Source organism: Bubalus bubalis, chromosome 4 (genome assembly GCF_019923935.1).
Source record: "Bubalus bubalis isolate 160015118507 breed Murrah chromosome 4, NDDB_SH_1, whole genome shotgun sequence".
NCBI lineage: Eukaryota > Metazoa > Chordata > Mammalia > Artiodactyla > Bovidae > Bubalus > Bubalus bubalis.
The window spans coordinates 127,097,760-127,169,848 of record NC_059160.1 but is presented as its reverse complement, the minus strand read 5'-3'; the positions used below and the strand labels follow the sequence as shown (position 1 = coordinate 127,169,848).

Genomic DNA, 72,089 nt, shown 5'->3' with positions numbered 1-72,089 from the left:
TGTCCTCTATGGGAAGATTGGGAGAAAATTGCCTGGTCTGCCATGGTCCTCCACATTTAATTTCTCTTCATTGTCAGACTTTTTTTTTTTTTCACATCTTCTCAAAAGCAAGCCCTTACTTGTGTGATCTTTCTCTCTGTACATGTCTAGAATGATAAAGCATCTTCACTCGCTCCCTTCATATTAGGCCTTTCCCTACAAACATGGTCAACTGATCTCTACGCAAACAAACAAAACTGTGAAAAACCTGAACTGTGGTTCTTTCGAATCACCAGCCTATGTAGTACTATTTGGGTGACAATTGTTGCTAGAACAGTTCATCAACTCCTTTTTTCTCCTGTAATAACATTGACAATTTGCTCATGGTTAGTGTTCCCATTTTTTTCCCCTTTTGGTAGAATGGTCTTTTCTTTGCTTCTTAAATTTATTATTATTTTTTTCCATGCTGCACAGCATGTAAGATCTTAATTCCCCAACCAGGGATTAAACTGGTCCCCTGTGCATTGGGAGTGTAGAGTCTTAGCCACTGGACCACCAGTGAAGTTCCTAATTTAATTTTTTCTTGGAGTATGGTTGATTTACAATGCTGTACCAATCTCTGCTGTAGAGTGAAGAGACTCAGTTATACACATATAGACACTTTTAAAAAATATTTTTTTCCATTATGGTTTATCACAGGATATTGAATATAGTTCCCTGGGCTATACACTAGGACCTTGGTGTTTATCTGTCCTATATATAATAGTTTACATGTATTCCCATCTTGACTGATGGCTTGATTTAATGTCACAAGTCTGCTAAGATGGGTGAAATAGTCATGGGCCTTTAGAACCATCATACCCTGTCTATTTTTGCTCTCACAGTGTAGTGAAATTTAAGTAATTATCTACTGGCTTTTATGGTAGAACTGGCTTTGGCTGGAAAGGTCCCCAAATCCCATTATTTCTTTTTATTTTTGCTCAATTTATCCCGATAATTGCTTCAACTCTTGACTTCTCTAGATCTTTGTTGAATCACCTGTTGGGTTCAGGCAGTCATCTGTTCCTACTCTCCTACTCTTATTTCTCTCTTTGACCTTCTCTTTTCCTCCTTGGCCTTATAGATGGGGAAGGCTGGCTGTAATTGTCCTGGAAAACCAGCCCTCAACTGGGAAGTGGCCCTTTTCTGAGAGTGCCTCAGGTCCAATACACGTGTCTTCCAGGATGGACATGTCAAGCACTGGTCTGCCTCTTGGCCTATCAGATACAGTTGAATATATGTGGCTGAAGCTCCTTCAAGTTGGTTATTTATCTTCTGCTTTCAGTTGAGTGTGGCTGTGTGGTCAGAAATGGGCTCCCCTGTGTCCTAGTCCCCTTGGCTGGTGGTACCTTTTCTCCTTCCCCACTCTTCTCCAGTAGGTAAGTTCTTCAGGGAAAGAATAATCAGAGATGAAGTGACGTATGGACACGCACAGTGGAATTCCCATCGAATAATGAGAAACATCTGAGAACAAAGTTTTCTGGTCATGAGCAGTGTAGTAGGCTGCCTATTAGTCCAGAAGATATAGTCTTGAATCTCTGTAAATGTAGCCTGTAAATGTTACTTCCTTCGGAAAAAAGGACTTTGCAGGTGTGATTAAGTTAAGCATCGTCAGATGGAGAGGTTATTCCGGATTATAGCAGTGACTTCTGAATGCTATCACAGTTGTTCTTATAAAACAAGGGCAGAAGGAAATTTCTCTCTCTCTCTCTCACTCACACACACACCATACACACTCTCAAAGGCGTTGTCAAACTGGAAGCAAAGATTGGAGTGATGTGCGTGTATGTGCGCTCAGTCGCTTCCGACTCTTGCGACCCCATGGACTTATCCCAGCAAGAATACTGAAGTGGATTGCCATTTCCTCCTCTGGGGTTGAGTGATAAGTCAAAGAATGCCCACATCCATTGGAAGCTGGAAAAGGCAAAGAATGAATTCTATTCTAGAATCCACAGGGAGTATAATCCTATTGACATCTTGATTTTGGTCCACTGATATTGCTATTGGACCTCTGGACTCCAGAACTGTAAGAGAATAAATTTAATCGTTTGAAGCTACCCAAGTGTGTGGCAATGTGTTACAACAGCCACAGGAACCTAATGCCACCTGTAATCACTATGGCAGAGGTTAATCACTGTAAGATCATTTCTAAGCTGGAAGCCCCCAACCATCAAACCCACATCTGGAGTACTTCAAATGCCATGTCATACTTAGTCAACAAACATGTACTGAGCAATGTTTTGATCAGTGTTCAGCGGCAGAGCATGGATGTTATTCTAGTAGTTTAAGTCCAAAGAAATTTATTACAAGCCATTAAATGGCTAGGAGAAGAGGTGCGAGAACAAGTTCTAGGCTAAGCTTCCCAGGATGAGTCCATTTAAAGATGCTGCTCCTGCCACCACCAGGAAGCTGGCTGATCACCTGCAAAGCTTGCCTACAGCTGCTACATCATCTGTGCTCCCAAAATGAATGCCCTGTGTCACACTTCTCTCCCCAGTGGACCCAGTTCCAAATTTTAGTCTTGCATGACTGCCTGTGCCTTAAGGAATTTAAACTACATCCAGAACTGTAGCTGCAAGGGAGTCTGGGAAATGTGGTTTGTAGCTTTCCAGGTTTTGCTTTATAGGAAGACATTTCTATGGTGATTAAATTTGCAATCCTGATGCCATGGATATTGAGTGAACCAATCTATGGTTTTTTTCTTTGTTAAAATTAATTTTATTGTGTCTAGAATATATTTTTTTGGCCACCTGATGTGAAAAACTGATTCATTTGAAAAGACCCTGATGCTGGGAAAGATTGAGGACAGGAGAAGAGGGCAACAGAGGATGAGATGGTTGGATGGCATCACCAACTCAGTGGACATGAGTTTCAGCAAATTTTGGGAGACAGTGAAAGACAGGGAAACCTGATGTGCTGCAGTCCATGGGGTTGCAAAGAATTGGACATGACTTGGCAACTAAACAACAATATTAAAATTTTTTTTTTATTTTACTGGAGCATAGCTGATTAATAATGTTGTGACAGTTTCAGGTGCAGAGCAGAAAGACTCAACCATAAATATACATGCATCCATTTCCCCCCCAACCCCCCTCCCATCCAGGCTGCTACATAACACTGAGCAGAGTTCCCTTTGCTGTACAGCAGGTCCTTATTGGTTATCCATTTTAGAGATAGCAATGTGTACATGACCATCCCAAACTCCCTGACTGTCCCTTCCCCAGGCAACCATAAGTTTGTTTTCTAAGTCTGAGTCTTTTTTTGTTTTGTAAGTAAGTTTGTTTATATCATTTCTTTTTACATTCCACATATATGGGATGTCATATTGGAATATTTTCTTTAAAGAAGTTAATGTAAACCCATGTTTGCCATTTTACGTCACCCCATCAATTTAAATTCCATGAACCTTTAATGCTTTTTTTTTAAAAAAAAATTGAAGTATATAGTTGATTTACAATGTTGTGTTGGTTGAGATATACATCAAAGTAATTCAGTTACATATATATATTCTTGTATTTTATATATATACACCTTCAATTATATATGTTCTTTTCTCTTTATATATTTCCATATATGTGTTCTTTTCCAGATTTAGTTCAGTCACTCAGTCGTGTCCGACTCTTTGCAACCCCATGAACTGCAGCACGGCAGGCCTCCCTGTCCATCACCAACTCCCAGAGTCCACCCAAACCCATGTCCATTGTGTCGGTGATATCATCCAACCATCTCATCCTCTGTCATCCCCTTCTCTTCCTGTCATCAATCTTTCCCAGCATCAGGGTCTTTTCAAATGAGTCAGCTGTTTGCAACAGGTGGCCAAAGTATTGGAATTTCAGCTTCAACATCAGTCTTTCCAATGAACACCCAGGACTGATCTCCTTTAGGATGGACTGGTTGGATCTCCTCACAGTCCAAGGGACTCGCAAGAGTCTTCTCCAACACCACAGTTCAAAAGCATCAATTGTTCAGCGCTCAGCTTTCTTTATGGTCCAGCTCTCACATCCATACATGACTACTGGAAAAACCATAGCTTTGACTAGACAGACCTTTGTTGGCAAAGTAATGTCTCTGCTTTTTAATATGCTGTCTAGGTTGGTCATAACTTTCCTTCCAAGGAGCAAGTGTCTTTTAATTTCATGGCTGCAATCACCATCTGCAGTGATTTTGGATCCCAGAAAAATAAAGTTAGCCACTATTTCCACTGTTTCCCCATCTATTTGCCATGAAGTGATGGGACTGGATGCTATGATCTTAGTTTTCTGAATGTTGAGCTTTAAGCCAACTTTTCACTCTCCTCTTTCACTTTCTGCCATAAGGGTGGTGTCATCTGCATATCTGAGGTTATTGATATTTCTCCCGGCAATCTTGATTCCAGCTTGTGCTTCCTCCAGCCCAGCGTTTCTCATGATGTACTCTGCATAGAAGTTAAATAAGCATGGTGACAATATACAGCCTTGACGTACTCCTTTTGCTATTTGGAACCAGTCTGTTGTTTCGTGTCCAGTTCTAACTGTTGCTTCCTGACCTGTATACAGGTTTCTCAAGAGGCAGGTCAGGTGGTCTGGTATTCCCATCTCTTTCAGAATTTTCCACAGTTTATTGTGATCCATGCAGTCAAAGGCTTTGGCATAGTCAATAAAGCAAGAATAGATGTTTTTCTGGAACTTTCTTGCTTTTTTTGATGATCCAATGGATGTTGGCAATTTGATCTCTGGTTCCTCTGCCTTTTCTAAAACCAGCTTGAACATCTGGAAGTTCACAGTTCACATATTGGTGAAGCCTGGCTTGGAGAATTTTGAGCATTACTTTACTAGCGTGTGAGATGAGTGCAATTGTGTGGTAGTTTGATGATTCTTTGGCATTACCTTTCATTGGGATTGGAATGAAAACTGACCTTTTCCAGTCCTGTGGCCACTGCTGAGTTTTCCAAATTTGCTGGCATATTGAATGCAGCAGTTTCACAGCATCATCTTTCAGGATTTGGAATAGCTCCACTGGAATTCCATCACCTCCACTAGCTTTGTTCGTAGTGATGCTTCCTAAGGCCCACCTGACTTCACATTCCAGGATGTCCAGCTCTAGGTGAGTGGGAGTGATCATACCTTCATGATTATCTTGGTCATGAAGATCTTTTTTGTACAGTTCTTTTGTGTATTCTTGCCACCTCTTCTTAATATTTTCTGCTTCTGTTAGGTCCATACCATTTCTGTCCTTTATCGAGCCCATCTTTGCATGAAATGTTCCCCTGGTATCTCTAATTTTCTTGAAAAGATCTCTAGTTTTTCCCATTCTATTGTTTTCCTCTATTTCTTTGCACTGATCACTGAGGAAGGCTTTCTTATCTCTCCTTGCTATTCTTTGGAACTCTGCATTCAAATTCTTTCCATATTCTTTTTTGTATTCTTTTCCCTAATAGTTTATTACAAAATATTGAGTATAGTTCCTTGTGTTATACAGCAAGTAGTTGTTTGTTATCTATCTTATATATAGTAGTGTGTTTGTTAATCCCAAACTCCCCATTTATCCCTCCCTGCCCTTTCTCTGAATCCATGGTTTCTAATTCAAGCAACTGCTATGTGCTAAGCACTGCTTAAGCAAATAGGACAGAGTTGTTGCACTCAGGAAGTTAATTTTCTCATTATTATAGATAGCAAGTTCATTAAGAGACCCAATAATTTCACATACAGGTATGTGCTATATAGAAGATTAAGTAGAGTAATGAGGTAATGGCTGGGGTGGAGTGTTGGAGGCTTTAATTAGAATGGTCAGAAAGGGTCCATTGGTGTGGCATTTTTGTTAAGTTTTGGATGATAAAGAGGCAGCCATGCAAAAGCCTGGGAATAGTGTTTCAAGAGGAGGGAACAGGATGTGCAAAGGCTTGGAGAGAGGAATCCCTTGGCAGCTTCAAGGGAGGAAAAAAAGGCACTTGTGGCTGGACTGGGGTGGATGGAAGAAGAAAAGAGGGAAAACGGGTTATAAACTGGGCAAGCATGAGGTGTTGAAGACCTTACAGGAGTCTGGATTTTATTTTGGTTATAACAGGAAGTCACTGGAAAGCTTTAAGCAGGAAAGTTGTAGTAAGTTGAAGAGTACCCTCAAAAACTCATGTCTGCTGGCACTTCCCTGGCAGTCCAGTAATTAAGACTCTGTGCTTCCAATGCAGGGGTGAAAGTTTGATCCTTGGTCAGGGAACTAAGATCCCACATGCCATGCTGGGCAGCCAAAAAAAAAGTTCATGTCTGCTAGGAACCTCAGAATGTGACCTTCTTTGAGAATTGAGTCTTTGCAGATATAACCAAGGGAAGGATTAAGATGAACTCATCTTGGATTAGGGTAGGCCCTAAATCCAATGAGAGTATCTGTATGGGAGACAGAAACAGGGTGACTCAGAGCAAAGACAATGGAAAGATGGAGGCAGAGACTGGAGTGATGTATCTATGAGCCAAGAACTCAAAGGACTGCTGGTAAGCACTGGAAGCTAGGGGAGAGACATGGCACATGGAGGACATGGGACAGCTTCTCCCTCAGAGTCTTTAGAAGGAACCAACCCTGCCAATATCTTAATTTTGGACTTCTGGTTTTCTCAGCTATGAGAGAATACATTTCTGTCATTCTGAGCCATCTGGTTTATGGTAATTTTTTCATGGCAGCTATAGCAAACTAATAGAGGAGTAGTGTGCTCTAATTACTGCTGTGAAAGATCACTCTGGCAGCTGACTGTCTGGGTGTTTCAGTGGTCCAGGTCAAAGATGATGTAGCTTGGTCTAGGGTAGTGTCTGGGTAGATGGTGAGAAGCTTTCAGTTTCAGGATATTTTAGAGAACTCCTATGGGCTTTGCTCTTTGATTGGCTGTTGGGGGATGGCTGGGAGACAAAAAAGAAGAGTTAATGTGACGCTTAGGTTCATGCAGAGACATCACTTGGCCAACAAAGTTCTGTCTAGTCAAGGCTATGATTTTTCCAGTGGTCATGTATGGATGTGAGAGTTGGACTGTGAAGAAAGCTGAGTGCCGAAGAATTGATGCTTTTGAACTGTGGTGTTGGAGAAGACTCTTGAGAGTCCCTTGGACTGCAAGGAGATCCAATCAGTCCATTCTGAAGGAGATCAGCCCTGGGATTTCTTTGGAAGGAATGATGCTAAAGCTGAAACTCCAGTACTTTGGCCACCTCATGCGAAGAGTTGACTCGTTGGAAAAGACTCTGATGCTGGGAGGGGTTGGGGGCAGGAGGAGAAGGGGACGACAGAGGATGAGATGGCTGGATGGCATCACGGACTCGATGGACGTGAGTCTGAGTGAACTCCGGGAGATGGTGATGGACAGGGAGGCCTGACGTGCTGCGATTCATGGGGTCGTAAAAAGTCGGACACGACTGAGCGACTGAACTGAACTGAACTTAGGTTCATGGCCCATACAACCAGCATGGTTTGTTTTTATTTTTAAAATTCATTTATTTTATTTTATTTCGTTTTTTGACTGAACTAGACCTTCATTGCTGTGCATGGGCTTTCTCTAGTTGCAGCGAGTGGGAGCTACTCTCTCGTGCAGCATGGGCTCTAGAGCATGGGCCCCGTAGTTGTGGCACATTGGCTTACTTGCCCTGAGGCGCATGTGGGATCTTAGTTCTTTGACCAGGGATCGAACCTGTGTACCCTGAATAGGCAGGTGGATTCTTAACCACTGGATTACCAGGGAAGTCCAGAATAGTTTATTGAGATGAGAAAGTTTGGGGATCTGAGTTAGGATCGAGACTTGGTCATGCTAAGCTTGGATGACTATTTGAAACCTAAGTGTTGATGCTGAACTAGGCGATTTACCAGACGAGGGTGTTAGGGAGGGAGAAATGGGCACAGGGATAAAATAAAAAAAATCATCAAAGTATAGATGATATTTAAAGTGTTGAGACTAGGTAGAAGAGAGAAGAGCAGGTTGGGATATTCAAAGACTATATAGAGATTGGGCAGAGACAAAGGAACCTGAGAAGTGTGAGGAGTGTGTAGGAGAAACATTAGATGTAGGTGGGATTGTAGAAGTCATCTGAAAAAGTGCTTCTAGGAGGGAGTTATTGACCATGAATGCTGTAGAGGGTTTGGGAAAGAGGAAGACAGCATTGAGCAAGCCCATGGTGTGATGGGCGTCTCTGGTGCCCTACTTTAGGAAGGAGGTGGAGATGAGAGCTTGACCTGGGCAGTTGGAAGAGAGAAGCAGGGGTGCAGGAGGTCGAGGAGGTGGTAATGGTGAGTCTATACAACTCTTCAGAGAAGTTAGCCTTCTGAAAGGAAGGATGGAAGTGGTTGGGTACTGGTGGGGGAGGTGGAATCAGGGAGACTGGGAGTAATGGCAGGAGAAGTGTGCGTGAGGAGATGGGGAAGATTCAGAGGATGCGTGGTGGTGTTGGCCATTGATGGTTAGGGACATTCTCTCTGCTGGGTTTCAGAAGGTAAGGCAGAGTGTGTGTACAGGGCCAACAGGGCTGTGCCAGCTGGTGCAGAGAGCTGATGGTTGCTAGAAGGGGTGGTGGAAATTGAGCTCAGAACCCAGTGATGACTGCTGGAGCCTCTGCCATCAGGACTCTTGTGGGAAGTCACCCCTGTCTCAAGGGTGGTTTGTTTAATTCACATCAGCAATGTCCGGATGGCAGGAACCCAGGTCTCTGTGTCAAATAATTAAACAAAAGGTATCTCTTTTCCCTTGAGGATCTAGAACCACTGCTTTCCTTTCTTCCCATCACCCCTTCTCCCCCACCCAGGGAATTCTGCAGGGGCAGAGTTTCTCTGTCCCAAGAGTCTGATTATACTCCCTGTCTCGAGAATAATCTTGCTCCTCCTTTTCAAAATAAAGCTAATGAATCTATTTCTTTTTTTATTCTCTTTGTCTGAGACCATGGGACCTTCACTCTGTCCCCCCCCTTTTTTTAACTAGAGTTCTCTCTGACATCCATTCTCTTTTTTCTTGTCCCAGCCTTCTTTTGGGGCTCCTCTCATGGAATTGGAACTTAAATTTTTCCCTAAAAAAAGGGAAAAGCCTTCATACACTAAACCTTAGCTAACTAATAATATAGTTTGACTGGTTGTCCTTTTATCTGCTAGGGCAGTTTTTTCAGTCTTCTGTAGACCACTAGTCCTGGGAAATATTCTGCTCCTCCAAGAATTTCTTGGTTAAACCAACTTTGGACATCTTGCATATTAAAGGTTCAGAGAAATCCTGCAGTTAAAAATTTACATAATTCTGCTTCATCCAACATTTCTCAAACATATTTGGCATGTGTTCTGCGGAACACATATTGAGAAACTTCTACCTATGCAGCCATCATGTACAGGAAAAGACAGTTGTCCCTGCCTAACATCTGGATCCAATGAAACCTTTAAAAAATATTTTTCAGTCATTGTACAAATAATCTGTAGAAGTAAGAGCAGAAAACAACTCTATTAGATATTTGGACACTAGAATTGAACACAAAAAGTCCACATCTTTCTTCCATATTTTCCTGATTTTTGAATGTAATACCCTTTGAACGCAGCTCATTGCCCCTCAGCTGCTGCGCATCATTGTGGAACATGGTCCTGTAAATACTGACTCAGACTTCAAAGACATCTCTAGGAAGTTCTAGCTTCTCATTGTTTCTGCATCTTCTTGCACTTGCATCATCAAAATATGAGAAAAAAAATTGGGACCTTTGATAGCACATGCTTTTGAAGAAGAGATGATGGCCATCTTCTTTGCCTCATAACTGCACAGACTTTTCATTTTTAGATTTATAAACAGATTAAGATGATCAGTCTAACAAGTCTCTCTATTTCCTTCCCATCACCTCTGTATATACATCTGCTCTAAACATTTGCTCATTCAAGTAAATTCCCAGTGCCTCGACATCATAAAAGATGAAAGAGCACTTCCAAACATCCTTTTAGCAATGCAATGGTCCAGGTTTCTGTGACAAAACAGTGCATGATGAAGTCTTTCTGGTTTGAATAGCTGATTGAATGAGAACGCCATATTTCCTTCTTGTCCATAAGAATATGTAATTCACCCATCAAATTTTGAGTTTGAGAAAATCCATCAAGGATATTATTATCTGAAGACTTGTTGTCTGAGGTTTCATGCATATGATCAGTTTCATCATTGTCATTAGCGCACACAGAACTGCCGCCTCTGTCTGCATCTTTTGATTCATCTAAGAATTGTGAAACACTGGCCTTTAGTTTTTTCTCTATGCCATTATAAATAGAAAGTAAAAAAAAATGCTCAGTTTTCAAGTGTGTTCAACGCAAGCTCCAGACATGATGTGTCTACTCTTCTTTTATAATTCTTAAGATGATGCCATGCTTTTGGCAATGCAATAGGAAAAGCAAGAATGATGCAAGTGTGATGATTTATCCCACAATTGCATTATCCTCTTAATCTAGGTCATTCCATCATTTTTCTTCTACTCCTTTTTTCCCCACATTGTTCAGAATAATTATGACTAATGATGAAGGAGCAGATGTGTTTCAAGATATGAGAAAAATAAGCAACGTAAGATCTGCAAAAGGAACTTAGGTGTATAAAAGGGTCTTAGGGATGGTATGATCATCCTTTTCTCTACTTGTGGTGAGTGGTGACTGCTCTCTACTTATAGTCCTTGGGCTTCTCATTGCAGTGACTTCTCTTGTTGCAGAGCATGGGCTCTAGTGTGTGTGGGCTTCCACAGTTGCAGAATGTGGGCTCAACAGTTGTGGCACACAGGTTTAGTTGCTCCGGGGCACATGGAATCTTCCAGGACCAAGGATCGAATCCATGTCCCCTGCATTGGCAGGCAGATTCTTAATTGCTGGATCACTAGGGAAGTCCAAGAATTAATCTTAATCTTTTAAGAAAAATAGTAATTACTTCTTTTTTCCCTTTGGAAAACCCCTAATAAAGAATAGTAACATCAATCCTTACCAAAAAAATAGAACTGTTCAAAAAACAAAATACCTCCAAAATTAAAATTGAATCTAACACAGAGGAGCCAGGTTGGGCACCAGCCTGTCCAGGATGCTTGGGGAGGGGGAAGCTGAAGCCGTACCCCCAGCCCCCAGGAAGAACCGGCTGATCAGGCTATGAGGTCACATGTGCCACAGCCTGGCTGGCAAGACCCTGGCTGGGAGTCACCAACTGGGGCTCTGAGGGGCTGTGGGGAGCCCACACCCAGCACCAGAATACAGAGCCTCTCAAAGATTTAGAACACCTTGGGTCTCAAGCTTTTATTTTCCACACCCCATCAGGGAAAGAAAGAGTGAGAGGAAGCCAACAGTTAGGAGACTTTGTGTTGTTGTGTGTGGCTGTTGGGGCAGCGGTCCCTAGAAAGGACTGGTTTGTCCCATTAAGATTTCTCTCTCCTGTCCCTGTTGGACACAGGAAGTCAGGGACTGAAGAAATAATATCACACCCTCCTCACTCTTCAAAGCTCAGTCCTAGTTCTAGCCTTGAAGTCACCCAGACTCTCCAACTCCTAGCAACACAGCTGCCCGCCCCCCTAAGCCCCTGGAAAGCACACAGCCCCTCTTCCTCTGCCTTCCATATCAAACAGTGACTGACTGACCACAGCCAGTGACCAAGGCGACCCTCCATCAGGCACGGTCGGTGCTCTCTGTGTGTCCTCAGGCCCTGGCACAGTCCCTGGGCCCGGGTAGGGCCTGCGCGTGGATATGGAGGGCACGGATGTGGCTGTGCTCTTGTACACAGGGTGTGGGGCTGTGTGGTCTGTGCACACGTTGGGTCACTGTCTTGCCCCAAGGAGCTGACTTATCACTTGAGGAGATATAGCCCCATGAAAGAAAAATTCGTAGTACAGTAAATGACATTTGGAGAGATGAACCCTTCTCTTCTTATTCCTCCCAAACCCATCTGGGGGTTTCTGAAAGATCCCATTGCCTCCTGGCTGGCATCTTCACTGGGTGGGTGAGGGGAGAGGGCAGAAGGGACACCTAGGAGGGAATATTCCCAGCTTTATTTCCCAAGTGTCTAAGCTATATTCTTGTGGATTTTCTTCGGCCTACTGTTAACCCACAGTTTCCTTTTGGGTAGATAAATAACGATTCTCTGTCACCACCCAACATTCCCTGCCCCACTCCCTGACACCCGTGCTCCCTGAACGTCTTCCAGTTCTTTTTTTTTTTAAATTTATATATTTATTTTAATTGGAGGCTAATGACTTTACAATATTGTAGTGGTTTTTGCCATACATTGACATGAATCAGCCCCGGGTGTACATGTGTCTCCCCATCCTGAACCCCCCTCCCACCTCCCTCCCCACCCCATCCCTCAGGTTGTTCCAGTGCATTGGCTTTGAGTGCCCTGTTTCATGCATTGAACTTGGACTGGTGATCTATTTCACATATGGTAATATATATTCCCTGCTCCAAAAATCCATTTAATATATGTGAAGGCCACCCTATGGGATTCTAAGAGAAACCTCCTAGTTCTTAATACAGCTTGACTTTTGAAAATCAAAAGCACTTTGGTTTTCAGAGTCTTGTTTCAGCCAAAGGGGGACAACTAAGAACCTTGAGAACTGGAGAACTAAGAACTTGAATTTGAAACGGACAGTGTCAGGAAAGCCATCCTGCCCCTGAGTTGGGGAGGGGCCAGCAGGCCACCACCCAGGGGTGGGGAAGGTCAGCTCAGGCGGTCCTAGGGCCCACCACTCATCATAGACTTGACAGATGTGCTGTGTCTACTGTGACCGTGATCTAAAGGTAGCATTTCAAGGAAGGAAAATTTTTTGTGAATTTGAAAATGAGCTGGTGGAGGGAAGAACAGGAAACAGTAATGTCTTAATGCCTTACAATACTACCCCAATGTCCTCATTGAAGTGTGAGGCACACTAGCAGTGAGAACCATGGGGGTTCAGGGAGAGGAGACAGCGTGGTTGGAGACTGGGAGGATTACACAGGGTGATGCACTGGAACTGGGGTTTGAAGAGGAACCAAGGGACTTCCCTGCTGGTCCAGTGGCTAAGACTCTGCGCTCCCAGCACAGGGGGCCCCAGTTCAATCCTTGGTCAGGGAACTAGATCCTACATGACACAACTAAAAGATTCTGATACTGCCACTAAGACCTGGCACAGCCAAATAAACAACTATTTAAACAAACAAATCTGAAAGAAAGAGGAGCCCAGTAGGCAGATGAGAGGGAGAGGAACGTCTAGGTGAGGTTATGACGTAGACAAAAGGGTGAGGGGAGAGATGCTCCCAGAGCAAGTGAGGATGCTCAGGCTTTGGTGTTGGGAGGATGCAAGAGAAGCTTGGGAAGGTGGTTTGGGGTGGGGAGGGTGGGGCTGGGGAGGCTCTGAAGGCCAGGCTAGAGACAAGGTCACTGCAGTGGGTGGTGCAGGAGGGCAGCCTTCAGACAGGAGGCCCTTCTGGGATGAACCTTGGTCAACACAAGGCCTCGCATAGTGGAGCAGGAAGATCCGACCTCAGGGACTCTCTGAGGTAGGGTGGGGAAGGAGTCTAGGGCTGTGGGAGAGGCTAAGCTGACTGTGGCAGGAATGAGGAGGCCGGAGGGGAGCCATCAGCCGGGCTGATCCCCAGTGGGCAGCCGGTATCAGGCCTTTGGAGGACAGCTGAGTGGTCAGCACATGTCCAAGGGGCACCTGCACAGAGGTGGCCCTGCCCTGGGGCGAGGCTGGGGGAGGAGGGGACCTCAGCAGGAGACCAGAGCCGTCTGGGAAAGCCCACAGTGGGCGGTCACCTCACACGCACACAGGGCATTTTTCAGATTTGAAGTGGTCGGTATGCACGACTCGGAGCTTGTGGAAGGGGCTGCTGATTTCTCATTGTTCTGTGATGTTGGTTTCAGTTTTGCAATGAGTGTTCACAAAAAAAGAAAAAAGAAAGAAAACCTTGCACAGTGAACAACCCCGGGGGCCTAATCTCTCTTTCAGGGTTGCCGATTGACCTTGAACTCAGTGTCTCCGCCTCCCCCGCCCTGACACCCGCACCTGGGCCTCTCTGACCTCTAGGAGGGCCTCACACCCTGGCTGGAGATTTTCCACACAGCTTTGGTGATTTACATTTTTGGTATCATAGATTTTTGAACGAGCGATCTGGAGACGGTGATTTTTGGGGGTGCGCCCCCCAGCAATGGTTGTCTTTCTGGGGTGATGAGTCAAGATGACTGGGCGGGTGGTGGATGAGATGATGTCCTTTTTTTGGCATGAGATGTCTTCCAAGTAAATGAATAGGCTACTTTGAAAAACACTGCAGTGGGAGGAATGGGTGCACATGCGTCTGCTCCAGGCACTGGGGTTCCTGGGCATCCTCACCACCACCATCTTCATGCACTCATGTTTCCCCTCAGCGGCCCCTTCTCCCGGATCTGTCCCCCCACCCCGGGATCTGATTGTGAGAACAATGAAAAACGTCAGCCACAGACTGAACCAGGCTTCCTTCCCTGAGCGCTTCCGACAGCCAGCAAAAATCAATAAATTAGGATAAAGAAAATGACATTTGGCTTTGTCTGGGCTCTCCCACCAGTGTGTTACTACCGCCTTGGTGTTGAATGGAAATTCTGTTTCCTCCCCCCTCTAAATTTACAGACTGTGTTTCCTGCTTTCCTGTTAGGGCCTACTCTCACTTAGACACTTCTGACACTTACGGATCGATTTTTTTTTTTAAAAAAACCACAGATTTGAAAAGTTAAACACATATAGATACACATACTCACGGGGAAAAAAAATACAAAACAACAAACCCTGTTTAAGAGCTGACTAAGCACTAAGGCTGGCCCTGCAAGAGCAAGGGGCCATGACAAAAATTCTCAGCTTAGCTGACTTACACAGCTTGAATTTTTAATAGTTCACAACTCAAGGAAAGCGATTAGCACTTTGTTGTCTACAGGATGGATACTTCATATGGTTCTTCCATTAAGACACACCACCACCATTTGAGAGAAAAGCAAACACTCGTTTGCAGGAAAGATGGGTCAGGTGGCCAAGTGGGTTGGTACACAAATCGGACAGCACAGGGCCAGGCATCTGGCCATGGCTTTGGATGGCTGGAGTGGATCATCTTGAGCCTTTATCTTCCCCTTTCTGTCTACCCTGATGGTCACTAAATGCTCAGAGCAGGAGAACAGAACATCTTTGCAGTCATCTTGGGTGTACATCCCAAGACTGCTGTTAGCACCATCCTGGCAGAAGTGTGACGTTTTCTCCTGGTGGGATACTTGATTTGAGATGAAACAGTGCTGCCTAAGGACTTCCCCGGCTGGCTCAGCAGCAAAAGAATCTGCCTGCAATGCAGAAGCTGTGGGAGACACGGGTTCGATTCCTGGGTTGGGAAGATCCCCTGGAGGAAGGCATGGCTACCCACTCCAGTATCCTTGCCTAGAGAATCCCGTGGACAGAGGAGCCTGGTGGGCTACAGTCCATGGGGTCTCAGAGAGTTGGACACGACTGAAGCAACTCAACATGCACACGTACAAGTGTGGTCTCAAGTTGGCAATGAGGTGGGGTCCCCATACAACCAGTCTGACTTCTCGATGAGAACCTTGGTTTCTGCTTCTGGGCCTCAGAATTTGCTCAACTAGCCCAAACACCATTAGAGCTCTGGTTGAGATCATGCTGTAAGGTACTGATCCCAAGAATGAGCTGCCAGGTTTATAAAGAGATCACTGGTACCCACTGGATTTTGTGCTGCATTTGCTCAGAGAAAAATGTGCAGACTTGTTAGATAGTGAGCAGTGATTCTTACCCACGGGTGAGACCAACTCCACAGAACTTCTGTACCTTGAGAACACATATGCTCAGCGTTCAGCAGTGGACTGGGGACTCTGTTGTCCCCGGCAGACAAGGCCAGGGTCTGCCTTCTAGGGGTCTACTGCCTCGGGCAGGGCTGTGGACATTTCTGCAAAGGACAAATATTTCCTGCTGTGAGGACCGTGTGTCTCTGAGGCAACTACTTGGTCACTTTTGGGTGAAGGTAGCTTGGTTGTGGTTGTGTCTCAATAAAACTTTATGTACAAAACAGGTGCTGGCTGGGTTTGGCCCGTTTGTTAACTGCCTAGATTTTTCCTCTGAGTTTCTGAAGTGCAGGAACAAGCTCTATTTTAATGTTATTGAACTATAGTTGATTTACAATGTTGTGCAAATTTCTGCTGTACAGCAAAGTGATTCAGTTAAATATACTTTTTCATGATGGTTTTTCATAGGATAATGAATATAGTTTCCTGTGCTATCCAGTAGGACCTTGCTGTTTATCCATTCTCTATATAATACTTTGCATCTGCTAATTCCAAACTCTCAATCCTCCCCTCCCCATCCCCCTCCCCCTTTGCAACCACAAGTCCAAGGAACAAGTTCTTATTCATATTTGTCTAGCTAGAGCCTGGTGCAGGGCCTGATTTTCAGACTGAGAGTTAATACTTTCAGAAACGAATGCACACATGCACATGTATAAGCACTATTTTCATTAGCCCTAAACTGGGAACAACCCAATGTCCATCATGAGCAGAACAGATGAGACCCTCAGGGGCATATGCTGGGTAATACACCATGAAGATCTTCTAAGGAAAATGCCGTGGCTCTCTAGGTATGTTTATAATTCCCACCTTGAGCTGCCTTGGAGTCATGATACTAGACTATTTAAAATAAAAGACTCAGCATATCACATAGACACAGGCACACACACAGGCAGTTATCTTACAATTAACCTTTAAGGTGTATGGATAGCTTATATTCCAGTTATGTTGTCCTTTCAACTCCCTCCTTTCCTTATTCCTCTCTCTTTCTCCCCCTTTTCCTCTTCTCCCTTCTCTCACCTCTTTTCTTAAATATTTATTATTCATCTTCTATGTACCAGGCACTATGCTAGGCTTTAGATAACATAGAGCAACCAAGACATAACATCTGCCTGCAGGGAAATTATAGTCCAGTAGCTTAACCCAAGGAAATCAACACTGAATATTCGTTTGAAGGACTGATGCTGAAGCTCCAATACTTTGACCCCCTGATTTGAAGAGCTGACTCATTGGAAAAGACCCTGATGCTGGGAAAGATTAAAGGTAGGAGAAGGGGACAACAGAGGATGAGATGGTTAGATGGTATCACCAACTCAATGGACACAAGTTTGAGCAAACTCCAGGAGATGGTGAAGCACAGGGAAGCCTGGCGTGCTGCAGTCCATGGGATTGCAAAGAGTCAGACACAACTTAGCAACTGAATAGCAACAACAAAAGCTGAACCCAAAGAAAGGAAAAATAAAGGCAGAATTTAATAAACGAAGACATAAATATAAAATAGGGATTATCAATAAAACCCAAAGTTGGATTCTTTGGAAAAGTAATAAAACTTATTTTAAAAGTCAACAATTTTAGCAACATTGAACAAGAGGAAAAAAGAAGGTAAAAATAGTCAATGTCAGGCATGATAAGGAGACATCACAACAGAACCCACCTTCATTAAAGACCATAAGAAGTTGTTATGAACAATCTTATGCCCATACATTTGAAAATTTAGATAAATGGGTATATTCCTAAAACATATAATTTACCAAAACTGACAAAGAGTATGAATCTTAATTATTCCAATATCTATTCAATAGATTAAACCCTTAATTAAAAAACAAAACAAAACAAACCTTTCCACAAAGAAAACCCCAGGCTCAGAGGTAATACTTTTCGAAACGAATGGGTGCAAGTACATGCATAACAATGAGTGCAGCAACAAAGTACATGCAGCAACAATGAGTCCCCCTAAAGTGGGAACAATGCAAAAGTCCATCAGCAGCAGGACAGATGGGGAAAAATCAAAGCCACAAAATATTGGGAAGCTTGCCCTGAAGCAGCGTACGCAGATGGTTGCTCTCTGGTGCTGGAAAAGATTTTCAAGGGAGAAGTGCTCCTGTCTGGAGGCTCAAGAGAAAGAGCAGATTCCTGCTGGTGGGTTTGTTAGGAGGGTGGGGAGGGAGCAACACACCCTATGTGTTTGGGAAGGACGGGCACTTAGGGAGCTGGAGATTAGGAGCAAGGGGGAAGGGCTGGAGGTGATTCTCGGTGGGCCAAGGAGAGCCATTGAGGGGTTTAAGCTCAGAGATAATAGAACCAGAGCTTCCTGTTTTAGAGGGATATTCTGGAGGCTTTACTCTGAAGGCTGAACGGAAACGAAGCCCATAGGGAGTATTGGAGAGATGCACAAGGTCAGCTAAGAGGGGATGAAGCAGGCGATGGTGCCATTGCAGCAGAGGGTAGGGAGGAAGGAGTGGAAACAAAAGCACTGCTGGATTGAATCTGTATGACTTGGGCAGGGAGCACATTCAGGGGCGAGGGGGAGAGAGAGGAGTCCAGGACAGCCCTCAGGTTGGGTTTGGGTGGACAGGTGGCTAAAAATCCCATCCTCTGGGGAAGAGGTCAGGGAATAGGAAGAGTTAGGTTTGAGGCACATTGACCTGGAGAATTCAGTAGGAAGTTGGGCATTTGGATGCAGGGCTCAGAGGCAAACTGTGCTGGACATCAGTTCAGTCACTCAGTTGTGTCTGACTCTTTGTGACCCCATGGACTGCAGCACGCCAGGCTTCCCTGTCCATCACCAGCATAGCGGCTGTCAAAAGGTGATCGGAGGCTCCCCTTGTAGTCCCATGGTTAAAAATTCGCCTGCTAGTGTAGGATATGGGTTCGATCTCTGGTCCAGGAAGATTCCACATGTTGTGGGCAACTCAGCCCACATGCCACAGCTACTGAGTCCGTGCTCTAGAGCCTGTGCTCTGTGACAAGAGAAGCTTGTGCAACCAAGGAAGAGTAGCCCCTGCTTGCTGCAACTAGAGAAAGACTGTGTGTAGCAATGAAGACCCAGCACAACCAAAAATAAAATAAATAGTTTTTTTTAAAAAGGTGATGGGAGTGGAGGGAGAAGTCTTTGGCCAGCACCCATGTATCTGACAGTCATGGGCTGTGGTGGGAAGGTTTCTACTGCAAAGAAAGCACAGAGCCTTCCTTTGAGGTTGTCTGCATATGCTGGGGCAGAAGTTGTCACACTGGCTGAGGGAAGGCTCCAGTGGGATGGAGACCCCCCAAGATGGGGGACTCAAGGAAAACAAGCCCTTAGATGCCCTTAGATACTGCCTCCTTCCAGCAGCAACTCCTGGTCTCCATTAACATTTGGCTCCCTCCAGGAGGCTTTTTGCTTCCTTAAACAATAAGGAATTAGGGCTATTGGTTCTGGATGTTGAAACAAAGCATGTTTTTTTTTTTTTATATTATCAGCCCCATAAGGAATGAGAAGCTTCAGAATGGCTCGTCTTGTCTGGGAATGGCACCGTTCATGGGGGCTCCTTTCGTTCAACTAAGGAGTAACTTGACAGTTTTGAGAGTTGTCTCAGCCTCAAAGCCACAGATTCGGTTTGAAAATTGTTCTGCACATACGCAGTCCTGCATGATTTTCGTTTTACAGCATAGAGGCAGGAATGTGTGTCTATTGTTTTGATGAGCTTTATGATCAAAGTCTATGGAGTTGGTTGTAGATATTTTGAAGGCAAAGAAGCAAGTTCTCATCTTGCGGACAGAAAACTAAGCTGAATGGACAATTTGAGAACGGAAGGAACATACCCAAGGAGACTGGATAAGACAACTTTAGAAAAATATAACGCAGAGTCAATCTTTGCTTAAATAAATCTTACCAAGGGACCCAATAGGGCTTCCCAGGTGGTGCTAGTGGTAAAGACCCTGCCTTCCAATGCAGGAGAGGTAAGAGACATAGGTTCGATCCCTGGGTTGGGAAGATCCCCTGAAGGAGGAAATGGCAACCCACTCCAGTGTTCTTCCCTAGAGAATCCCACGGACAGAGGAGCCTGGCAGGCTATAGTCCATGGGGCTGCACAGAGTAAGGCACAACTGAAGTGACTTAGCATGCATCAGGGACCCAATAACTAACACGGGTCAGTGCTGAGCTGCTTGGGGCCTTGGAGCCCACCCTTTTCCACCACCCCCTGCTCCCCAGGCTTCACTCTTGAAGCACGGCTACCATGGTCTGTGTCTGTCCTGCTAAATTTACACAGCACTCCCTGGACAGTGTCTCTTGGGTAGCCACGCACATCTCTCCATCAGAAAGACCTGACTCATGGCCTGTTCATCTGCATGCCTGTCTGATCCTTCTGTCACAGGGAGGCCACTGGCTCTTTTGTTTCCAAAAAAATATTCCAGCCCATGGAGTTTTTCACCTGGGACTTGGTCCCAAGGCTTCTGGCTTGAGTGGAACTGACATCTTGTGTCTGAAGGGGGACAATCAGCTCTGGGCTTTGAGAGGAAAGAAACCCAGAGGCATGTGCATGGTAGACATGTGTATGGGTGCCGGGTCCTCTTGGGGCTTGAGGCTGTACATGCACACGCTTCCTTGGGTGTGAGGAAAAGAGGACCGGTGGGGAGTGGGGCCCCCAGGGGCCCAGCTCTGGAGGAACTGCTGAGCAGTGAACTCTGAGAGGCTTTGAGGGACGGGATGTTTAGCACACAAAGGGCAAACGTAATTCATATCCATAAACCTGACAAAGGCACGTGACCACTGATCGTTCTACTTTGGAATTTGCTCTTTAACCTAGTAAGGTGGATTCAGAAACTCAGCGAGATGAGGACATTGGTTCAGAGGTCAAGTCTGGCTGAACCACTCGGAGTCACCTCGGCTAGCTCTGCAGTGGTCACAGTCTCCTCCTGTGAACAGCAAGCATTCTCCAGGCACCTAAGGGCACCTGTTCAAACCTCAGATCCATCCCTACCTTGTCCCAGAGGGTCAGCAGGGCCAGTAGGCATCTGCAGGCACTTAGGGCATGCTGGGCACCATTCTAGCACATTCGGTGCCCCATCTCATTTCATTCTCACAACACCCTTGAGAGGAGAGGCTGGATAAAAGCAATGGTGAGCATTGATTTTTTTGGTGTAGGCTCACCATGTTATGGGCTTCCCAGGTGGCTCAGTGGTAAAGAATCTGCCTGCCAATGCAGGAGACTCGGGTTCGATCCCTGGGTCGGAAAGATTTCCTGGAGAAGGAAATGGCAACCCACTCCAGTATTCTTTCCTGGAAAATCCCATGGACAGAGGAGCCTGGAGGGCTACAGTCCATGGGGGTCACAAACAAGCCGTACATGACTGAGTGACTAAACAGCAGCAATGCCATGTTGTAGGTTCCTGTTTAAGCCCCCAACATGCACTGGTCCTGGGAGAGCTCTGGAGGGATGGGAGGAGATAGAGAGATGGTGGCTTTGGCAGCGGCAAGCAACTCGGTGAGGGCAGAGCAGGGAAGAGCTTCAGGTTCTAGGAGAGGGACCCACCAGGGGCACAGGCCGGGGCAGAGCCCAGCATAAAGCAGAACAGCTTGGGCGGAACCCAGGCTGCTTTGGTCCCTCGGGACCTCAAGCATGGGAGCTGCCACCTCCCCAGGCAGGGACACTTTCCAACCTGGTAAAGAAATCCTACAGATTTCCCTTCGAAGTTGGGTCCAATGTGGGTTTATTAGGATACTTCCTAAGTCCAGGAAAACTCAGTTACAGAATCTGTGAAGCACATTTCTGTCTCTCCCTCCTGGAGACTTTGATGGGGATAAGAGAGGCAGAGGAGGACCGCCATGCAAAAAGCTATGTTCTAATCATCCCTCCTGACCTCATTCAGCCCCAGAGGATGAGAGAAGCTGGACAAGCAGGAAAATCAGGGGAGTGAGGGAGGTTCTCAGGGGCATGTTGGGGTACTGGCCTTTTTCAGTTTAAGATTCTTGGTTCAACTCCCACCTTTATATGCTTTCCTATATAGGGAAATAGTCCAATTAGATTTTTTTCAGGGATCAGAAGGAACTGAGCTTCTAGTTGGTGAACAGAAAGTGTGGCTGCTAGAGGAATAAAGGGTGCTCTGGATTCCAGCTTCCAAGGCGGCCAGTGCCGCTCCTTGTTCAGGACTCAAGGGTGGGGCAGGATACAGCCTCGATGTCCCTTGGCCAGTGCCTAGCGACAAACTGGCTTTTCAGGAAGGAGGCTGATGAGCCAGCAGGTGACAGCATAATAAATTTGTGAGAATTTATCTGCCAAGACTGGAAGGAAGGCTCATCCAGAAGCTCTCTGCGGTCCCTATCCCAGGTGATGCCGTTGAGAAGCGCAAAGGTTGCAGGCAAGGGAATTCTCAGTGTGTCTTTTCATTCTAGGTCTCGGGCAAAATATGTCCCTTGATTGACAAGGCGTGAAGGTGAGGAGAGAGCGGGCAGGGCCACCCAGGTAAATCAGAGGGAGATTTCGCAGGACAGGAGGGCAGAGGAAGCTTCTCCATAGGGTATCTGCAACCTGGGGAGGTGGGAGATAAGTGCAGCCAGAGCCAGCTGGCTCCCGGGGGAAATGGAGAGGGTAGAAGTGCACATTGGTGCTAGTGGGGATGGGCAGGCAGGCTCCCAGGTCGGGGGGAACTTTAGCTGCCCTGCAGGGGGACTTAGGAGCCAGCAACAGGATGCAAGAAAGGACATAAGGGACCGGGCCCCTTTACGCCTGAGAAGAAACAATGGTCATTCTTCCACTGGAGGCTGACCTTCCCAAAGAAGAGAGGAAAGGCCTCCAGGGCGAGGGGGTGGGGGGAGGATTAAGGAAAGGGAAGACAGGGGCCATAGACGCCTGCACTGACCCAGGCGAGCAAGAGGCCTTGGGAGCTGACTTGGAATCCGATATGCCCCGTCTCCGGCATGAAAGAACCTGGCCAGCTCCTGCTGATGGCTTTACCTGAGTGTGACTTTATGACTTCACACGCACCACTGACTCAGCCCCCACCCACCTGCCCATCTCTGTGGCCTCCTAGGACCCAGAGCTGCAGGCCCGGAAGGGTCGCTGCCAAGCTGCCTACAGTGAGGGTCTCACATGCTGTGTTGTGAGGTTCTGTGAGACTCACCATCTATACACACAGGAAGAAGGATTTCCCAGAAAAAATAAAGGAAGCTGGCCAATGTAATCAACTCACACAAACCCCTCCTCTTTCCAAATATGCGCCTATCTCCAAAACAATCAAAACGGCCCCATTAAATAACACTTGTTCAGTACAAAGGAAGTACAGCATGATGGGATTACAAACCGGTTCCAAGGAAAACATTCGCAATTGTTAGGCATGCAACAATGGATAAAAAAAGCTGAATGGCATTTCCATGGGAGGACTCTCGAGATTGGGGCAAATCCTTAAGAGCACTTGAGTCCCCTGTTGAGTCCCCTGTCTGGGGGTCACCTGGTGGCTCTCCCACAGTCGGCGCCCCCGAGGAGGCTGTCCCTTCCCCACATTGTGTCCAGAAGGGATAGAACCTGGGGCTTGGCACTCATCACAGCCAAGTCCTCACCTGCCTGCTGCCTACCCTCAGTGACGTGGACATTTGAGCCATATCTGCCTCTGGTGTCAGCCCCCAGGCCCTCAGTGGGAGGCGGGCCCTCTCTCCACAGTGGCCAGTGGCCCTGGAGACTTCATCTGGTGACAGGAGGAGACAGTCGTCAGGGGCCAGAGGCAGCTGAGACTGGGGAGCCTTTCTTTTTTCCCCCCAAAATGTCATATTTTATTACTTGATCAAGGACTATCTTTACCGATACAAATGATGTACAGAGTGAAAAAAAAACAAAAAACCCCATACTTATGGTCTTCCCTGGGGGTCTGGGCTTCCCTGGTGGCCCAGACAGTAAAGAATCTATTTGCAATGCAGGAGATTCAGGTTCAATCCCTGGGTTGGGAAGATCCCCTGGAGAAGGTAATGACAACCCACTCCAGTATTCTTGCCTGGAAAAACCCACAAACAAAGGAACCTGGCCGGCCACACTCCATGGAGTCACAAAGAGTCGGACATGACTGAATGACTCACACACGGGTGGTCCAGTGGTTAAGAATCTGCCTGCCAAGGCGCTGGACACGGGTTCCATCCCTGGTCCAGGAAGATCCCACATGCTTTGGAGCAACAAAGCCCATGCACCACAACTACTGAGCCTTCGAACTGCAGCTACTGAAGCCCGTGCACCCAGAACCTGTGCTCCACAAGAGAAATCACTGCAGTGAGAAGCCCACATGCCTTGATGAAGACCCAGCACAGCCAAAAATAAATGAGTAAATAAATTAAAATTAAAAAAATTAAAAGAACCCTCCGCTTAAAACATGTTACACATGCTTGCTTTCAACAGTTAAAAACATGTTACTGTATCTCCGTGAGATAAACAAATATCATTGTCCTCTTTTTATAAACTAAGAAATTGTAGGTGAAAGAGATTTTTCCAAGGTCATGTGGATAAGATTTCACAAAACAAAAATAAGTAATTATTTATTTTGATTTCTATACAGGGACCTACTACCTATGCTATGATAAAAATTCATCATTTGTTTATCATCACACAGCATTTAGAGGTTGGGGAGTCTTAATTTGAAACCAAAAGAAGGGTTTGGGAAACCTTAGGGACAACAGTCTTCTCTTCTCTTATGGGCTGAGTTGTGTACTCTCAGATTCCTATGTTGAAGCTCCAACTCCTGGTGTGACTGTATCTGGAGACAGGGATTTTATGGAGATATTAAGGGTGGGGCCCTGATCCCATAGGATTAGTGTCCCTGCAGAAGAGACATCAGAGAGAGCTCTTCCTGTCTCTCACTCCCAGTCTCCCCATGTGGGGACACAGTGGGAAGGCAGCCATCTGCAAGCCAGGAATTGAGCCCTCACCAGGAACCTGATCTTGGACTTCCAGCCTTGGAACTGTGAGAAGTAAGTGTGTTTAAGCCACCTGGTCTGCGGCACTTTGTTATGACAGCTCACACTGACTAAGACATCATTCAGTGACAAACCTGAAGGAGAAAGGGACCAAGAAGTCGGGGGGCAAACGGATCCTACAGGCCATCTCAGGCATCTGCCCATACAGCTGATGAGGGCTGCCCTCTCAAGACCCCACTGAGCTTCGCATGCGTGTCTGTCAGCTTTTATGTTAGGGCTTCCCTGGTGGCTCAGATGGTAAAGAGTCTGCCTGCAGGGTGGGAGACCTGGGTTTGACCCCTGGGTCAGGAAGATCCCCTGGAGAAGGAAATGGCAACCCACTCCAGTATTCTTGCCTGGAAAATCCCATGGACAGAGGAGCCTGTCCATGGGGTCGCAGAGAGTTGGACGTGACTGAGCGACTTCACTTACTGAAGCAGAAAAGCAGAGCCCAAGAAGCGTGGAGCCTTCTTTCAGTCCTCCCTGTGTCTGTTGGTTGTGTGCGCCTCACCTTTGGGTGAAGGCTGGTGTGCCCATCACAGGCCACGTCACATGGCACCTGTGAATCGCAGGCAGGCGGTAAACAGCAGGGAGAGATAAATTCTTAATAAACCAAGTCCCGTTTTTATGCAAATACGCCTGCTGACAAAGAAAAAGGGAGCGAGAACTACAGGATATTTATGACAGGGAGAAGCGGGACTGTTTGGAAACAGACGTTTTATGAGGCTCCCGTGAGGCACCAGCTGCTCTTTCAACATTTCTATTTCAGGGCTTTATGTAGGGAAGCGATCCCTCTATAAATAGCAGGGCAAACACATTTGGGGAGGCGGCTGTCCCTGTGTGGGGAGGCTGGGGCCAGGAGCCCCAAGTAACCTTGAGACCCTGTCACCCGACTCTCAGGGGCTTCCCAGGGTGGACACCTCCCTCCTTGCTGATGTTTCAGGGGTTCCAAATTCTTTTCCTTTCTGCCTGCCTCTGGGCTTATTCTTTCTTTTTTTTTTTTTTAACTTTTAAAATATTTTTCTTTATGTTTTGAAAAAAATTCATCCCTTAGAAAAGTTGCAAGGTTATCGTGTGAAGTGAAGTAAATCAGACAGAGAAAGACAAATATCATATGATTCACTTACATACGGATTCTAAAAAAAAAAAATTATACAAATAACTGATTGACAAAACAAAAATAGACTCAGAGACACAGAAAACAAATTTATGGTTGCCAAAGGGGAAGAGCAGGAGGGAGATAAACTAGAATTTCGAGATTGACATATACACACTACTATACATAAAATAGATAAACAAGAGTGACCTACTGTATAGCACAAGAAACTACCCTCAATATTTTGTAATAACCTATAAAGGAAAAGAACCTGAAAAAGTGTATGTATATATACATACACACATACTGAATCACTTTGCTATATAACTGAAACTACATAACTTGTAAATCAACTCTACCTCGATTTTAAAAAGTTGCGAGAATACTACAAGGAGTATCTGTATGCCTTCTGCACCGATTTACAAGTTCACATTGTGCATCCTCTCTCTCTATGAATACTTGCTATTTGTAAGTTTTGCTGAGCTATTTGGGATTAAGTTGCAGACAAAGGGGTTCTTCAGGAAGCCAGTATCTCCTGAGAAAGATTTTTTTTTTTTCATGTAACCACAATATGGTGAATTTCACTACCAAGATCTAAAATGAAGTCCATATTCCCATCTTACCGTTGTCCCCATTATGTTGTCATAACATCCCTCTTTCCCTCATATACACAATCCTGTCCAGAATCATTTGTCACATTTCCTTATTCTCTCTTTAGTTTCCTTTAATCCCCGAGAATTCTATAGTCTTTCTTTGAACTGCACAGCCTTAATATTTAGCCAGTTAGGATCTGAAAAGGGAAGAAGCATGACCACAGGTACAAAAGAATAAGAGATTTATCAGAGGATTTGTTTATGGCAGCATCGTGGGAGAAGCGATCCTTCCAAGCACCGGGCAGCCACTCCACGTCTGCCCGCGTGTGTGTGTGCTAAGTCACTTTAGTCGTGTCCGATTCTGTGTGTCTCTATGGTCTACAGACCGCCAGGCTCCTTCCTCTGTCCATGGAATTCTCCAGGCAAGAATACTGAAGTGGGTTGTCATGCCCTCCTCCAGGGGATCTTCCTGACCCAGGGGTCACACCCGGGTCTCCTGCATTGCAGGCAGGTTGTTTACTGACTGAGCCACCAGGGAAGCCCCACTCCATGTCTACCACCCGGATTTTGTGCACATTCTATTTTGCACACATTCTCTACCCACCTGCCCAGCCACCTTTCGTCCCCACAAACTTCTCTCTTCTCCTGTAAAAGAGCATCTGATAAATGTAAGGCAGGTGAGCATACCTGCCAGCTGTCCTTCAGTGTCAGCCCGCTTACCAGGTTAGGTCCTTGTCTCAGCTTCTCTTCCTTGTGAGATGGGAGACCTCCCTGGGGGGACAGAACCCAGTCCATCCTATTTACAGGTCCATCTCCAGGAGCCAGCCCAGGACCTGGCAGAGTCTTGACTCACAAAATAGCTGGACGGGTGAAGGGATGAACTGGTTCATCACGACAGATGAACCGGATGAACTGCTTTTCTGGAATCCAGACTGCCTGAATGATGACTTGTATGGTTGTTTGTTGTTTAGTCACTAAATCGTGTCCGACACTTTTGTGACCCTATGGACTGTAGCCCTCCAGGCTCTTCTGTCCCTGGGATTCTCCAGGCAAGATTACTGGAGTGGGTTGCCATTTCCTTCTCCAGGGTATCTTCTGACCCAGGGATCGAACCGAGGTCTCCTGGATTGCAGGCAGATTCTCTACTGCTGAGCCACCTGGGAAGCCTGACTGGTAGGGTTTAGGTCTCGCTATGAACAATGGCTCAGTCGGTGGGCTGTAGTGGATTGGATCTGCCGCTGTGTCCAGTGGTGACTGTCCTGGAACAGAATTGCTATGATTAGGGCAGGATTCAATTTCAAGGCCTGGAAAACCAGTATATCAGTTGGCTTAAACAAGATAGGCATTTCTCTCTCACATGAACTGCATCCTGAGGGAAGTGACCAAGGCATCCTTGGAGTCCCAGGCTCCCCTGACTTCCCGCTCCACCCTCCCCGGGGTGTGGCCTTCTTTCTTGTCCCTAATGACTATTACCTACTTTCAGAGTACAGGAAGAATCACAAAACAAAGAAAAAACCAAAAGTGTAGCCATGGGACACCTCCGCTTACACCCCACTACCTAGCACTTTCGTGGGCCACATGGGTGGCAAGGGAGGTGCAGTGTGATCTTTATCCTGGGCAGCCTCCTGCCCGGGTTAAAATGCTGCTGCCATGGAGGAGAAAGGAGTGGTTGTGTTAGGGTCCCAGCCGTCTTCCCCACAGTTGTGTTTGGGGGAAGGCCACATGTCTTAGTTTTCACTCTTTCACATGCAGGATATGAGTTTGAACAAACTCTGGGAGACAGTGAAGATAGGGAGGCCTGGCGTGCTGCAGTAAATGGGGTTGCAAAGAGTCGGACACAACTGAGCAACTGGAAAACAGCAACCTAATGCAAGATGGGCAGGGGGCAGAGGGCCCAGGCCCCCTCTCTGCCAAGACAGTGAGGCTGCTCATCATTAGCTTCTCCTAGGAGTGGGGCAAGCTGGAGGCTGTGTGTCGTGATTGGGTTGCTTGCGTTGAATGGCACGAGGCCGTCCGTAATGCAAATGACAAAAATTCAGAGAGTAGGCTGTCCTTAAATGCATTGGGAAAATCCCCCATGAAACAACAACAAACAAAAACTACTCGCAGCCCACGGGAGAAGAGAGGAGGGTTGTGTGTGTTTGTGCATCAGAGCCACGGTTTCTCATGGTGGGCTCACTGGCCGTTTTTGCTGCAGTATGATAGAAAGAGCCCGTTTACTGTAGGGTGGGAATTTTAAATCTCCTTTTAAAAACATGATTCTCCTGGGATTGTGTCAGAGGCAGGGAAACTGCTCCCCGGAGAGCAGTTTCGTAACAACTTGTAGCTGAGTTTATTTTGTTTCATTAAAGTATGCCCGGCTGATCGTTTCCTCCTGTTCTCATGCCTTGGCAGAAAGCAAATTGGCCCCTGAACAGTACAGCGGGTGGCGTGTGAACCAGGGATGCCCCTCGCTGTGTTCAGCGGGTGAAACACCCTGACTCCCAGCAGTCCTTAGGGTGAGGAGGGGTAGGGGAGTGCCCCTGATAAGGGAAAGGCGGTGTGTGCTTGATTTAGCCATATGGCGCTTGAGCATGAACTGCTGGTGTTCATCCAGGTCAGTTTCCCCATGTCCTCCATTCTGGGACGTGGACTATCCTATTATAGCTGTGGCTTCCAGTCTGTGGGATCTGGACGGGGATTGTAACATTGTTGGAGAAGGAAATGGCAACCCCCTCCAGTATTCTTGCCTCATGGACAGAGGAGCCTGGCGGGCTACAGTCCGTGGGGTTGCAAAGAGCTGGACGTGACTTAACGACTAACCCACCACCACTGGGCATCACAGGGCTAGGGTTTATCTATTTAGCTTCGTCATTGTCCCTCTAAGCCCTTGTGCTATTTGGCAGGTCAGAGGAGCGAATGCAGGAATGTGTACGTGTCAATCAATGGAGTAAACAGAAGCACAAAACGGGGAGGCCTGCATTTATTGAGTGTGTACTATGTGCTAAGTCCTGAATGGACACCATCTCAAGACATCCTTTGAGGACATAATGATTGACTTCTCACTTTGGAGCCGAGGTCAAGGAGGTGTGGCAACAGAGGAATTTGCCTCCAGGTCTGCCTGTGATGGGGTTTGGGGGTGGGACACTCAAGCAGGGAGGCAGCCCAGCCCTTTAAGGCTGCCCAGGGGCATCTGTACAGGAGAGAGAAGGCTTTCTCACGGTGGGAGCTGCTCTGGCTATGCTGCAGAGCAGTCTCGCACGGACAGGCCCCTCCCTCCACTAACGGACCATCCGGGCAGACTTTTTGCCATTAGCAGCGGCCTCTGTGGTTTGACAAAGGTCCTCCAGCTTATCTGGCCCTTGGTTTCCTGTGATATTAATGTTTACACCGAGACAATACCAGCGCTTTCACTGTGGGTTAGAATGAAGAATTTACCTTCTTCAAGTGTGAGATCTGCCCTCCTGAACTTTTCCACACCAACCGTTTAACCCTTTGATCCTTTCAATCTGTTGTTTTCCATATATCAGCTGGTTTATCAAGCCCCGGAACGCAGGCACCTTGGATTTAAAATCCTCTCCCTGGCCCAGTGCTAATGTATCAGAAAACAACAAAGACTGATCGAGAGATTTAAATAATAAAAAAGTGACTTCCTCACTTTGTTGGTGTCTTTAGCAAAGCAGATATTTGCTCCGTTAGTAATTCATTTTTAAAAATCTTTTTATGTATTCATTTTTGTCTTCGCCGGGTGTTCGTTGCTGTGCGCAGGCTCACTCTCGTTGTGGAGCAGGGAACTACTTTCTAGCTGCGCGCGGGCACTTCTCATTGCAGTAGTTTCTTTTGTATGCGAGCACAGGCTCTGGGGTGCGTGGACTGGCGCTGGGGCTTAGTTGCCCAGAGGCATGAGGAATCTTCCCTGGACCAAGGATGAAACCTGTGTCCCTTGCATTGGCAGATGGATTTTTAACCACTGGACCACCAGGCAAATCCAGTAATTTATTTTTTTTCCTATGTCCCGTGGGAGAGAGATCTCAAAGAGTTTCAGGTTTATTGTTCTGCTGAGCTTTGCATGGGCCAACGTGTTTTCTCCTGCCCCTCCCATTCTAGGGGACAGACTCAAGCATAGAGTTTCCACCAAAGCAGCACCGCGGAGACCCCGCCCTTCCCCCAAATGCAATCCAGAAAATTCTCCTCCACCAAATAATAATTGTCGCATCCTCAAGGTATATACTTTTATACCAAGTAGTCCTTTGTTTCTTCCCATATGTCTTCCAGCTGTTTTCTCATGTTTCTATGGTGCCGACTCTGTGCTGTGGGCAATATTGAAAACGCATATGTCACAATCCCTGCCCTCAAAGAACTTACCAGACAGTTGGGAATTGACACCAAAAAAAAATGATAGAGAACCACAAAGATGGCACAGCCTCAAGACCTGAGTTTCAGACTATAGTTTGAAATCCATTGGTGGATGGGCTGTAAAATGAGTTTAAGGGATCACAATCGGCATTAAAAAAAAAAAGGAAATAACTCAAACAGCAAAGATTTGAGTGTCTACGACATAGTACAAGTAAGCATATTTTTAGTAAAAGTTTGATTCTGTTTTACATAGAAATATCATGTTTCTTACCATAGGTCCTGGTCACATGTGTTTGAACACTTCTGACAAGCCAGGTGTGAGGTGAGTATGGTCTGGGTGTATGAAAGAATGCCAAGGAGGGGCAGTCGTTCCTAACTTGTGTTTGAGTCATGGACCCTGAGGACCATTTGAGAATGATTGCAAGTCCCTCTAGAAAGCATACATATGGCTGACATTTTGCCTATGATCTCAGTAGTTCATGGACTTTACAACCCGTTCACAGACCTTGGTTACATCCCTTTGATCTGGAGATTAAAGCCAGGAGGTGGGGGTGGTGGGCGGTAGAGAGACTGGGGGAGGTGGTGGGGTCTATGTTTTCAGGGCCCTGAATTTCTGTTGAGGAAAGAAGATCATCCATCACTCACGGGAAGTCAACAAAGGCTTCCAAGGAGAAGCAGCTGACGAGCTAATCCACATTTTAGGAAGATTGTTCTGGAAGCTTTAGAGGGCAGAAATCCAACTCGGAGGCTTTGTAATAATTATTTGAGAGATGGGAGAGGTGGATAGATAGGAAGGCATAGCCTGAGATGTTTTTAGAATGAAAAAAGAAATCACTGGACCTGGTATTTGTTTAGATAGAGGGGAAAATGAGGAAAAGAGTCTAGGGTGGCCCCTGGGTTTCTAGTTTTAAATGGACAACGATGCTCATCAGTGTCAGGAATAAATAGGGGGGAAAAGTAAGTCTGGGAAAGAGTATGGGTTTAGTTTTGTGGTTAATGGATATGCTCAAGTATATATCTGGAGATCCCAACATGCTTCCTTTGAAAACAAAGAGCAAGTGCCAGTGAAGGCTGCCTTAGGGTGGGGCTGAGGACTGGCGGACTGGAGGAAGAGGGGGCTTTGTACTTCATTTGCATGGGCATGTTGTTTGGTGGAACAGTTTGGCAATCCTGGGACAACAGGAGTGTTCTAAAGACTCTGAAATCCCCACTCACTGTGGAAATAACAGGAAAGGCACAGCAGGTGGACTGGTGAGGGGGGCAAAACAGTGCTTGGAATACAGCTTGGGGCTCTAGAGGCAAGAGGGACTGGTTTTAGAAATAGAGGGGGAGGGGCTGGTCCTGCTCAGTGGAGAAGGATACTGGACTGGGTTGCTCTGCTCTCCTCCAGGGGACCTTCCCCACCCAGGGATGTGTGTGCATTAGTCGCGTAGTCATTTTCGACCCCATGGACTGTAGCCTGCCAGGCTCCTCTGTCCATGGAATTCTCCAGGCAAGAATACTGGAGTGGACTGCCATTTCCTCCTCCAGGGAATCTTTCTGACCCAGAAATCAAACCTGGATCTTCTGCATTGCAGGCAGATTCTTTACTGTCTGAGCCACCAGGGAGGCCAGGATCGAACCTGCATCTCTTCCATTTCCTGCATTGGCAGGCGGGTTCTTTACCATTAATGCCACCTGGGAAGCCCGGGTGTGTGTGTGTGTGTGTGTGTGTGTGGACAATGTCCACCCCACCAGAAACCTGAATTGGTGGGTCTGTCCACTCCCACGCCATCAGCACGTGTGAGAAAGAAGCACCCTGACACTAACACTGCCTATTTCTAGCCCATGTCCTGGCTGTGTTCTGCCGTGTCTCTGGTCTGCTTCTGATCTGCCAGTTCCTAAGCTTCTGCTGGGTCCTTTTATGGCTTGGCACTGAACCCTCAAGCCTAGTGCCCAATAATGCCCACTCAGTCTTGACCTCTGCTGACCTCCACCACATCCGTCTACCATTTGCCTTTGAATCCTGGCCTGAACTTCTGCCAGCATGTCTGGACCACTGTCCTGTCTCATCCAGTCCTGTGGCCTGGTTTCTGCTGAATTCCACTGAGCCTGCCAGTGGACAATATACCAGAGACCAGGATCCTCCAGTCTCTTCCAGGCCTGGGTACCAGAAACAACCATGTTTGTTTCTGCTACAGAAGATCAGGTCGGAAAGGAACTTCACATTTTTTCACTCTTGATGGGTGCTGCTGGGAATCTGGGTTAGAGTCAAATCTGTATTTGATGATCTGGGCAAACTCCTCAACTGTTTGTTTGTAGTGTTACTAAATAGTTCCAGATGTCAGTATAACATGTATGCCATGATGCTGTGATTGGAGCACTCTGTGCTGAAAAAAAAGGTTTTTTTCAGATAAGCAAAATGCATAAGGTGAAATTAAATCTCCTTCTCAGTCTGGAAACCTCTGTGAAGATCCTGCATTATTTACCAACCACAAGAGCTTTTCCTTGGCTGGGGCATGTGGTCCAACTAGCACTTTTTTCCAGCTGCTCAAACATACTTTGGCACAGTCACTCACTAGCTCCAAATACCAGGATTACTCCATTCCTGTTCAGAGGTTCAGTGACTTGGCTCCCAGAGGAAAAGCAAAGGCAGTTTCAGAAATCTACTGACTCCCCAAATGGAACTAAATAATAGTCCTGACTTCAGGGTATTGTTTGAAGGTGAAAGGAAATGATGTGTAGAAAGCATTTATGGTATGTATGTGCCTGGCACCTAGGGAGGTCTCGGTCAAGGTCAGCTCTTTTCCTTAGGAGGTTCTATGGATGAACACATTAGCTGGGGCTTCTGGGGTGGGTTTGTTATAAGTTGAGAAATCAATCCAGAGTCTCCAGGATGCTATGTCAGCAGCTGAGGAAGACCCAAGTTTGAATCCTAGCTTTGTATCCTCCACCCTGGGTTTTGCTGAGTCTCAGTGTTTTCATTTGTCAATGGAAAGAATGCCTTTCTCAGAGGGCTGCTGAAATGACCAAGAAAAACATGGACTAATGGTAAGTTATCAAGCCACAATTATGATTACTGTGATCTCTCTCACTTCTTTTTAAAAAAAATATTGATTTATTTATTTGGCTGCACCAGATCTTTGTTGCAGAATGTGGGATCTAGTTCCCTGGTCAGGGATTGAACCTGGACTGCCTGCATTAGGAGTGTGGAGTCTTAACTATTGGACCACCAGGGAAGTCCCCTCCCTTGCTTTTTGTAGCAAGTTGTCAGGAGATCATCACATTCTCAGATATCTTCTTGGGTGTTACAGAATTGCTTTAGTGTAGGTGATGACTGTTCATTCATTCATTCGTTCATATGTTCATTCATCAATTCATTCGTTCATTCATTCACTTAACAAATATTTGTTGATTATCTTCTATGTTCTATGTGCTAGAAATACTGCACTTGCCCTTATGGACGTCATATCCTGGTGAGAGGTCACAGTCACATAAACCAAAAGATATGGGAGGTATGTGTGATACCTGTGCAAATGGTCAATGTCGGTTTACTAGGGAGATTCAGGGTCTGACTTCACCAAGTTCAGGGAGCCAGCGACCTAGGAAGCCATGACCTTTATGCCTATCCAGGCTTTTCCTAACTGGATTGACTTAGCTGGTGCTTACAGTTGAGGTCCTTCCTCCAGTCCTGTGTGTCCCGTGGGGCCCTTGCCTCCCAGGCTCAACAAGGTGTGTTGCTCTGGGGCTCCCTAACTTCTGCTTTGCTCCCCATCTGGATGAAGGATGCTCCTGGAGTTTTTATAAGGACATCTAGCTTCTCTAGAAAATTAACTCGGGAAACTAAATAGTGCTTCTGGCTGTGGGGAGGACACAGAAGAGAGCTCAGATTCTCCATCCCAGGACCCAGAACTGCCTTCACGTCTCACTCAAGCACCCCTGAAACTTGTTAGCCGCCTTCACACTGTGGTGTTTTGGTCAACACTGTTCTGTCAGCCTAGCATCTCCCTTCTCCACCTCTCAGTTCTATCCACCTGCCCAAGTGCTGCTCAGATAATCCCTCTGTTTCAGAGAGTGCAAGCTATCCCCCAGTATCCATTATCCTCTGATTCTGGTGGTCCCAGAGTCTCTGGAGTTGAACTGGGCACATGGCGAAGCATGCAACACTTCCCAGACTTCCTGAAGCTTGATGTAGCCATGGGACCAGGAACTGGCTCCTTCCCACCCTTCCTTCTGGCAGGAATGTGAACTTGGTGTTAGGACCCCATATCCTGGCAGAGCAACAAGATGGAAGGTGCCTTGGTCCTTGACGTGGTGAAGCTGCCCCATCAGCCCTGGGACATGGATGTTCAAGCAGTAATCTGAGAGAAAACCAGTCTCTCTTTTTTAAAAGCTAGTTATTTTGTTTTTTTTTCAAATTTAATTTTTTATTCTATATTGGAGTATAGTTGATTTACAATGTTGTGTTAGCTTCAGGTGTCCAGCAAAGTGATTCAGATGTATGTATATATATATATATACATCTTTTTCAGATTCTTTTCCCATGTAGGTTATTACAGAATACTGAGTAGATTTCCCTGTGCTAATCAGCAGGTCCCTGTTGTATATCTATTTTATATCAAGTAGTGTGTATATATTCAGAGAAGGCAATGGCACCCCACTCCAGTACTCTTGCCTGGAAAATCCCATGGACAGAGGAGCCTGGTAGGCTGCAGTCCATGGGGTTGCTAGGAGTCAGACACGACTGAGTGACTTCACTTTCACTTTTCACTTTCATGCATTGGAGAAGGAAATGGCAACCCACTCCAGTGTTCTTGCCTGGAGAATCCCAGGGATGGGGGAGTCTGGTGGGCTGCCGTCTATGGGGTTGCACAGAGTCGGACACGACTAAAGCAACTTAGCAGCAGCAGCAGCAGCTGTGTGTATATGTTAGTCTCAAACTCCTAATTTACCCCCTCCTCCCTTCTCCCCCAACACCACCCCGTGGCTCAGTAGTAAAGAATCTCCCTGCCAACATGGGAATGCAGGTTCGATCCCTGGGTTGGGAAGAGCCCCTGGAGAAGGAAATGGCAACCAACTCCAGTATTCTTGCCTGGAGAATTCCATGGACAGAAGGACCTGGTGGGTGCAGTCCATGGGGTCACAAGGAGTCGAATATGACTGAGCAACTAAATAACAACAGCAACTACCACATATACTGTTTGGAAACCATAAGTTTGTTGTCCAAGTCCAAATGGAAAAAAAAAAAAAAAAGAAATAGATGTGGGACACAAGCTGACTTTTATCACGCTAGAAATGGAAGAAATTTGGGGAAAAAATGTAAAATAATGCAAGTCTTTTCAATGCAAGTTTTTGTTTTGGAAAATACACTTGTTTTCATTACATTAAAAAAGCTAGTTATTTTGGTTTTCTTTAGAGAACCAGATCTAATCTCCTAAAGACTCATCCTCCTGTGTGAGAAAGCTGAATCCCTTTCTGCCTCTTCCTATATATCCTAAACATGTGTGCTTTGGCCTTCAATAAAGCCATCCTTCGGCTCTGTTTTGGAACCCAGAGATTTGTAGGAGCTTATAGTTCCCTGACAACATGACCCCTGGATGAGCAGGAACCTGTCCTATTAAATGTGTACCTCTCCCTGTAGCCATAAGCACATTAACCTTTACTCTTCATGTACTTAATGAATGTGTGCTTAATGAGTTTTTGGTGAATGAAGAACGATTCTCTGATTCTCCTGGACTAAAAATACTCTTTTTCTAAAGCATCTCTGTCCAATATAAATATAATGCAAACCATATATGTCATTTCAAATTTCCTAGTAGCCACCTATAAAGAAAATGCCAAAGCAATTTGGTGACATTCATTTAAGTTATATGTTTCATTGAACCCTATATATTCAAATGTTGTCATTTTCACAAGTAATCATTATAAAACTTAATACCAAGAGAGTTTTTACAGTCTTGTTTTTCATGCTAAGCTTTGGTATGTGGTGTGGTTTTTGTATTTTCAGCTCATCTCACTTGGGACCAGCTGTGTTTTAAGCGTTCAATGGCCACTTGTAGTGAGTGGCTTCTGTACTCAGTTCTGGGGGGCCCTAAGCCATCTTGGAGGCATAGGGGAGACGTGAAGGGGCTGGAAGGGCAAAGGGGATACAGGGAGGCAGAAACGAGGCTTCATAGAGTTCTGCTTGGCTGTGATACACTAAGACTCAGTGAATCGTAGCAACTGTTGAGTGATTTCAATACAGAAAAAATATTGTGGGAAGAGGAGGAACCACTGACAAAATGAAAGAAGAGACGGAGTCAGGAATCAGGAGTAGGCAGACTTTGAGAGGAACTCTGGGGGCCACCAAAGCCTTCAGGTAGCAGTCGAGCTCTGCCATATTTAATGGTGGATTAAAATGAGGACCAACCTTGCCCAAGAGACATTATGACACGAGGCTGGATTTTCCACCACATTGCCTGTGTGACCCCGGTGAGCCGTTTCCACTCTGAACTTCAGGTTCCTCAGGAAGCCCCCTGGTAGCAATAGCCTGTGGGCAGAGAGCAATCTCTTCAAAGGATCAAGATTCCCAGCAGCATGGTAAGGAGACATTCCATGGGCCATCTCTGACGAGCTCTAGGGCCACCAGACACAGCAGGCTCCATGGATGTCCCAGAGGAAGGATGGAGGAAGGCTTTTTTTCTTGGCTCATGGAAGCAACAGGTAGTTTCCAACTGAGGCATCTGGCCAAGGAAGAGTTGGTTCTGCAGGAAGGGAAAACTCAGAGACTGAACAAGGGAGGGGCAGTCCCCACACAGCGGGGAGGGGGAGGGAAGTTTTGGAACACAGAAGGCAGAATAAATGCCTTTTTTCCTGTTCCTGGAATTTCCTTCATGGGGCTCAGGGGTCTGAGGAGATGGGGCATGAAATACCTCTCAGCAGCCCAGCCTGGGCCTATACAAGGAAGAAATGGAGAATCATGGCACTCACATGAATCATTTGAGGGAGAAGCAAAAAAACACCCCCAAGAATTCCTTTAAGATCTCAGCCTTCCAGTATCTTGGGCTTCTTTTATCCAGGTAATAGTCTTGGTTTTCTACATAACTTGGGCTTCCCTGGTTGCTCAAATGGTAAAGAATCCGTCAGCAGTGCAGGAGACCCAGGTTCAATTCCCAATTCAGGAAGATCCCCTGGAAGAGGGAATGGCAGCTCACTCCAGTATTCTTGCCTGGAGAATTCCATGGACAGAGAGAGGAGCCTGGCGGGCTATGGTCCATGGGGTCGTAAAGAGTCAGACACGACTGAGTGACTAACACACTTTTTTTCCACACATAGATCTGGTCATAAAGGATGTGGGAGGAGGCCAACTTGGAATTGATTTCAGGAGGAGGAGGAGGTCTGATGTCTCGAAGCTCAAGGTTCCAGTCACTGGAGTATTCCAGGGAATAATGGAAACCATGGTCACGGTGATGGTCTGAGAACATTTGCATGCTTGATTCACCAGAGAATCTTAGAAACTTATGACTTTGTTCTTGGGATGCTGCCAGTCTTTCTGGAAGTGGCTGTACTTTGGGATGAAAGCAGCTGAGGAAATAAAAAAGTGTTAGGTCAGGACCAACAGCCTGACGTAAAATCCCCAGGCCAGCGTTGCAAATGAGAGGTCGGCCAACCCCCAGGCCAAGTGTACTCTTGATGGAAAACTAATTAATTCTCAAGAAGGAAGTATGTCATTGGATAGAGTTCCTTCTTGTCTCCCCAGCTTGTAGAAACAGCTGGACTTGTAAAATTTTCTGCATAGAATGCTGGTCCTCTAAGACCCAGCCTTGGCCACATGTATCCCAATGTTTCCTGATGGTGATGCTTTCCTTGAGTGGCCCCACTGGGGATGAAGGAAGAAGTTTCTACTGCACATCTGGAGTGGTTCTTGGTCCAAGCAAGGTGCTCCACAAATGTGTGTGAAGAGGAGGCATTCATGAGACTCAGCTTCTGAACAATGAGGAGAAAGAGGCACTTGACTCCTCCCACTTCCTCCTGCCTTCATCCTCCAGGTCTGGTGTGCCCAGAGGGCACTGGAAGCCCACCTTTTTATTTTTATTTTTTGCCAGTCTTAGTATTGTGTTGCTTAGCGCTGTTTTTCTTATGTAAGAGGGAATATCCAACAGACTTGATAAACATATTCATTCTCGCATGTTAGGAATTTAACCCTTCACCCTGGTCCTGAGTGGCCTAGGCTGAAGATTCAGAGCTTAACCAGCTGGTTGCCAATCAGGATTTTGCCCCTTACTAGCTGTGAGGCTCTGGGCAATTATTCACTTTGCCTCTCTGAGCCTTAGTTTTCTCTTTCATCTTAAAAACAGAAGAGTGTTCCTTGTGTTTATCATAAAGTAGAAGTTCTTGGGACTCCCCTGGCAGTCCAGTGGTTAAGACTCTGAGCTTCCACTGAAGGGTCCAATTCCTAGTTGGGAAACTAAAATCTTTGAATACCGCATGCGGAGTGGCCAAAAAGAAAAAAAGTAGAGGTTCTTAACCTGAGTCCAGGGATGAGCTTTAAGAAATCCATAAACATTCCGATATACCTGGTAAATTTTTTTCTCTTTGCATATGTGAATTTTCCTTCAGAGATGATCTGTAACTTTCATCAGATTCTTAAAATGGCATTTGACATTTGCCCACCTCTCCCCTCAAATAACACCACTGGGTTAGAGATGACAGCTATAAATGATATACAATAAAATTTCTACTTAAAAGGTTTTAAAAAATGCTAATGATTTTTATACCTACTTTCCAGGGTTTGTAGGATTAAATGAGATGATGGACAGTAAGCTCTTAGCACAGTGTTAGACATGCTGCAAGCACCCCAGTGCCGGATACTGGGGTAAGATTTTGAAACACAGAGACTTAATTTTCTCTTTTGTCTTCTAGAATATATAACCTGTATGCTAATTGGGTGGTGCTAGAGTAGAGGAAGGAAGCAGAGGGGAGATTGTGATTTATCACAGAAAAACTCTCCATCATTCGTTTTGGCGACCTCACCTAGAAGCTGGGAGTTGACGGACAGCTTGCATGAGTGCAGGGCCAGAACTCTATATCTTAGACAAGAAGTTGAGTGTGGTCCAGGGATATAGGCATTAGGAATGTTGTATTAGGGCAGAGTAGTGAGAGTAGGGCTCCCCTCCCTCTAGAGCAGGCAAAACAAGATTTACTGTCTGTAGGGAATTTTAAAATGAGGATAAAATTGGGGCTTCCCTGGTGGTACAGTGGTTAAGAATCCACCTGGCAATGCAAAGGATATCAGTTGCAGCCTTGGTCCAGGAAGATCCCACATGCTGCAGAGTGACTCAGCCCATGCTCCTGGAGCCCATGCTCCACAACAAGAGAAGTCACCACGATCAGAAGCCCGCACACCCAATGAAGAGTAGTGCAACTAGAGAAGGCCCGCCTGCAGCAACAAAGACCCAACACAGCCAAAAATAACTAAGTAAATAAAATAATAGAATGAACCCAAACGAGCCTATTTTTTATTGTCATAGGCAATTTTAAACACTTTCTATGATAAAGAAGATGTGATATATACTAAAATAATGCTATTTGCAGCAACATGGATGGACCTAGAGATTATCATACTGAGTGAAGTAAGTCAAACAGAGAAAGACAAATTTCATATGATATCCCTTATATATGGAATCTAAAATAGGACACAAATCAATGTATGTAAGAGACAGAAGCATACTCACAAATATAGAGAACAGACTTGTGGCTACCAAGGGGGAGGGTGGTTGGGAGTGAAGGACTGGGAGTTTGCCATTAGCAGAGGCAAACTGGTATATACAGGATGGATAGATAACAAGGTCCTACTGCATAGCTGCTGCTGCTGCTAAGTCACTTCAGTCGTGTCCAACTCTGTGTGGCCCCATAGACGGCAGCCCACCAGGCTCCCCTGTCCCTGGGATTCTCCAGGCAAGGACACTGGAGTGGGTTGCCATTTCCTTCTCCAATGCATGAAAGTGAAAAGTGAAAGTGAAGTTGCTCAGTCATGTCCAACTCTTTGTGACCCCATGAACTGCAGCCTACCAGGCTGCTCCGTCCATGAGATTTTCTAGGCAAGAGTACTAGAGTGGGGTGCCATTTCCTTCTCCATACTGTATAGCACAGAGGAATATATCCAATATCTTGTGATAAACCATAATGAAAAAGAATGTGTATATATATTAAAAAAACTGAGTCACTTTGTTATACAGCACCAATGAACACAATATTGTAAACCAACTATACTTCAATAAAAGTAAAAAATAAAATTTCTTACATTGACAAAAAATCAGCATTTGTAACAAAATAGTCCTCCCTACAAAAAATAATTTTATTTTTCTAAGTTCTAAATAACTGGTAAAATTACTGTTGAGTTTTAATAAAATATATGTTAATTTTTTAGCATATTTTTTACCACTTATCCTTTAATGAACACTGTATTCTCTGTGGAAAGTACTTTGGACACCTTCTAGGTATGTCATGGAGCAGTGGTAAAGAATCTGCCTGCTGACGCAGGAGATGCAAGAAACATGAGTTGGATCCTTGCTTCAGGAAGATCCCCTAGAGAAGGAAATTGCAACCCACTCCAGTATTCTTGCCTGGGAAATCCCGTGGATAGAGGAGCTTGGTGGGCTACAGTCTATGGGGTCGCAAAGAATCAAGACACAACTGAGCACACACAAACACACACACACAACTGAGTACACACACACACACACACACACACACACAGGTATGTCGTTGGCCTCCCAACACATGCTTACCCAGCTACACAGTTCATTTCAAGAGTAAATGCATTGTGATCTATAACCATCTAGAACCAAAAGAACCATCTAGAACTGTTCTTTTGGGATGCAGTTCATGCCTCCAGTCCCAGTGATATAATATATTCCTTAAAAAAATGGTGTATCAATTTAATGGAATAGTAAGCAAGTATCGACTATGCCAAAGCCTTTGACTGTGTGGATCACAATAAACTGTGGAAAATTCTGAAAGAAATGGGAATACCAGACCACCTGATCTGCCTCTTGAGAAATTTGTATGCAGGTCAGGGAGCAACAGTTAGAACTGGACATGGAAAAACAGACTGGTTCCAAATAGGAAAAGGAGTACATCAAGGCTGTATATTGTCACCCTGTTTGTTTAATCTATATGCAGAGTACATCATGAGAAAAGCTGGACTGGAAGAAACACAAGCTGGAATCAAGATTGCTGGGAGAAATATCAATAACCTGAGATACGCAGATGACACCACCCTTATGGCAGAAAGTGAAGAGGAACTAAAAAGCCTCTTGATGAAAGTGAAAGTGGAGAGTGAAAAAGTTGGCTGAAAGCTCAACATTCAGAAAATGAAGATCATGGTATCCGGTCCCATCACTTCATGGGAAATAGATGGGGAAACAGTGGAAACAGTGTCAGACTTTATTTTTCTGGGCTCCAAAATCACTGCAGATGGTGACTGCAGCCATGAAATTAAAAGATGCTTACTCCTTGGAAGGAAAGTTATGACCAACCTAGATAGCATATTCAAAAGCAGAGACATTACTTTGCCAACAAAGGTCTGTCTACTCAAGGCTATGGTTTTTCCAGTGGTCATGTATGGATGTGAGAGTTGGACTGTGAAGAAGGCTGAGTGCCGAAGAATTGATGCTTTTGAACTGTGGTGTTGGAAAAGACTCTTGAGAGTCCCTTGGACTGCAAGGAGATCCAACCAGTCCATTGTGAAGGAGATCAGCCCTGGGATTTCTTTGGAAGGACTGATGCTAAAGCTGAAACTCCAGTACTTTGGCCACCTCATGTGAAGAGTTGACTCATTGGAAAAGACTCTGATGCTGGGAGGGATTGGGGGCAAGAGGAGAAGGGGACGACAGAGAATGAGATGGCTGGATGGCATCACGGACTCGATGGACGTGAGTCTGAGTGAACTCCGGGAGTTGGTAATGGACAGGGAGGCCTGGCGTGCTGTGATTCATGGGGTCGCAAAGAGTCGGACACGACTGAGCGACTGATCTGATCTGATCTGAAGCAATTATCAACAAGAAAAAGGTAGATCTCTAGATACTGATATGAAACAATCTCCAATGTATAGTGTTAAATGAAGTAAGTGATATACAGAACATTTACAAATATTTTAAAAAGTGATGTGTATGCTCATGTGTATGTGAAGAATGGTAGTATAGTGATTGTAAAAATAAGGACACATACTTGAACTACTTCAATTCTGTTACCCCATGTGACTGCTTGAAGGTCTTGTTTATGTTAAAAATTGAACACAGTGAAGCAGAGTGTGAATTTCGAGGTGCAATATTTTTGTTTGGTAAGTGACAAGTTTAGTTCATATGTGAAATATTTTACTGAATCTGAGCAATATTTTGAACACTGGCGTTTCGTTTTCTTTCTGTATTGTTTGTTCATTTTAAAGCTAAAGAACACATCAAGACATCAAGAGGGTAATGACTATTACTGATTATTATGTGATTCTTAGATGAATAATTTTGTGGCATAGAGAAGGGGGTTTTAAAAAATGATATGCTCTGGGTGTCTGACGCACTGCATGCCACCTATTTTTAATCAGAACTTACAAATGCTTTTCGGGCATTATTTTTATTTGACCCTCACAAGAGTTACTCAGAGAAGCAATTTAATCAACATTTGTAAATCAGTCACCTTTAAGGCCATTCCAACAGAAGCACCCAGGTTATTAATCCTATTGACCTCCTACTCAGTCCCTGTTCTAACATCAAGAAGCTTCCTACTTACTGATACTGCTACTCATAGAAAAAAAATCCTTCAATTCTAGAGATGAAAGGATAAACATAATGTGGGATAGAGTTAGCATCTCAGGATGAGGAAGGAGACCACAGATGGGAGCCCTCCCTATTTTGGTAAAGGGAGAATTTGCAAGAGTTCAGCAGGGAATTTCAGAACCGGAAGTGGGGCCTGGAGCTCCTTCTTGGTGGGAAAAGGGAGTCAAAAGAGGAGACTTGGAATCTTTGGGCTTTTTCTGGTGGCTCAGATAGTAAAGAATCCGCCTGCAATGCAGGAGACTTTGGTTTGATCCTTGGTTTGTGACAGTCCCCTGGAGAAGGGAATGGCTACCCACTGCAGTATTCTTGGGCTTCCCTGGTGGTTCTAGTGGTTCAGATGGTAAAAAAAAAAAAACCTGTCTGCAATGCAGGAGACTGGGGTTCGATCCCTAGGTGGGGAAGATTTCCTGGAGAGGGGAGTGGCTACCTACTCCAGTATTGCCTGGAGAAGGGCCCTCTCAGGTTTCTGTGGTGAATCCCGTTTCCCTGCAAGTGGGCGGGGCTCTGCTCCGCAGCGCTGTTGCACAGGAAAGGAGCGCAATTCACCGAAGTCCTGTTTCAACCTCGCCCCTTGGTTAAGCATGCATCTTAGAATTACCGAGGACCTCTCCCCATTTCTATCTGGGACTTCATCAGGGAGGCATTCTCCTGCAGCAGAGCTTTCCAGTTGATGGACTTAGGCATGACGAAATGGATTTCAGCTGGGCTGATAGAGTGTAACTCAGCCACCAACTTGAGCAGCCCGGGGTCCTGGGCTCTGAGCCCAGCTTTGAACAGCAGCTTCCCATCCCCCACCCCCACCTCGTGTGCCACACAGATGCATTCTGCACGTGTGCGGTCTTGTGCAAAAGGTCAAGAAGTACTGCCTCCAGGGCAACACAATACTATTCCTGGCTCTTGAGGGGAGAAACGGATCTGTCAGGTGCAGATAAGACAAGGCTGGTTTGACCTGTTTCATTACTGGTGAAAATTACCTGGTGGTCTGTGTGCTTCCAGATTAATTGGGCTGTTTTGCAATTCAGTATCCTGTGGGGAACACGGGGCACGCTGAACACACATAACCCTTGTGTTTGGAAGCTCAGCAACTGTTTTCCAGCTTGGGTTGCTGTATTTTTTTCTGTTGGTTTTTTCTGTTTCCACCCACAGCCTATTAAGACATTGTGAATTGCTCAGAGATACAGCAGGGCTGTACACACGCCAGTTCTTCTTCTTCCTGAAACAAAGGGAAGACGCTGTGGCTTTGGTGCCCTGTGATACGTGCCATCTAAGACTTATCATAATAAGATGGTTTGGATCCTTGTTTCTGGAAAGATGGCACCACCTGTGTCTGAGGGTGATGGTGACGGTTTATAAGCACTTGTCAAATTATAACATATGAATGAAACTCGAGTCATGAATGAAATTCTTTTGCGGGGATTTACAACTGTTGATTTAACCATCCAGACTTTATTCACAATTGGTTGAGATTTCATATCCTCTTTCCATGTGTAACAAATGAACTGCATTCAGCCAACAAATATTTATTGAATGTCTTCTGTATCAGGCGCAGGACTATGTGCTGAACATGCTTTACTTGGTAAGACAGAAAAACAATTATCGAGGCGGAAGGAAATGCCTGTAAACAAAAGCTGACGGTGTTCTGGTTATCTGAAAGCGGTTATTGAAACGAAAATGTGTAATAGTGTCCGTTTTCCAGATTCATAGGTACATCTGGCTTAATTCTCTCTAAATTCATGGGTCCACCTCTAACATTTGCAGAGTACAGGGTGGGGGTACAAATAAGCCTATAAATGGTTAAATCATGTCTTCTCTTCTATCTTTAAAAAAAAAAATACATTCATAAAGACAAAATTTAAAACTTTCCAGAGCTATGTTTCCATGACCAAAAGTTGGCAGTACTAGAGATGACTGAATTAATTATTATTGCACATGTTTAAATGTTCATCTGTTTCATTTGAATGACAAGCAAAATAAAGACACACTTAATTTATCATTATTTTATATTTATTTCCTTAAATTAATTTTTTGCTTTCATTTCAACATGATCACAAATCCTGTCATTATAAGCGAACATTTTCACATCATTTTGTTCTGTGGACAGCAATGAGCTAAGGAGTTCTTTAAGTGTAGGTATATTTAAAATATGAAAATCTTGAGTGTATTTTCATCAAAAATGTGAGAATACATATAAAATATTAAAAGACAATATTTTTACATATACTGGGTTGGCCAAAAATTTCATTCGTGTATTTACATAAGATGCTACAAAAACACCTGCATGAACTTTTTGGCCAACTCAATAATTTCAAGGAAAGTCACTTTTCTCATAAAATATGAAGTTAAAATTTGAAGGGAAATATTCAAATTGTAATTCAGTTCAGTTCAGTTCAGTTGCTCAGTTGTGTCTTGGTCAGCGATTCATGGAGTCGACTCTTTCCGACTCCATGAATCGCAGCACGCCAGGCTTCCCTGTCCATCACCAACTCCCGGAGTTTACCCAAACTCATGTCCATTGAGTCAGGGATGCCATCCAGCCATCTCATCCTCTGTCGTCCCCTTCTCCTGCTGCCCTCAATCCCTCCCAGCATCAGAGTCTTTTCCAATGAGTCAACTCTTCGCATGAGGTGGCCAAAGTACTGGAGTTTCAGCTTCAGCATCAGTCCTTCCAATGAACACCCAGGGCTGATCTCCTTCAGAATGGACTGGTTGGATCTCCTTGCAGGCCAAGGGACTCTCAAGAGTCTTCTCCAACACCACAGTTCAAAAGCATCAATTCTTCGGCACTCAGCCTTCTTCACAGTCCAACTCTCACATCCATACATGACAACTGGAAAAACCATAGCCTTGACTAGACGGACCTTTGTTGGCAAAGTAATGTCTCTGCTTTTGAATATGCTATCTAGGTTGGTCATAACTTTCCTTCCAAGGAGTAAGCATCTTTTAATTTCATGGCTGCAATCACCATCTGCAGGATTTTGGAGCCCCAAAAAATAAAGTCTGACACTGTTTCCACATCTATTTCCCATCAAGTGAGGGGACCAGATACCATGATCTTCGTTTTCTGAATGTTGAGCTTTAAGCCAACATTTTCCACTCTCTTTCATTTTCATCAAGAGGCTTTTTAGTTCCTCTTCACTTTCTGCCATAAGAGTGGTGTCATCTGCATATCTGAGGTGATTGATATTTCTCCCAGCAATCTTGATTCCAGCTTGTGCTTCTTCCAGCCCAGCGTTTCTCATGATGTACTCTGCATATAGGTTAAACAAACAGGGTGACAATATACAGCCTTGATGTACTCCTTTTCCTATTTGGAACCAGTCTGTTGTTCCATGTCCAGTTCTAACTGTTGCTTCCTGACCTGCATATAGGTTTCTCAAGAGGCAGGTCAGGCGGTCTGGTATACCCATCTCTTTCAGAATTTTCCACAGTTCATTGTGATCCACACAGTCAAAGGCTTTGGCATAGTCAATAAAGCAGAAATAGATGTTTTTCTGGAACTCTCTTGCTTTTTCGATGATCCAGTAGATGTTGGCAATTTGGTCTCTGGTTCCTCTGCCTTTTCTAAAACCAGGTTGAACAACTGGAAGTTGTTCACGTATTGCTGAAGCCTGGCTTGGAGAATTTTGAGCATTACTTTACTAGCGTGTGAGATGAGTGCAATTGTGCGGTAGTTTGATGATTCTTTGGCATTGCCTTTCTTTGGGATTAGAATGAAAACTGATCTTTTCCAGTCCTGTGGCCACTGCTGAGTTTTCCAAATTTGCTGGCATATTGAGTGTAGCACTTTCATAGCATCATCTTTCAGGATTTGAAATAGCTCCACTGGAATTCCATCACCTCCACTAGCTTTGTTCGTAGTGATGCTTTCTAAGGCCCACTTGACTTCGAGTTCCAGGATGTCTGGCTCTAGGTGAGTGATCATACCATCGTGATTATCTTGGTCATGAAGATCTTTTTTGTACAGTTCTTCTGTGTATTCTTGCCACCTCTTCTTAATATCTTCTGCTTCTGTTAGGTCCATACCATTTCTGTCCTTTATTGAGCCCATCTTTGCATGAAATGTTCCCTTGGTATCTCTAATTTTCTTGAAGAGATCCCTAGTCTTTCCCATTCTGTTGTTTCCCTCTATTTCTTTGCATTGATCACTGAGGAAGGCTTTCTTATCTCTCCTTGCTGTGCTTTGGAACTCTGCATTCAGATGCTTATATCTTTCCTTTTCTCCGTTGCTTTTTGCTTCTCTTCTTTTCACAGCTATTTGTAAGGCCTCCCCAGACAGCCATTTTGCTTTTTTGCATTTATTTTCCATGGGGATGGTCTTGATCCCTGTCTCCTGTACAATGTCATGAACCTCCATCCATAGTTCATCAGGCACTCTGTCTAGCAGATCTAGTCCCTTAAATCTATTTCTCACTTCCACTGTATAATCACAAGGGGTTTGATTTAGGTCATACCTGAATGGTCTAGTGGTTTTCCCTATTTTCTTCAATTTAAGTCTGACTTTGGCCATAAGGAGTCCATGATCTGAGCCACAGTCAGCTCCTGGTCTTGTTTTTGCTGACTGTATAGAGCTTCTCCATCTTTGGCTGCAAAGAATATAATCAATCTGATTTCGATGTTGACCATCTGGTGATGTCCATGTGTAGAGTCTTCTCTTGTGTTGTTGGAAGAGGGTGTATGCTATGACCAGTGCGTTCTCTTGGCAAAACTCTATTAGCCTTTGCCCTGCTTCATTCCGTATTCCAAGGCTAAATTTGCCTGTTACCCCAGGTGTTTCTTGACTTCCTACTTTTGCATTCCAGTCCTCTATAATGAAAAGGACATCTTTTTTGGGTGTTAGTTCTAAAAGGTCTTGTAGATCTTCATAGAACTGTTCAACTTCAGCTTCTTTAGCGTTACTGGTTGGGGCATGGGCTTGGATTACTGTGATATTGAATGGTTTGCCTTGGAAACGAACAGAGATCATTCTGTCGTTTTTGAGATTGCATCCAAGTACTGCATTTCAGACTCTTTTGTTGACCATGATGGCTACTCCATTTCTTCTAAGGGATTCCTGCCCGCAGTAGTAGATATAATGGTCATCTGAGTTAAATTCACCCATTCCAGTCCATTTTAGTTCTCTATTCCTAGAATGTCGACGTTCACTCTTGCCATCTCCTGTTTGACCACTTCCAATTTGCCTTGATTCATGGACCTGACATTCCAGGTTCCTATGCAATATTGCTCTTTATAGCATCGGACCTTGCTTCTATCACCAGTCACATCCACAACTGGGTATTGTTTTTGCTTTGGCTCCATCCTTTCATTCTTTCTGGAGTTACTTCTCCACTGATCTCCAGTAGCATATTGGTCACCTACCGACCTGGGGAGTTCCTCTTTCAGTATCCTATCATTTTGCCTTTTCATACTGTTCATGAGGTTCTCAAGGCAAGAATACTGAAGTGGTTTGCCATTCCCTTCTCCAGTGGACCACATTCTGTCAGACCTGTCCACCATGACCCTTCTGTCTTGGGTGGCCCTATACACGGCATGGCTTAGTTTCATTGAGTTAGACAAGGCTGTGGTCCGTGTGACCAGATTGGCTAGTTTTCTGTGATTATGGTTTCAGTGTGTCTGCCCTCTGATGCCCTCTCACAACACCTACCATCTTACTTGGGTTTCTCTTACCTTGGAGGTGGGGTATCTCTTTCATGGCCACTCCAGCAAAACATAGCTGCTGCTCCTTACCTTGGACGAATGGCCTCTTCTCCACTTGAACCTGGAGTAGCTCCTGTCTGCCCTCCTGTGCCCATGCAGCTGCCGCTCCTTGGACGTAGGGTAGCTCCTCTCGGCCGCGCTTCAAATTGTAATTAGCAAATGTAAAAAATGTTCAATTTTCTTAAATAAAATGTCTTAAATGTTATTTTCTGAAAATTAAATCTTATCACATCATTGTAAACTATACTTCCAATTGCTAGTATTCAGCTCTCATCTAGTTGCTAATATAAAGGATCCATGTTCTGCATCAGACATGTTACAGTTAGACCTACAAAGACACCAATTTTAAGATGATGGGAATTGTGAGATTTTGCACCAGGTTCCCCAGCTGCCATGTGTGATTGTTGCGAATACCATGTTAATTTTTGAGTGTCTCCGGGAACAGGAATTGGAATAGGAAGAGAAGCACTGGAAACAGATGAGTGCGTCTACCGGGAAATGATAATTTCTGCTGCAAGAATCTGTTCAGTCACATTGGCCGAGGGGAAGCAGTTGACATGTTAATTTGTCTTTGCTCTCACCTGCCTGCATCTGCTGCTCAAACCCTCTCTGCGATCTGAAATCCTGTCCTGTCTCTGATCAGCAGCCACGGTAAAACTCAAAGGCCTTCGTGGCATTTGGAAGCAATGAGTTTCTCTCTTTTTCCCAGAGACCATGGGCAGAGATACAGAGATGTGATGGAGAAGCAGTTTCCTGGGGCCTGAGCCATGTTAGTTACAGACAAGATGTTTAGGGTTATGAATGAGGCTTTGGCAACAAAGAGCACAGATCCCAAGTGACTGCAGTGTCCATGGGAGTGTTAACAAAATTGCCTTTTTTTTTTTTTTTTTGTATTTATGAATGAGGAGCCATCTAGGTCACAGGGCTCAGAACAGAGTCCCTGAGTTTCCTGGTAGCATCAGTCATTCATATGGAGCAAGACATAGTGATGCTTTCCCACATGAGAGTGACTCTTCTTGCCTCCTGCTCGCTGCCCCATCCCAGCTCTGCTCAGCCCACTTTCAGGGTGGGCTCTGGACAGGTGTCTTCCATCCAGGGTACGTTCATGGGCCATGAACCAGGAACAGTTCATTTCTGTCCTGGGAGGGGGTGGTGTGGGATGGGCTGGGAGGTGGGAAAGAGGTTCAAGAGGGAAGGGACATATGTATACCTGTGGCTGATTCATGTTGATGTATGGCAGAAACCCAAACTAAGTAAATGAAAAAACAAAAACAAAAACTTCTTTATGAGAGTCTGACAAATGGAGACAGAATTTCCTGCTTAGAATGAGCATATAAGCAAAAACTGAAAAATAGAGTGATTACATGAGGGACTTCCTTGGTGGTCCAGTGGCAAAGACTCCATGCTCCCAATGCAGGGGGGCCCAGGTTCAATCCTTAGTCAGGGAACTAGATCCCACATACTGCAACTAAAGATTTCACATGCTACAATGAAGATTAAAGATCCTGTGTGTCTAAGACCCAGTGGAGCCAAATAAATATTTAATTAAAAAAAAGAAAATGCAAAGTGAATGCATGAGTCCATTGAAGGCCCACACAACATTTTGGTGCTGTGTTTACATAACCAAGGGTGCTAGAATTCCACGTCTAGCCTTGTAAGATGAGGGCTGACTTCAGTCCTCTCTGATCACCTTGGCAAAGTCTTACAATTTGAAAAGACTCCCTTCAGTCACTTGGGATCTGTGCTGTCTCTTGGCCACCTACTGCATAGACCTGATTCATTGGAAAAGACTCTGATGCTGGGAAAGATTGGGGGCAGGAGGAGAAGGGGATGACAGAGGATGAGATGGTTGGATGGCATCATGGACTCAATGGACCTGAGTTTGAGCAAACTCTGGGAGACAATGAAGGACAGGGAAGCCTGGCATGTTACTGTCCAGGGGTAGGTCACCAAGAGTCAGACATGACTTAGCATTGAAACAGTAACAAGAAGTCTCTTACAAGTCGCTTACAATGAAAACACGTGACTGTGATAACTTCTGCTGTTCATCTGTCTGCTCTGTAAACTGAGCTTTGTCCTTGGTGACATTGGGTACATTTAACAACAGGTTCAGACTCTATTTAAGTTGTACTGTAATACAGTGATTCTCGAGGAGACCCCTATTTCTCCGGTTTCAATGATATTTTGATTGGATTTTCTTTTTCAGCTACCTCAGCCAAAAGCGTCTTCTCACAAAAACAGCAGGTTAATTTCAATTCAGTATTTAGTTTTGGACAATTGCTGGACTCCATTTAGCACCCCATACTGGAACGCAGGCTCCCCGGGACTTGCATGCTTCCCACTCATTAGCATTTGAGGTGAGCCTTGGCAGGCAGACTGAGGTCAAAGGAAAGGCAGACCCCCATGGCTAGTGGAAGAGCAGAAAGCTGGTGCCTTCAGATTGTTGTAAATAGTGCTTTGCAAGCCATATGCGGCCTGAGACTGTATTTGCATTGCGTACCCGGCCTCTTGCTATCAAACAGGGTAAGACACAACACGAGACAGGGGGAGATAGAGGGCCAGTGAACTCCAGAGTTTCCACCATCCACCTGATGTTGACCCGGTGTTTAGTCTGGCAGAAGCTCAGACCAGAAGGTCATTTTTGGGAAACACGACAATGTCTTGTGTCGTGGGTGTTTCAGAAGGTAAGGAGGCTCTCTTTGCACCCTGAAGCAGAAAAATATTTGGACTTCTGCCCGACTAGATTTTTCCTCTAGGAACTGGTGGGGCCCTGCAAGCCAAGCCCAAGTTAGCTTCAAGGGCTTCTCTGGTTAAGTTTCTTACAAAGCTGAAATCCTGGGGTGCAGTTTTGGGAGCCTGCTATGAGAAGATGTGGCTGAGACACTGTAGCAGAGGCCAACCTGGAGCCCAGGGGTGCCTGATGGCCTGTTTTCCCAGGTGGGTGGCTGGGTGGCCGGCAGGGTCCTGACATCCCCAGATGCACAGTCATGGTGGGTTGGGGAGTGGGTGTCACTTAGCAATGTTGCTCTACCTGAGTCATTGCTCTGTGACTCTGAGGGACTCTTTCCTGATACAAGTTCGGTGGAGCTAAGTTTTTAGCTCAGGTTACCCTGTGGCACAGGTGAGAAAGACCCTTTCTCTGGCTGGAAGACAGCCCTCCTCCTGCCCCAGCCTGGGAAGTGAGAGAGGAAGAGAAGGAGACCCTCTCCTGTGGCCTGGCCACACTCACCTCCAATTCACATGGATTAGGTAGGAGCTCTGTAGGGTCAGTCAGAGGGTAAGTGCAGGTTTGGTGTTCTGGGAAACCTGAGTTTTAAGTCTCATATCTCAGTTGTTTGCTTGCTGTGCAGCTTGAGGTAAATTCCTTAACCTCTCTCAACCTCAGATCCCTTACTCCTCAAATGGACAGCTGAATGAAGTAGTAGTCTGGCTCACAGTAGGAGCTGAGTAAAACGTAGTTGCTTTTCCGCTTCTCCATCTTCGAGCTGGCCAAAGCCCATGGGCAACACATTCTCCCCACCTCTGAAGTGTGTTCCTGTCCATCACAGACTCAAGGACCTTTGGCTCTAGTGTGATTCACATGGACAGCCCTGCCTGTCTCTTTGAGGACAGGTGTGGCTCAAGAGTCCACCTGTCACCTGATTCTCTGCCAGGCCAGCTCAAAGTCCATAGCTTCTGTTAGTGATCGGGGACCTGGAACGCCTGTGACCTCACACCCTCGTATCCATGGCACTCGGCTTTGTCAGTATGTGTCATCTTGTCTGATGCTCCTGCTCTGCAGGTATCCTCCTCCTGCACTCTCCCCACCCCCCGCCTGCCTAGAGTCACCAGAGGAGATGAGAAAGAGGGTGGAAAGCAAGACAGCCTCCAGTCTTCTTGACCTCAGCTAAAATCTCGGCTCTGCTAGTTATAAGCTGTGCAGGGGTAGGCATGTCCCTGAACTCCCAAGTCCCAGCATATCCTAGTCTGAATATTAGCAGGAATACTAATTCCTTCTTGGTAGGAGTGTTGTAAATATCAAAGGCAGTGACTTATCTGGCACTTGGGAGGTATTTGATAATAATATCCTTGTTATTCAGAGCAATGTTCTCATGCCCTTAAATCATTTTCTTGAAATAATTAGAAAGTCGGTTCTCAAACTGTGGCCCCAGACCGGTAGCATCAGCATCACCTGGAACTTGTCAGAGATCTGCATTCTCAGGACCTGCCGGGGGGTGGGGGTGGGGTGGGGATGGAGGGCACACAGTCTGTTTTCACCAGCCCTCCAGGGAATTCTGATGTGTGGCAGAGTTAGAGAGCCTCTGAACTGGAATGTCTTTCAAGCCCTCTCATGTCTTTCAAGGTCATTTCTTTGGCCTGCCTGATTATGCTCACTGGCCCCTGCTTGTGATTTGGGAAGGATTATAACTCAAGGGTCACCAGGGCTGGACTGATACCTGCAAGCTGAGAAGGGTATCACCTACCTGGATGCAACAGAAGGGCTCCAAAATCCTTGAGCCATATCCTCCTCTTGGTGTAGACAAGGGTTTTTGATTAAGGAATCAACATTCTGGGCTTTGCTTTTCATTCCCCAACATGCACACACACACACACACACACACACACTCACACACACACACACACTTTGCTTTTCATTCCCCCAACACAGACACACACACACACACAAACACACACACTCTGGGAGGGCTGCTCTTCCGTCCCTGGGTAGCAGAAGTGTGTAAATTCTGTGCTGATCTTTTCTCTTCCAGCCTGAGCAAAGCTTCTTCCTCTTATCTTGGTTCTTTTCTTCCGTGGAAGGGACAGCCAGAGGTTGATGGATAGGTAATCAGCTAAGTCTTCGGTAGGGTGTATTATGAGCGTAGATACCACCAGCGAGGGTGGACCAGCACTTGGCCTGAGCACACACAGTGTTATTAGTACCGAATGGAGGCTGGAACTGTAGGAGAAACCTGATGCCTTGGTGTTGCCATGTTCTGCCAGGCTGTCTTCCCAAGGATGTGCTGATTTCTTTCATGTGGCTTGTTATCATCCTGCTCACAGACTTGCTGGATGAGGGCACATTCAGGCAACTGGCATAAACAGCACTTGATTTTGGGGTCTATGACCAACTGCCCTTCCTGAGGATCTACTAGGTGCCAGTCACTCCACAAGGAGTGTGAAGTATTTAGAGTCTGGGATGGCCTCTGTTTCTAAGAACAAAATATTTCAAACAGCTCCCCTGAGTTTTTCAAATATCCAAATATTTAGCATCATACATGAATCTGGCCTAAGTGTGAATCCTTACTGTTTCACCCCTCTTTTCAGAGGTAGAGTGATTTTGGAGATGAGGAGACCTGAGTTTGTTGGATTTTGGTACTGCCACTCACTAGCTATGTGACCTGGGGAAAGTTACTTAATGTCTCTGAGCCTCAGTTCCCTTATCCCTCCAATGGAGCTAAGAATTTTTGCAAAGCTGATGGGGAGATTATGAGAGATCTATAGTATGGTGCCTGGCGCATACTTATGGTAGGTGATCCATAAGCTGTAGTTGTTCTTTTGGAGTTTTCCTCTGGGCAAAGCATTAGAAAGATAATATACGCCATCCCACAGAAAAATAACTCTGAAGTAACTGTTTGAAAATTTTAATGGAAGAAAGATGGAAAAGCTTTCAGAACTAGAAAGCAGAGGTCCCTCCAGCAATGTTTGGGCTCCTCGTTTCATCATCTATCCCAACACACCCCACTGGTACGTCCTGTAGGGCACTCTTTCTGGACACCAGGTGAGGGACGTGTGCCCACAACTGAGCCCATGAGCCATGGTCCAGCCTGTCAGCCAACTGTGGAACTGACTCAAGATGCTGAACTTGGCTGCTGTTTTCCTCTAGGAAACGTTTGCCTGGAACACTGACTGACAACGCCAGGAGCCTCGGCTGGCTGAGCCAAGAGTTCTAAGAACTTGTTCTTGACTTTTCACTGGGATCTCATAGGTCAGGTCATTCGAACTTTTCAAGTTCCACGAGAAAGGCATGGGAACAGAGCGACTCCCCCAAGGCTGATGGCTCAGACATGGGACTGGCCCAGAGTGGATGTTTGCTATTCCTGAGAGTGCTCAGCAAACCAGGCTCTGAATACAGACTTAGGAATCAAGTAAAATTGAATGGGCTCTGCTTACATATTAAACACAGTGGCAGAATAAACCTGTAAAATATTTTAGATTCTTTGTAGCACAGTGACCTTTTTTTATTTCCTTGACACTTTTTCTGGCCTGATTTTTATGTCGTATAATACACTGAACATAAATCGACTCTTTGGACCATCTTAAAGCATACAGCTCAGCAGCATTAAGTACATTCACACTGTACTCGCCACCCTCCATCCGCAGAACTCGATCGTCTTCCCAAACCGAAAGTCCGTCCCCGTGAAATGCTAACTCCCTTTGCCCCTCCTCCCAAGCCCTGGATAAATTGACACTGTTTATTCTACCCAAACATTTTTTGTAAAGACCAAAGGGGGCTTCTAGAAGACAGTAGAGCGCGCCACCAATAATCCTCCCCTTCAACAAGACATGGAAGACCTCTGTCTTCTTAATACCAGGACCTTTGACCCCTTCACATGGAGCGACGAAACAAAGGCTCCAACGCAGGCGGAAATATGTTGCCTCTCTGGAGTCACCCTGCATGCCTTTATTTTTGCCTTTGCTGAAAAGAGCAATAATATAATGTTTAGAAAAGAACACTTGCAAAGAAGAAAGACTTGGAACCAACCACCGTCTTCCTGAGCTGTTACAGCTGCTATTCAGTGGAGCCCTCAGTGGAAACAAAGAGAGACTGCAGCATTGTTTTGACAAGAACACTGGAAGTGGCTTCCTTCCAGAGCTTGGCTGATTTAGGTACCTGGATCGGCGGCCAGAGCCTCCTGTGCTGTCTTGACTTTTTCCCCATGGCGATTGTTGATGCAGCTGTGGAAGGGTCTTGTGTGTATCCTGAATCTCCAATTGCTTCCTTTGCTTGGAGTCAGATGTTTCTAGGTGCTGTCACTGTGTCTTCCTGACGTGGTGCCTGCTCCATTTCTACATTTTTCTCTGTGTCGAGGAAAAGCGATTATTTCCTGTTAAGAAGATTCTTCGGGCTTTCTCAGAATCCTAGTAGCAGAGTTGGCCAACACCTTGATTTTAGTGAAAGATCACTGAGATACGAAGATAGGAAGAATCTAGAGGCACTTAAGAGAAATTGAAAAAGTTTCCCCCCGGAAAGGGGTGTACCTCTACATCATTAGTTTCTATTTTTTTTAAAAAATTGGTAATGATTTCTGGGTCTATCCATATTGCTGCAAATGACATTTTGGTTCTTTTTTATGACTGAGTAGTATTCCATTGTATCTATGTACCATATCTTCTTTATCTATTCATCTGTTGATGCACATTTAGGTTACCTTCATGTCTTGCTGCTGCTGCTGCTGCTAAGTCGCTTCAGTCGTGTCTGAGTCTGTGCGACCCCATAGATGGCAGCCCACCAGGCTCCACCGTCCCTGGGATTCTCCAGGCAAGAATACTGGAGTGGGTTGCCATTTCCTTCTCCAATGCATGAAAGTGAAAAGTGAAAGTGAAGTCGCTCAGTCGTGTTGGACCCTCAGCGACACCATGGACTGCAGCCTTCCAGGCTCCTCCGTCCATGGGATTTTCCAGGCAAGAGTACTGGAGTGGGGTGCCATTGCCTTCTCCGGCCTTCATATCTTGACTACATATAAATAGTGCTGCAATGAATGTTGGGGTGCATGTATCTTTTCCAATTATGATTTTCTCTGGATAGTCCAACAGAAATCAACACAACATTGTAAATCAATGATATTTCAATTAAAAAAAAAATCTGGCAGTGTGCAGTTGGCTTATTCTGAGCCTTTGATGCCATGTCACTGACCTGCTCACCTGGCCTGGCTGCTGACTCGTTGTGTGCCCCACTGAGTCATTTCACAGCTCATTTTCCGCCACCAATAATGGGCTAATAATGCCTGCCCTAGCTGTAAGACTCAGATGTGGAAACACATATGAAAGTGGTGTGAAATCATAACTGCTTTCCCAGTGAAATGCGGCCGGCCTTGCGGTGAGCCTTGTGCCAGCCTGTTGGGGCAGAGCCGCCCAATGGGGTGCCCAGCTATCAGAGGTGTGTGTGGAGGTGCTGAACCCCCAAGCCCTCGGCTGTGACTCATCTCCTGTGAATACTATCATTTCCTCAGAGGGCTGTGACAAATGACACAGATGACAAAAGTGACTGGGGAAATGCTGTCTGGGAGGCCAGGAGGAGAAGGCCTACCGGCACAAGAAGAGCTGAGATGGGTCCTGGGCCAGGGCTCCCATGACACACTCACTTGACTTATCCTGGTTCAAATGTCACTTCCTCCAGGAAGCCTTCCCTGAGCTCTAGGTACGTGGCCTGACCAACACTGCATAGGAATTGCTGGTTTCCAGTCTCCCTTGCAGTTCATAGATTCCATGAAGGCAGGACCATGGATTCCATCTATCTCCACTGTAACAGTAGTTCCTCAAATACTGATAGTTTTCTGGTATCCCCACTCAGCCACTCCCTAGCTGTGTGACTTCAGTTTTCTGATCTGGTGAAGGGGAATTGAAGTCACTCTCATGAGATCAGAGTGAGGACCGACAGAGGCGGTGGCACAAAGGCAGGCCTCCTGAGAGGTGCTCTGATAGGGGTCCTTTCTTACCCAGGTCCTGGAGGTGGCTGCCTGGAGAGACTGATGTCTCTGTGCTCCTGTTCCTTCTCAGACTCTAATTCCTGCCACCATATTTGTTCTTCACCAGCCTTTCCACTATAGCTTCAACACATAAATCCTTGATCATTGTGTGCTCGAACAACGCAACCTTGGGGCTGAATTCTTCGAACCTGTGTTTGTTTACTTATGTCACCAAATTGAGCAATAGGGTTTATGGCTTTCTTTCATGGGACAAGGACATTTGACCAGCAGAATTTGGGAGGTGTGAGCAGTATGTAAGGTTAAGTTTGAGTAAGTGTGTCTATACAGAGACTTTCCTCATGTAGATCTAAGACAGGATTTATGGATTCCTATCAGGGCACCCCTGAGGGTCCACATGAGAAAGTGTCAGGCCAGGCCTAAGTGGCCTCATCTCAGAGGGCACAGGGACTTCAGGTCCAAGCTGGGGCTTAGGAGTCCAGGACATAGAGAGGAGAGGGGCTGCTGCCTGGGTGAGGGTCTGAAGCTGGGAACCACCGTCCCTCTCCTGGCCAAAGAGAGGGCCACAGAACAGGGGAAATTCTGGAACACCGAGAGGAGGCTTGGGGCAGATCATGGATCTAGGGAAGGTTTGGGGACAGGCCTGACAAGGAATAGGGAAGGGGTATGGAGGCATCGTTTGGAGCCATGGTGTGTGAGAGATCAGAGTGGGGCAGGGGCCAAACCACAGTCCCCAGGAGGCCACATGGTAACCCTCACCTGGGCAGATGTCATCAGGAGCCACAAGGTTGTCCCAGCTTTCAGGGTCCCTGAAAGCTGTTAGTGCTCTACTGATGCCTGAATCCCATTCATTTATTTATTCATTGGCTTATTTAAGGTTTTAAAAAAAGTTAATGGGATATCATTGATTTTTGATGTTGTGATACCTTCTGCTGTACAAGAAAGTGAATTCGTTATACATATATATGTATCCACTCTTTTTTAGATTGTTTTCTCATATAGGTCATCACAGAGTATTAAGTAATGTTCCCTGGGCTATACCGTAGGTCCTTAGTAGTTATCTATTTTATATACAGTAGTGTGTAGAAGTCAATCTCAAATTCCCAGTGTATGCCTCTCCCTTATCCTGGGAGTGCTCAGAAAGTTCTTGATACTAGGAAATCCACCAGTGGGTGCAAGGATCTGCCTTGTTGTCCCAGTTCAGTTCAGTTCAGTCGTTCAGTTGTGTCCGACTCTTTGCGACCCCATGGACTGCAGCACGCCAGGCCTCCCTGTCCATCACCAACTCCTGGAGTTTACTCAAATTCATGTCCATTGAGTCAGTGATGCCATCCAGCCATCTCATCCTCTGTCGTCCCCTTCTCCTCCCGCCTTTAATCTTTCCTAGAATCAAGGTCTTTTCAAATGAGTCAGCTCCTCACATCAGGTGGCCAAAGTATTGGAGTTTCAGCTTCAACATCAGTGCTTCCAATGAATATTCAGGACTGACCTGTTGTCCTGCTGCTAAGTCGCTTCAGTCGTGTCCGACTCTGTGCGACCCTATAGACGGCAGCCCACCAGGCTCCCCCGTCCCTGGGATTCTCCAGGAAAGAACATTGGAGTGGGTTGCCATTTCCTTCTCCAATGCATGAAAGTGAAAAGTGAAAGTGAAGTCGCTCAGTCCTGTCCGACTCTTCGCGACCCCATGGACTGCAGCCTACAAGGCTCCTCCATCCATGGGATTTTCCAGGCAGGAGTACTGGAGTGGGGTGCTGTTGCCTTCTCCTGTTGTCCTGCTGCTGCTGCTAAGTCGCTTCAGTCGTGTCCGACTCTGTGCGACCCCATAGACGGCAGCCCACCAGGCTCTGCCATCCCTGGGATTCTCCAGGCAAGAACACTGGAGTGGGTTGCCATTTCGTTCTAAAATGGCCCAACCTTCACATCTACCCAAGTAACCACCTCCCAGATCAGGACAGAGAATATTTCCCAGGTCCCAGCAAGTTTCTTCCTACTCCTTTCCAGGGAGCAGCCCCCTATCAGCCCTAAGGCCTCTGCTTTCCTGATTTTGATCACCTTTGATTAGTTTCACCTGTTTTTGAGATCTGTATAAACGGAATGGGCTTCCTGGGAGGCTTAAGCGGTAAAGAATCTGACTGTAATGCAGGAGACTGGAGTTCAATCCCTGGGTTGGGAGGATCCCCTGGAGAAGGAAATGGCAACCCACTCTGGTATTCTTGCCTGGGAAATCCCATGGACAGAGGAGCCTGGCAGGCTATAGTCCATGGGGTTGCAAAGAATCAGACGGACATGACTTAGTGACTAAACAATAAAATTAAACAAAAGAAATGGAATGACATAGTCTTCACTCTTTTGTGTTCAGCACTTGCATCTCCTAGTAGGAAACAGCTCTTCGGGGCACTGAACCTCCTCTGGTGGGTACCACCCACATCTTAGCTCACTTCCCGGAGAGTCTCCTCCCAGGCACCCCTCCCCCAGCCCTACTTCCCGCTGCACCCCTCCAGGTCCTTGTCATCAGAGGGCGGAATGTGGTGGCCACAGTGCCAGGGCTCTGCTGATAAGCGTAGTCTCCAACTGTCCTCAGAGGAAGTGCCAAAAGCAAGAAGAACTGGCTTTTCTTAACCCCCAGAAGGGGAAGGCCATGGCCTGGAGTTTCGAAGAGGCAAGCTGGTGATGAACTTGAATATTAGCTCATGATCTTGAGAAAGTCATTTGACCTTCCAGTTTCCTCCTTTCCAAAATAAAGGGGTGGTTTGGTTTAGATGCTCTTTAAAAAATTAATTAATTCAATCCCAGGGTGAGGGCTGCTGTTGACTGCAGAGAGACGGATTTAGGGGACATGAGGGAGGAAACTGTGGTGGGAAATGCCAGTGGAGGAAAGCCAGGCAGCCATGGAAGCAAGGCGATACTGCTGAGTCACGTGTAGGGGGTGGAGCCATCACCACATCTCTCTCCCCACACGCCAGCATCGGCAGCTGAACAATAGAGAGGCTGGCCCATCAAACGCCTGACGCACTGAACTACAGAGTAGGACCCCAGCCAGGGGGCCCCTCTATGTGCCTGATGCGCCAAACAATAGAGAAGGACCCCAGGCAAGGGAGCCCTCTAAGTGCCTGAACCGGCAGAACTACAGAGAAAGACTGGCCAAAGAGGCCTTCTGATCACCAGCTACAAGAGACTCGAAAAAAACTCTGATAGGGCCATAACTCCTGTGGTGGAGGCAGTCTTGGGTCCTTGCACACTTTGAGCTGCCAGGGTCCCTGCAAGCCAGGCAGCTGCACCACCTTAACGCTCAACTATATTTATTCCTTTGTTTGCTTTTCCTACTGTTCTTTCCCCCTTGCAGTTAATCTTTAATGCATATAAATCTTCTCTATCTACCTGTATTTAACTTTGCATATCTATTCTTTCTTTCTTTTCTTTCTCTCCTTTCCTCTCAACATATTTGTTAGTTTTATTTTCATTGCTTTACTCCCCAATTGGCACCTAACTTTAGTTTTGTTTTTCAGTTTGTTTTAATTAGTTTTGTTCTGGTAGATATAATTTTTGGTTTCCTTTGTTCACCAGGTAAATCTATTGTACTTTATTTTTGTTGGACTGTTTTGATTTTGAGTATGGATGTATATATATCTGTGTATATTCAGTCACACTTTCTATTGTTGTTATAAATGTCTGCCTCCTCTATGTTGGGCTTTTGCAGTTCTGTGGAGTTTTCCTTTTTGTTTTTCCCTTTTTTCTTTCTTCTTCCATTTTTAAATTTCTTTTTTATAACTTTAATTTTTAAAAAACCTATTATATTTTTTATACATTTATTCCTTTGTTTGCCTTTCCTACTGTTCTTTTTCCCTTGCAGTTAATCTTTAATGTATATAAATCTTCTTCATATACCTCTATTTAACTTTCCATATCTCTTCTTTCTTTCCTTTCCTCTCAACATATTTATTAGTTTTGTTTTCATTGCTTTATTCCCCACTTGGCACCTGCTTTAGATGTGTTTTCCAGTTTGTGCTTCAGTTAGTCTTGTTTTTAACTGCTCAATATATTTTTGATTTCCTTTGTTCACAGGGTCAACCTACTATACTTTTGTCAGACTATTTTGACTTTGCTAATGGGTGTATATGTATATGTTTATATTCCATTATTTTAACTATTATTTCCCTGATTTTTTAACTGCCATTTGTCTGGGGTTCATCTTTGGTTTCTCGGTTTTGGATATTTGTTTTAATCTCACTTAATGCCATAACAAACCACTTGTGAAATCTTCACTCCTGACCAGAAATCAAGCCCTGAGCCTTTGGAGTAGGAGCACTGACTCCAAGACCCTAGACTAATTAACCCAGTTCAGTTCAGTTCAGTCACCCAGTCGTGTCCGACTCTTTGCGACCCCATGAATCGCAGCATGCCAGGCCACCCTGTCCATCACCAACTCCTGGAGTTTACCCAAACTCACGTCCATCAAGTCAGTGATGCCATCCAGCCATCTCATCCTCTGTCGTCCCCTTCTCCTCATGCCCCCAATCCCTCCCAGTATCAGGGTCTTTTCCAATGAGTCAGCTCTTTGCATCAGGTGGCCAAAGTATTGGAGTTTTAGCTTCAGCATCAGTCCTTCCAATGAACACCCAGGACCGATCTCCTTTAGAATGGACTGGTTGGATCTCCTTGCAGGCCAAGGGACTCTCAAGAGTCTTTTCCAACACCACAGTTCAAAAGCATCAATTCTTTGGTGCTCAGCTTTCTTCATAGTCCAACTCTCACATCCATACATGACAACTGGAAAAACCATAGCCTTGACTAGACGGACCTTTGTTGGCAAAGTAATGTCTCTGCTTTTGAATATGCTATCTAGGTTGGTCATAACTTTCCTTCCAAGGAGTAAGTGTCTTTTAATTTCATGGCTGCAGTCACCATCTGCAGTGATTTTGGAGCCCCCCAAAATAAAGTCTGACACTGTTTCCACTGTTTCCCCATCTATTCCCCATGAAGTGAGGGGACCAGATGCCATGATCTTCGTTTTCTGAATGTTGAGCTTTAAGCCAACTTTTCACTCTCCTCTTTCACTTTCATCAAGAGGCTTTTTAGTTCCTCTTCACTTTCTGCCTTAAGGGTGGTGTCATCTGCATATCTGAGGTTATTGATATTTCTCCCAGCAATCTTGATTCCAGCTTGTGCTTCTTCCAGCCCAGCGTTTCTCATGATGTACTCTGCATAGAAGTTAACTAAGCAGGGTGACAATATACAGCCTTGATGTACTCCTTTTCCTATCTGGAACCAGTCTGTTGTTCCATGTCCAGTTCTAACTGTTGCTTCCTGACCTGTATACAAGTTTCTCAAGAGCATGGTCAAGTGGTCTGGTATTCCCATCTCTTTCAGAATTTTCCACAGTTTATTGTGATCCACATAGTCAAAGGCTTTGGCATAGTCAATAAAGGAGAAATAGATGTTTTTCTGGAACTCTCTTGCTTTTTCCATGATCCAGCAGATGTTGGCAATTTGGTCTCTGGTTCCTCTGCCTTTTCTAAAACCAGCTTGAACATCAGGAAGTTCACAGTTCACGTATTGCTGAAGCCTGGCTTGGAGAATTTTGAGCATTACTTTACTAGTGCGTGAGATGAGTGCAATTGTGCGGTAGTTTGATGATTCTTTGGCATTGCTTTTCTTTGGGATTGGAATGAAAACTGACCTTTTCCAGTCCTGTGGCCACTGCTGAGTTTTCCAAATTTGTTGGCATATTGAGTGCAGCACTTTCATAGCATCATCTTTCACGATTTGAAATAGCTCCACTGGAATTCCATCACCTCCACTAGCTTTGTTCGTAGTGATGCTTTCTAAGGCCCACTTGACTTCACGTTCCAGGATGTCTGGCTCTAGGTGAGTGATCACACCATCATGATTATCTTGGTCATGAAGATCTTTTTTGTACAGTTCTTCTGTGTATTCTTGCCACCTCTTCATGATATCTTTTGCTTCTATTAGGTCCATACCATTTCTGTCCTTTATCGAGCCCATCTTTGCATGAAATGTTCCCTCGGTATCTCTAATTTTCTTGAAGAGATCTCTAGTCTTTCCCATTCTGTTGTTTTCCTCTATGTCTTTGCATTGATTGCTGAGGAAGGCTTTCTTATCTCTCCTTGCTATTCTTTGGAACTCTGCATCAGAGAGTGCCAGGCTGCGATGGCACAAGTGCGCCCAAGAGGAGCTACCCCACATCCAAGGTCGGGGCAGTGGCCGAGAGGAGCTACCCCACATCTGAGGTCAGTGGCGGTGGCCAAGATGAGCTACCCCACATCTGACATCAGGGGTGGTGGCCAAGAGGAGCTACCCCATGTCCGAGTTCAGAGGCGGTGAACGAGAAGAGCTACCCCACGTCTGAGGTCAGGGGTGGCAACAAGAGGAGCAACCCCACGTTCAAGGTCAGGAGGGGTGACTCGTCCAAGGTAAGGAGCAGTGGCTGCACTTTGCTGGAGCAGCCGTGAAGAGACACCCCACGTCCAAGATAAGAGAAACCCAAGACGGTAGGTGTTGTGAGAGGTCATCAGAGGGCAGACACACTGAAACCATAATCACAGAAAACTAGCCAATCTGATCACATGGACCACAGCCTTGTTTAACTCAATGAAACTAAGCCATGCCGTGTAGCGCCACCCAAGATGGACGGGTCATGGTGGACAGGTCTGACAGAATGTGGTCCACTGGAGAAGGGAATGGCAAACCACTTCAGTATTCTTGCCTTGAGAACCCCATGAACAGTATGAAAAGGCAAAATGATAGGATACTGAAAGAGGAACTCCCCAGGTCGGTAGGTGACCAATATGCTACTGGGGATCAGTGGAGAAATAACTCCAGAAAGAATGAAAGGATGGAGCCAAAGCAAAAACAATACCCAGTCGTGGATGTGACTGGTGATAGAAGCAAGGTCCGATGCTATAAAGAGCAATATTGCATAGGAACCTGGAATGTTAAGTCCATGAATCAAAGCAAATTGGAAGTGGTCAAACAGGAGATGGCAAGAGTGAATGTTGACATTCTAGGAATGAGAAAACTAAAATGGACCGGAATGGGTGAATTTAACTCAGATGACCATTATATCTACTACTGTGGGAAGGAATCCCTTAGAAGAAATGGAGTAGCCATCATGGTCAACAAAAGAGTCTGAAATGCAGTACTTGGATGCAATCGCAGAAATGACAGAATAATCTCTGTTCGTTTCCAAGGCAAACCATTCAATGTCACAGTAATCCAAGCCTATGCCCCAACCAGTAATGCTGAAGAAGCTGAAGTTGAACAGTTCTATGAAGATCTATAAGACCTTTTAGAACTAACACCCAAAAAAGATGTCCTTTTCATTATAGGAGACTGGAATGCAAAAGTAGGAAGTCAAGAAACACCTGGGGTAACAGGCAAATTTAGCCTTGGAATACGGAATGAAGCAGGGCAAAGGCTAATAGAGTTTTGCCAAGAGAACGCACTGGTCATAGCAAACACCCTCTTCCAACAACACAAGAGAAGACTCTACACATGGACATCACCAGATGGTCAACACCGAAATCAGATTGATTATATTCTTTGCAGCCAAAGATGGAGAAGCTCTATACAGTCAGCAAAAACAAGACCAGAAGCTGACTGTGGCTCAGATCATGAACTCCGTATTGCCAAAGTCAGACTTAAATTGAAGAAAGTAGGGAAAACCACTAGACCATTCAGGTATGACCTAAATCAAACCCCTTGCGATTATACAGTGGAAGTGAGAAATAGATTTAAGGGACTAGATCTGTTAGACAAAGTGCCTGATGAACTATGGATGGAGGTTCATGACTTGGTACAGGAGACAGGGATCAAGACCATCCCCATGGAAAATAAATGCAAAAAAGCAAAATGGCTGTCTGAGGAGGCCTTACAAATAGCTGTGAAAAGAAGAGAAGTGAAAAGCAAAGGAGAAAAAGAAAGATATAAGCATCTGAATGCAGAGTTCCAAAGAACAGCAAGGAAAGATAAGAAAGCCTTCCTCAGCCATCAACTAACCCTGCTGCTGCTGCTGCTCCACTGCTTCAGTTGTGTCTGACTCTGGGCGACCCCATAGACAGCAGCCCATAAGGCTCCCCTGTCCCTGGGATTCTCCAGGCAAGAACACTGGAGTGGATTGCCATTTCCTTCTCCAATGCATGAAAGTGAAAAGTGAAAGTGAAGTCGCTCAGTCAGAGTATCAAATAGTGAGAACTCACACAAAGGAAACCACCTGAATACAAGACCCTGCATCATCCAACCACCAGTAAGCACCCTGTGCAGGATGTCTCATCTAAACAACAAACAAAACAAAAATACAAACCCAGTCATCAGTAGACAGGATTACCACCTTACTCTACCTTGCCCATCAGAGGAAAAACAAACAAACAAAAACTCAGCATAAATTTCACCCTATACAAAGCTCAGCCTATACAAAGCTCAAACCACTGGACCAATCTTAGGAGGGCAGAAACCAAAAGGAAGAAAGAATTCAACTTTCTTCAAAGAAAAGATTCAACTTTCCTGGAAGCCTGGGAAAGGAGACCTCAGACACAATAACTTAAAAATATTGAAAAGGCAGAGAAATACTGCACAAATGAAGGAACAAACTAGAAACACAGAAATCCAAATAAATGAAGAGGAAATAGGCAAACTGCCTGAGAAAGAATTCATAATAATGATAGTAAAGATGATCAAAACCCTTGGAAACAAAATGGAGAAAATGCAAGAATCATTTAACAAAGATCTAGAAGAATTAAAGAATAAACATACAGAGACAAACAACACAATTACTGAAATTAAAAATACTCGAGAAGGAATCAATAGCAGAATATCTGAAGAATAAGAACGAATCAGTGAGCTGGGAGATAAAATGGTGGAAATAACTTCTGAAGAGCAGGATAAAGTAAGAAGAATGAAAAGAGAGATCTCTGGGACCATATCAAATGCACCATCATTCAAATTATAGGAGTCCCAGAAGAAGAAGAGAAAAAGAAAGGGTATGGGAAAATTTTTGAAGAGATTATACTTGAAAATTTCCCCAAATGGAAAAGGAAATAGTCAATCAAGTCCAAGAGGCACAAAGAGTCCCATACAGGATAAACACAAGGAGAAACATGCCAAAACACATACTAATCAAACTAACAAAGGCTAAACACAAGAAAGAATCTTAAAAGCAGCAAGGGAGAAGCAACAAGTAACATACAAGGGAAACCCCATATGCTTAACAGCTGATCTTTTAGCAGGAACTCTGCAGGCCAAAGGGGAATGGCAGGACATATTTAAAGTACTGAAAGGGAAAAATCTACAACCAAGATTACAGTACCCAGCAAGGATCTCATTCAAAACTGATGGAGAAATAAAAAGCTTTTCAGACAGGCAAAAGTTAAGAAAATTCAGTACTACCAAATCAGGGTTACAACAAATGTTAAAGGGATAGTCAAGAAATACAAGAGAAGAAAAAAGATCTATAAAATAAACCCCAAACAATTAAGAAAATGGCAATTCAGTTCAGTTCAGTTGCTCAGTTGTGTCTGACTCTTTGCGACACCATAGACTGCAGCATGCCAGCCCTCCCTGTCCATCACCAACTCCCAGAGTTACCCAAACTCATGTCCATTGATTCGGTGATGCCATCCAACCATCTCATCCTCTGTTGTCCCCTTCTCCTCCCGCCTTCAATCTTTCCCAGCATCAGGGTCTTTTCAAATGAGTCAGTTCTTTGCATCAGGTGGCCAAAGTATTGGAGTTTCAGCTTCAACATCAGTCCTTCCCATGAACACTCAGGACTGATCTTCTTTAGGATGGACTGGTTGTATCTCCTTGCAGTCCAAGGGACTCTCAAGAGTCTTCTCCAACACCACAGTTCAAAAGCATCAATTCTTTGGCACTCAGTTTTCTTTATGGTCCAACTCTCACATCCATACATGACCACTGGAAAAACCATAGCCTTGACTAGACTGACCTTTGTTGGCAAAGTAATGTCTTTGCCTTTTAATATGCTGTTTACGTTGGCATAACTTTCCTTCCAAGGAGTGACAATGGCAATAGGAACATATATATCAATAATTACTTTAAATGTAAATGGATTAAATGCTCCAACCAAAAGACAGACTGGCTGAATGGATGCAAAAACAAGACCCGCTGTCTACAAGAAACCCACTTCAGACGTCAAGACACATATAGACTGAAAGTGAGCGGATGGAAAAATATATTCCATGCAAATGGGAAGCGAAAGAAAGCTGAAGTAGCAATCCTCATATCAGACAAAATAGACCTTAAAATAAAGAAGATTACAAGAGATAAGGAAGGACATTACATAATGATCAAGAGATCAATATAAGAGGAAGACATAACAGTTGTAAATATCTATGCATCCAAAATAGGAGCATCTCAATATATAAGACAAACACTAGCAGACATAAAAGGAATTGAGAGTAACACAATAATAGTAGGAGACTTTAACACCCCACTCACACAAATGGACAGATCATCAAAACAGAAAATTAATAAGGAAACACAAGTCTTAAATGATACGTTAGATGAGGTGGATCTCATTGATATCTTCAGCACATTCCATCCAAATGCAGAAGAATACACCTTCTTCTCAAGTGCACATGGAACATTCTCCAGGATAGACCACATCTTTTCTCACAAATCAAGCCTCAGTAAATTTAAGAAAATTGAAATTGTATCAAGCATCTTCGCCAACTACAACACTATGAGATTAGATATCGATTACAAGAAAAAAATTGTAAGAAACACAAATACATGGAGATTAAACAACACGTTTCTAAATAACCAACAAGTTACTGAAGAAATCAAAAGGAAAATTAAAAAATTTCTAGAAACAAATGACAATGAAAACTTGACAACTCAAAACCTATGGGATGCAGCAAAAGCAGTTCTAGGAAGGAAGTTTATAGTGATACAATCCTACCTCAAGAAACAAGAAAAACATCAAATAGACAACCTAACTTTACACTTAAAACAACTGGAAAAAGAAGAACAAAACCCCCCAAAATTAGTAGAAGGAAAGAAATCATAAAGATAGGAGCAGAAATAAATGAAAAAGAAATGAAAGAAACAATAGTAAAGATTAATAAAACCAAAAGCTGGTTCTTTGAGAAGATAAACAAAATTGGCAAACCTTTAGCCAGACTCATCAAGAAAAAAGAGAGAAGAATCAAATCAACAAAATTAGAGATGAAAAAGGAGAGGATACAACAGACAATGCAGAAATACAAAGGATTATAAGAGACTATTATGAACAACTATATGGCAATAAAATAGATAAACCTGGAAGAGATGGACAGATTCTTAGAAAAGTTCAATCTTCCAAGACTGAACCAGAAAGAAACAGAAATTATGAACAACCGAATTACAAGCACTGAAATTGAAACTGTGATAAAATATCTTTCAAAAAACAAAAGCCCAGGACCAGAGGGCTTCACAGGAGAATTCTGTCAAACATTTAGAGAAGAGATAATGCCTATCCTTCTAAAACTCTTTCAAAAAATTACAGAGGAAGGAACACTTCCAAACTCATTCTATGAGGCCACCATCACCCTGATACCAAAACCAGACAAAGACAGCACAAAAAAAGAAAACCATAGGCCAATGTCACTGATGAACATAGATGCAAAATTCCTCAACAAAATTTTAGCAAACAGAATTCAGCAACACATCAAAAAGCTCATACACCATAATCAAGTTGGGTGTATTCCAGGAATGCAAGGATTCGTCAATATACACAAATCAATCAATGTGATACACCATATTAACAAATTGAAAGATAAAAACCATACGATAATCTCAATAGATGCAGAAAAAGCCTTTGACGAAATTCAGCACCCATTTATAGTTAAAACTTTTCAAAAAAAATGGGCATAGAATGAACCTACCTCAACATAGTAAAGGCCATATATGATAAGCCTACAGCAAACATTAGTCTCAATGGTGAAAAACTGAAAGCATTCCCCCTAAGATTAGAACAAGACAAGGGTGTCCACTTTCACCACTGCTATTCAACATAGTTCTGGAAGTCCTAGCTACAGCAATCAGAGAAGAAAAAGAAGTTAAAGGAATCCAGATTGGAAAAGAAGAAATAAAGTTCTCAGTATTTGCAGAGGACATGATACTGTACATAGAAAACCCTGAAGATAGTATCAGAAAATTACTAGAGCTAATCAGTGAATTTAGCAAAGTTGCAGGATACAAAATCAATACACAGAAATCACTTGTATTTCTATATACAAACACTGAAAAATCAGAAAGAGAGATTAAGGAATCAATCCCATTCACCATTGAAACTAAAATAATATCTAGGAATAAACCTACCTAAGAGGAGTCTAGAAGGCTGCAATCCATGGGGTCGCTGAGGGTCGGACACGACTAAGTGACTTCACTTTCACTTTTCACTTTCATGCATTGGAGAAGGAAATGGCAACCCACTCCAGTGTTCTTGCCTGGAGAATCCCAGGGATGGGGGAGCCTGGTGGGCTGCCGTCTATGGGGTCGCACAGAGTCGGACACGACTGAAGCGACTTAGCAGCAGCAGCAGCAAGGAGATAAAAAAACTGTAAACAGAAAACCATAAGACCCTCCCAATGAAAGAAATCAAAGACAACATAAACAGATGGAGAGATATTTCATGTTCCTGGATAGGAAGAATCAATATTTTGAAAATGACTATAATACCAAATTCAATCTACAGATTCAGTGTGATCCCTATCAAATTACCAATGGCATTTTTCACAGAACTAGAACAAAAAATTTCACAATTCATATGGAAACACAAAAGACCCCAAATAACCAAAGCAGTCTTGAGGAAGAAGAATAGAGCTGGAGGAATCAACCTTCTGGACTTCAGATTATACTACAAAGCTACAGTCATCAAGACAGTATGGTACTGGCACAGAAACAGAAATATAGACCAATGGAACAAGATAGAAAGCCCAGAAATAAACCCATGCACCTATGGGTACCTTATTTTTGACAAAGGAGGGATGAAAATAGAATGGTGCAAAGACAGCCTCTTCAATAAATGGTGCTGGGAAAACTGGACAGCTACATGTAAAAGAATGAAGTTAGAACACTTCCTAACACCATACACAAAGATAAACTCAAAATGGATTAAAGACCTATTGGTGTTTATTTAATGGTGTAAGACCAGAAACTATAAAAGTCTTAGAGGAAAACATAGGCAGAACACTTGATGACATAAATCAAAGCAAGATCCTCTATGACTCACCCACACAGTAATGGAAACAAAAACAAAAGTAAACAAGTGGGACCTGATTAAACTTAAAAGCTTTTGCACAGCAACGGAAACTCTAAGCAAAGTAAAAAGACACCCCTCAGAATGGGAGAAAATAATAGCAAATGAAACAACTGACAAAGGATTAATTTCCAAAATATACAAGCAGCTCATACAACTCAACACCAGAAAAATAAACAACCCTATCAAAAAGTGAGAAAAAGACCTAAACAGACATTTCTCCAAAGAAGACAAATGGATGGCTAACAAACACATGAAAAGATGCTCAACATTGCTCATTATTAGAGAAATGCAAATTATTAGAGAATTGCTCATTGTTAGAGAAATGGGTACCTAATTTTTGACACTGGAGGGATGAAAACACAACGGTGCAAAGACAGCCTCATTATAGAAAACTATAATGAGATATCATCTCACACCAGTCAGAATGGCCATCATCAAAAAGTCTACAAACAATAAATGCTGGAGAGGGTTGGAGAAAAGGGAATGCTCTTGCATTGTTGCTCTGCTAAGCCTGCTAAGTCGCTTCGGTCGTGTCCGACTCTGTGTGACCCCATAGACGGCAGCCACCAGGCTCCCCGTCCCTGCGATTGCACTGTTGGTGGGAATGTAAATTGATACAGCCACTATGGAAGATGGAGATTCCTTACAAAAAACTAGGAATAAAACCACCATATGACCCAGCAATCCCACTCCTAGGCCTATACCTGAGGAAACCAAAATTGAAAGAGACACATGTATCCCATGTATCCCACGGACAAGGCAATGGCTCCCCACTCCAGTACTCTCGCCTGGAAAATCCCAGGGACAGAGGAGCCTGGTAGGCTGCAGTCCATGGGGTCGCTAAGAGTCAGACATGACAGAGCAACTTCACTTTCACTTTTCACTTTCATGCATTGGAGAAGGAAATGGAAACCCACTCCAG

The 72,089-nt window shown here is 44.8% G+C and overlaps 1 long non-coding RNA gene across 1 annotated transcript; it reads left to right on the top strand.

Moving 5' to 3' along the window:
* The first annotated feature begins 30,318 nt into the window (after positions 1 to 30,318).
* LOC102401595 lies at positions 30,319 to 38,421 on the top strand. The gene is made up of 3 exons (XR_329029.4): positions 30,319 to 30,586; positions 30,996 to 31,041; positions 38,013 to 38,421. It is a non-coding gene; the product is annotated as an uncharacterized LOC102401595 (long non-coding RNA).
* Positions 38,422 to 72,089: the final 33,668 nt, after the last annotated feature.